The 72,089-nt window shown below is 40.2% G+C and overlaps 3 long non-coding RNA genes across 3 annotated transcripts; all 3 read left to right on the top strand.

Moving 5' to 3' along the window:
* Positions 1 to 18,180: 18,180 nt before the first annotated feature.
* Positions 18,181 to 23,996, top strand: LOC122652179. Its single transcript, XR_006331562.1, has 6 exons — positions 18,181 to 18,318; positions 18,431 to 18,478; positions 18,560 to 18,701; positions 20,130 to 20,135; positions 23,379 to 23,382; positions 23,986 to 23,996. It is a non-coding gene; the product is annotated as an uncharacterized LOC122652179 (long non-coding RNA).
* A 9,966-nt stretch (positions 23,997 to 33,962) lies between these two features.
* Positions 33,963 to 40,522, top strand: LOC122653090. The gene is made up of 5 exons (XR_006331706.1): positions 33,963 to 34,109; positions 34,222 to 34,269; positions 34,351 to 34,492; positions 38,083 to 38,086; positions 40,510 to 40,522. It is a non-coding gene; the product is annotated as an uncharacterized LOC122653090 (long non-coding RNA).
* Positions 40,523 to 47,273: 6,751 nt separating this feature from the next.
* On the top strand, positions 47,274 to 48,229 carry LOC122653091. The gene is made up of 3 exons (XR_006331707.1): positions 47,274 to 47,363; positions 47,919 to 47,966; positions 48,046 to 48,229. It is a non-coding gene; the product is annotated as an uncharacterized LOC122653091 (long non-coding RNA).
* The last annotated feature ends 23,860 nt before the right edge of the window (positions 48,230 to 72,089 follow it).

Raw genomic sequence — 72,089 nt, 5'->3', positions numbered from 1 at the left:
AAAGCCAAGAGTGATCATATTACCAATAATATGACAGAGTCATTCAATCAGTGGGTTAGATCCTATAGGAACAAATCAATACTTACCTTAGTTGATCAAATTAGATTGAAATTGATGGGTAGGTTTCAGAAAAGGTATGCAAAGGGTTACATCAATGAAGATGTATTAACTCCCAGAATGAAAATGAAGCTTGATATTTTGCAGAAAGATGTGAGGTCCTATCATCCAGTATATGTTGGAGCAGATGAGTATGAGGTGCAAGATAGTCTTAATGGCTATGTGGTTAATTTAAAAAATAAGACCTGTGAATGTGGAGTCTGGGTAGCAACTGGATTGCCATGTAAACATGTTAGGTCAACTAGTAATTGGACTAGAGTAGGACTATTAGAGTATTATGATCCATATTTGACAACAGAGGATATCTCATGGCCAATGGTGAAATAATTCACACACTATCTGATGTCAAAACTTTAGCTGACACTACTTCCTCCTGTTTTGAAGAGGTCAATTGATAGACCTAGTAAAAATAGGAAGAGAGAAGCTGATGAGCCTAGGGGTACAAGTTTGGTCCTGTCGGCCCGAACCCACCCTGGCCTGCCTTGAGCCCCAACCGGGCCTAGGCTGAAATATTTGGCTCTAAGGGCGGGTCAGGGCTGGAAATTTCTGGCCCTGAGTGAGGGTCGGGTCTGGTCGGGCCAGGGTTGAGGCCTCGGGCTAAGCCTGGCTTGGCCCGACCTGACCCTGTTTTAAGTTATACTATATATAAACGTCACCCATATATTATTATATAATATATTATATACGAAGACAATAAGTGAAATAATACATTTTATTATAGTGTTATTTTTTATAAAATTGATAAATTTTCTCCTTGACCCATTCCAACCCATGCATTTACTTCACCCTCCCCATGATCAGGGCAATTAGGGTCAGCCTGGCCCAACCCTGAGGGTGGGTCAGGGTTGAATTTCTCAGGCCCTGAGTTAGGGTCGGGTTGGGCTTGGGCCCAGCTAAGGGGACTTAGGGTTGGACTAGGGTTCTATAAAGCTCGGCCCAACCCGACCCTATTGCAGCCCTAGATGAGCCACCTAAAGAAAATAAGAAGATGAGGAGGAACCCCAGTAATATTTGTGACCGTTGCAAAGAATATGGTCATAACAGGAGGACATGCAAGAGAGGTCCGTTAAGGGTAAAAGAAAGAGGTCAGCTTTTTCTCAAAGCAGTGGTGTCAAGGTACTTATTGCTCTCATTAAAATGTTTGATTTTCATTATATTTTGTAAGTACATTTTAGGTTTTGTCTTTTTTCCATTAACTAATATTATTTGTTTCTTTTAGAGGAAAAACATTCATGAAGAGCCAACTCTCTCTCAGAGGGTCACAAGGTCCTCTCAAATTCAACTAGAAGCTTGACTATAAATGAACAAGATAAGACTTTGGCAGAAAGGGCAAAGAGCGCTGCCAGAGAAAAGGTAAGGAGAATGGAAAAGCAAAGTTAACTATGATTTGGTATGTATGATTTTGCTTAATATGCTGCTCATTAGATATATTGGTATTACACGTATAAACAAGCACTTATTTACTTAGGTTGATGTGATTCATCTATGTAGAGTAGTTGTTGTCAAGGCTAGGACTTCCTATCAAGGATGGAGTTGCTGTCAAGGAGGAGTTGATGTCAAGGAGGAGATGTTGTTAATGAGGAGTTGCTGTCAAGGAGGAGATGCTGTCAAGGATGGAGTTGCTGTCAAGGAAGAGTTGCTGAAAAAAGCTTGTTATTTTAAGTGTTTAACTTGTTGTGTATGGCATTTGATAACACATTATATGTAATATAATGTCATAACACTAAGATTGGGGTTTAGATTGATGCAAGAACAATGATTCTTGTGTTTAAGTTGATGTCTAGGTTGGGATTGATGCAAGAACAATGAATCTTATGTGTTTAAGTTGATGTCCACAGTTGGGATTGATGGAAGAATAATGAATCATATGATTTATGGTATATCATATGGGTGTGGTGTATGTTTATCTGTTTTTTAATAACATGGTGAATGCATAAGTAAAGCACCCTATAGTGAGAACTGCCAAAAAACAGCAAATCTATTGAGGGAATGGATTACAGCCTTTCATTTTGAACTGCCAATGAAGCTATCTTCTTTTGATTAGTTCTATTTTTTAACACCTGTGCATGCCCAACTTTGACCGGATGTTGTAGTCCAAAATTTCAGCTTGAGGAGAATAAGTCAAAGGCATCTCGGATGATGTTCGTGGATGGCTCGAGCAATTCAGGGGGAGTGGAGCTGGTTTCATACTAACCGGCCCAGAAGGTTTCAAAATACAGTATGTGCTACACTTTGATTTCCCGACATTAAATAATGAGGTTGAGTATGAGGCATTACTTGCAGGGTTGAAGGTAGCCCGAGCTGTCTAGATCGAAGGACTGATCGTGAATAGAGACTCCCAGTTGGTAGTCAATTAGGCGAACGGTGAATATGAAGCCAAGGAGGAACAGATGACTGCCTACCTAGAAAAGGCTCGAGCTCTGATCGCGATGTTTGGGATGTTTGCCATACAAAGAATACCCCAGTCAGAAAATACAGTAGCGGATGCATTATCCAGGCTATCTAATGATGACCTGTCTCAAATGAGCGGGGCAGTCTACCTGGAGAGCCTAACCGGGCCGGCCTACAAAGAGAAGGAGAACTAGGTTGCCCAAATTGATATTGGGCCAAGTTGGATGGACCCGATAGTAATTTACCTTCGAGACGACATGCTCCCTGAAGATCAAATGGAGGCCAGAAAGGTTAGAGGGAGAGCAGCTAGATACACTTTGATTGAAGGACAATTGTAAAAAAGGTCGGTCATTGCACCCTTACTTAAATGTTCGGCCCCAGATCGCTTCCAATGCGCCCTAGCCGAGGTACATGAAGGGATATGTGGAATCCAAATGGGAGGATGTGCCTTAGCATACAAGATACTTCATCTAGGTTTCTATTGGCTAAGAATGCAAGAAGACGCAATTTAGTATGTCAGACGTGCGAACAGTACCAGAAATTCACACCAAATCCACACCAACCTGCGACATAACTGACTTCCATTCTTAGTCCCATACCATTTGCTATGTGGGGAATGGACATACTGGGTGACTTCACTCTTGCCTCAAGGGGAAGAAAATACTTGGTGATTGCAATAGATTACTTCACCAAGTGGGTAGAGGCTGGGCCCTTAGCAAAAATCATAGAAAAGAAAATGGAGAAGTTCTTCAGGGATAAGATAATTTATCAATTCGGGTAGCCTAGGGTGCTCATCATCAACAATGGGACCCAATTTAATAATCCTGAGTTCAAGCAATTTTATGCGCATTATCACATAGATTTCAGACCCATCATAGTAGCTTATCCACAGGCGAATGGACAAGTCGAGGTCACTAATCGCACACTTCTAGCAGGGATAAAGCGAAGACTAACTGAGGCTAAAGGAAGATGGGCGCACGAGCTATTAAGCATACTTTGGGCGTACCGAACTACGATTTGTACACCAACGGGGGAGAGGCCGTTTCGATTAGTATATGGAACAGAAGCCTTGGCACCAGTGGAAGTGTTGGCCGGGTCGCACAGAGTTCTCAATTTCAATGAGAGAATGTATCAAGATGGGTTACGAGCAATAGAGAATAGCTCGCTACTCAACTCCAAAGTAAAGGAACAGTTATTCAGAGCAGGAGACTTGGTCCTAAGGAAAGCAAGGGCATTGCAGCCACAACAAGAGGGCAAGTTGTCAGCCAATTGGGAAGGTCCATATGTGGTCTCCAAATAGATACAACTAGGCACGTATCGCTTGAAGACCCCGGGGGGTAAGAAAATACCCCGACCTTGGAACTCGGAGAATTTAAAAAAAAAATTATCAATAAAAAGTTCATGTTCGTGCTTTTTGGCGTATGAGGAATATTTACAATAAAGTCCCATGATCCTATACTCGTGTTTCTTAAGTGAAAATCTCCTATTATGTACAAATTACAAATTTTGATCCTCGGATAAAAAACTGACCTCTTGAGTCGGCACGAAAGTCCCCAAGAGAGCACAAAAGACCGGCCTCTTAAGTTGGCACGAAAATCCTCAAGAGGACACAAAAGACCGGCCTCTTAGGTTGGCACGAAATTCCTTAAGAGGGCACAAAAGACCGGCCTCTTGAGCTGACACAAAAATCCCTAAGGGGGCACAAAAGACCGGCCTCTTGAGCAGGCACAAAAGTCCCTAAGAGGGTACAAAAGACCGGCCTCTTGAGCTGGCACAAAAATCCCTAAGGGGGCACAAAAGACTGGCCTCTTGAGCCGACACGAAAGCCCTTGAATAGGATCGGCCTAAAAGTTAAAAAAAATCCAAAATAAAGGGCACGAGAGCAAGATGGAATAAAAGTTTCATCTTATAAGGCCCGCAGGCCGATTCGTCATTACAAAAAAAAAATAAAAATAAAAACATTCTTTTTTACAAGGCCCGAAGGTCGTTTCATCGTTATAGAAAAGGGAGAAAGAGAAGAAGTCAAGGATCAACAACACGATCCTGGTCTTGGGAGTCAAAGGTGACCTTGAGAGAAGCTGTTGAGGTAGGGGGCTTCGCCAGAGGAGGAATGTACGCATCAAATTTATCGAAATTGAACTCGGGCTCCTCATCAAGAATGTACTTAATGGTGTCGCTAACACTGAAGTCGTACGCCTCCTGTAACTTCCCCTTGACATAGGCTTCAAGCTCGGGAGATTTATTGAAGTCATCTATAGCCGGAGCTTGGATCGCATCCCCTCTCACCCAGAGTTTCTCCAATTCCATCTCAAGAGCCTTGATCTTTTCGGCAGTAGTGACAACCTCCACCTCCAGGACATCCTTCCTTTCGGTTAGAGTGGAGAACATCCCCTCAAAATCTTTGGCCTTGGACTCCCACAACGAATTGTCCTTGGCCAGGTCTAGCACTTGGGCCTCCGTGGCCTTATGGGCCTTCTTCTTCTTATGGTATAGGTTGTGATACTACTCCAATTGCTGGACGGTATCAATAACCTTAGCAATGACCTGAAAGGACGATCACATGATGTCAGAACACGGTGCAAAAAAAAAAAAAAAAATGAGTATGAGGGAAACCTACCAAGGCCAGGTCCGAGCTGAGGGAAGTGATGAGGTACTCATCGGTCAAACCCCTGATGGTAGCACGAATCTATAGGGAGGTAGCCCTGCTCCTACCATTCCCACGTGACCTATAGGTCCTCGAAGGCGGAATCGCCCTCATAGATCTCCCACCTAGGGACCAGGCGAGGTCTCTTCCAGCGAGGATCTTTCCCTTGCCCCCCGGTCTCATCATCCGAGGGGATCACCTCCCCGCTCGTGTTGGAGGCAAGAGCGCTCTTTTTAGGGTGTTGTTGAAAAGGCCCCCCCTCCTTTTGTGGTTCTCTCTACTGGAGACGCCTAAGGAGCGTGTGGAGTAACATGCCCCTTGTCCTTGGGTGGAGCATTCAAAGTTCTACCCGTGATAGTTAGGCTCGTGGTAGCCTTCTAGCGGTTTGCCTGATCCTCCACTAGCTTCTTCTTGTGCTTAGCTGCGTCAGCCCTGAATGCCTAGTGATCCAGCAGAATGTCCACTAAAAAAAAAGAGACAAGCACAGGTCAGAGTTGAAACAAAATGGGGTGAAAGGATTGTCTATCTGGACCAAGAACACTCACCCTGAGCCGAGCTCAAGCCATAGCAGGCCAATAGGTGTTCTTTTTTCAGCTTGTGGACGTCGAAGAGTTCATTGTCCAAGCACACGCAGATGGATTCTTGATCGTATGGGCTCAGCTTGGGCAAGCGATTCACGGCCTTAAGATGGATTTACTCCACTCCAATTGGAAAGGATTCCCAGCCATCCGAGTGAAGAAGAAGCGATCCTTCCACTTCTTGGCCGATTGGGGCATATGGTAATAAGCTGAATAGACTTCAGTAAACTCTTCAAGGGGCAAAGAGAGAGATAGTACCACCCCCAACTGTCTTCTTCAACATAAAAAAGTAGGCGAAGAGAGCGACAGTTGTTTCCCGACCAAGCTGAGCAAAGTACAGGTAAAACCCAAAAATCTACCTCCACGAGTTCGCTACCAGCTGACCTGGAGAGAGAGTGAAGGGTTGAGGATGTCCACAACAAAGTCCTGGGCCTGGAGACAAAGGCCATAGGTAAATGCGACCATATACAGGCACACTTCGCCCTCGCGAAAGTAGCTTACCTTGTTGATTGAGCTCGGGGCGCGCATCCGGCCCTCTTTAAGAATCCGGTACCGGCTCCACAAAGCCGCTAAGGCTCTATCGTTCAGGACACTCTCATAGAAGTTCGCCCCCCGAAAGATCCCATCAGCATCACCAATGTTAGAATCAGACTCATCGTCGCCATCCTCCTTGACGTTGGCCCCTTCCTCCTCCTAGGCCTCATTCCCCTCCTCATCATGGGTAGGGTCGCCCTCTGCAGTTCGCTCCTCAAGAGCCTGGGCAGAACCAAGGTTACCTCCCCTTGGTGGGTTTGTTGAGGAGCTTGCCAAGTGGTCGTACCGAGCCATAAAGCTCTTGGATCAGAACAGAATGGGCTGGTCATCATGAGTCCTCTCAGAACTAACATCAGGGTCAGAGCCCTCACTCATCCTAGCAACTTCATGGGAACCCATACTGGGCTGCCAGGAGGAAGAATAGAAAAACATGAGAGGACAAGAGAACTTACTGGATCAAAGATTGATGGCTTGCAAGGAAAAAGAAAGTTGGTGAGCAAAGAATGAGTCATATAAGAACAATTGAGGAAGCTGGAGAGCTAAACGCAACCAAGAGTGAGCCGAGAATGGGGAGAGAAAAGCAAGAAGAGAGCAAGATAACACAGGGAAGTAGGAGAAGGAATGGAAAGAAGGGATTGCAAATTTATAGGTACAGAGGGAAGATGAATCATTGAGATCCAGCGGTTGAGAACGAAAGGCATCAATGGCAGAGGGTGAGCGACGGTAGTCCTGCCCGAGGTGCCATAATGGCCTAAAGCCACGCGTCGCTTGGGACATGAACCATCACGCAACTGACAATCGTCAACTGTCATGTCTTAATGACAATCTAGAAGTGAGAGACCTAGCAGGGAAGTGACCTGTACAGGAGCGATTCAACTTCCTCCGAACGTGAACATCTGAAGGAGTGGGGGGCTCGTGATGCACCATAGAACCGGCACCCAATAGAAAGGAGACATGTGTGTCCCCTTGGGGGAGAGGACAAAGAGAATGAGGTACGAGCAATCAATTAGACCCCCCCCCTCAAGGGACAAGGTTAGAGAAGGACCGATCTAGAATAGGTAACAACCCAATCAGGGCAACGACCCGACCATGTCAGGGTGACTAATCCAGACAAGGCTATGGAGTCACATCCCGAAAATAAAGCAAAGTGGCCCTAATGGCCCTAAATTAATGCTCCAATCTAGCTTGACGAGGCGTAATGGGTTGGGGGACTTATCCCCATTACTAAAAGGACTCCTAATCACTTGAATTCACGCCGAAGGAACCTCCTTTCCTAATGAATCATACCATTGCCAGGAGGACTCTCCTAATCGCCTATAAATAGCTGGGTAACCTCTTTCTATGATCATCTAAGTTCAATTACTATCATCTGTTGCTAAGAGCTTTTGACTTAGGCATCAGAGAGGCCAAATCGGCTCGGCCCGGTCCTTTATTATTGTTTGCTTCTTTGTAGGAACAGCACGCCCCACCCCCAGTTCTTGACGCAATAGGAATCATCAATAAGGAACCTTTAATTTGTTGGTTTCACGTCATTGCTATATAACCATTCAAACGCACAAAGTGACGAATCTATAGGCCAAGGGTGTTAAAGTGTATACGGTTTGGTACAAGATTTTTTAGGTAAAATCAAAAGAGAACCATTTAATAAATGGTGTCATATGTTGAAATCGAAATAATTTATAAATGGTTTGGTTTATTCGGTTTTATAAGATTTTTAAAATTTTTTTTTTTATTCAAACGGCTACTTTTCATTCTGTGGTTTTTTTTCTCTTCAAAATGGAAATATGAATTGAATTCTTATATGTTGTCTTTGAATGCTACACTACCCACTTGAAACTTCAAGATCAAGCCTTTGAGACATCAATCCGGTGATCTCGGTGCGTAGACAACAAAGTGTTGCTTGCAGAGAGACAAGAAAAGCACCCTACAAGCGGCAAAACTTGTTTTACGTACAAACCTCCTAAGTTTCAAATGGAAAACCTCCATAACTCCCCTTTGTTCGACTTCAAACTAGGTAGGTTCCCCCCTACTCTTACATTTTATTTAGTCCACGTAATTTTCAGTTTTACTTCGTTTTGCATCTCCAAGAGGAATGTGATCCCATCTTTCTAGATGGTGATCACACCCCTTTTCTTCTTTTATTTATTTTATTTTTTGTGTTGTATCTCACTTCCATGCATGCATCTTTTCATGATCCTCATCCCCTATAGTCTAAGACTCCCCCATCTTTACATTCATATTGCAAATATTACATATTTTCACATGCCATACATTTGTCTCTCATGCATCTTTAATTTCAGTTTGCATATTCATTCTCATGTTCTCTACTTTATCCTTGTTGTGCATTTAGATTAGGTTGTTTCCTTTATTTTCATGTATCCATCATTCTATCATGTTCAAACTAGTTAGAATCATCCATGCTTAGGTCCCATAGGTTTTGAGTCCTTTATTTTACTTTTTCATATACTAACTTTGTCTTATGGCTGAACCTCCGGGTATGTGTTTCTCCTCTTTTATCCTTATACTTTACTTTCTTACAATTTTCCCACACCCTTTACATTTCTTCCCCAAAAGCATGTTACAATCCAACCTTACCTAGTAATAAAAAGACCGACAAGTCCGGGTGGATTGGGGTGCCTCATACCTTCCCCAGACCGTAACTTGACCCGTACCCAAACCAATGAATCATTAGTCCCCAAAAAGGGCGAAACATAAGAGTCATTACATTTACACTTTGAGTCCTAGACCCAACTCTAGGTGGCGACTCCAACATTCATTTCTCCTCTCTCTTCTCCCCAAAGAGGGATGAGGTGGAGCACATGTGGTGATCCCCCATCATGTCATTATCCTCACAGTGGCGACTCCACTGGGGATTATTGGCAGTTTACTTGTGTAAAATAGGTCAGACTTTTATTATGTTGGGCATATATGTTGTACTATTATCACATGCCTTTTCTTTTATTGTATGCTTTTGGATGCTAACTTCTATGCACTAACTTGCATCATGTATTGCATACACTATCACACACCGTTGGTAATACCAACAATGCATGGTTTAACCTCGTTACTTACACCTCGTAGCATAACCTTGGGCCCGATGTGTAGACACGTGGCTTACCCTTGGTGAAACTACAACTCTTATCACCATATCTTTTAGAATATTTAGGGGTGTTAATTATAGACCTGCACCCATAGAACCGGCCAATACCGATCGATGAAAAACCGTGACTGACACGACCATTGATAAACATGCCGGGCTTCAAGACCGATCGATTATTAATCTGTCGTTCCCAGTGCAGAATGGGAGACCGACCGACTGACCAAAACCTAGACTTGTCATCGAATTGATTTTTTTAAAGTAAGAAATTATACTCTGTTGGCATGATATAATATATATATATATATATATATATATATATATATAAATATAATGGCTAATGGACTGATCAAATTAATGATTTCACTGACATATTTATATAATCAATGGTGACTTCTACTGATTGAAGTGACACAAAATATTAAAATATTAACCCATTACTTCACAAACCCTATTTTGTTTCTTCTCCACCAAATGGTTCGAAACTCTGAAAGTCTTCGAAAAGATCAGCCGCAACAGTTTCAACATCTTCAAGCCACGCTCCTCAAAATGTAATCCTAGAAGCATAGTTCATTTCGTGAGCCTATCGTCGAGGCTTCCATATGGTTTTTGCTTAAAACCAAAGAAATCAGAATTTCTCATTTCACTTTTCTTTCCTGAAACCTTCCCCTCTCTTGCCATGGATCTCGTCTATCTCTCAAGGGCGCAGCCTCGGTTGTTGTTAAAGGTTTGATTTTTTTTTTCTTTCTCTTTTTCCTCTCTATTTCTCTATTGATAAAATACCAAAAGCTTCATGTTTGGAACTCACCATCTATGGAAATCTTGTGTTGATCTATGAGATGAATATTGGAATTTATTCATCTCATAGATCAACATTAAGGAGACCACGAAGAACAGGAAAAGCTCCGCTAGCATCTCCATCCTTAAAGCCCAATTATGGCCTGGAAAAGCATTGCCAAATCTCCATCCTTATGCCCGATAATGGCCCGACAATCGACCAAACGAATGGTGTCGTGTCCATGCCCAGCGTCTGAAGGCCCGACTCCATAATTGGTCGAGAACGTTATAACATCTTAAGCTGGTGGTGCCCGATTAAGCCTGATCGAGACCGGCCGACACCGACCGATTGAGACCCCTAGGTATATTAAAGAGGCTTGCACCACTATACAACTTGATCATCTTACTCGTAGGAGTGGTGAGAGGTATATAGGAGCACCTTGCTAAGGGAACCCTTTTTTGGTCCTATTATTTTTTAATCAGTATGCATCGTGTAGGGATTTAGAGCCCAACGTTTAGGTCACGACACACTAACTGTAATATTGTTTGATAACCGAACCAACACTTTATTGGCCTTGTTCTTAACCGGCCTGATCAACCATGATCTCATCTTGGGCCCGCTTTGCTAATTTACGCTCCTCGACACATGGGCCAGCCTAGAATTTGATCAACATAGCACCCACACTTACTAACCCTTGTTTGGGATTGGAGTGCTTGTTGTGAACTTGTTTGTGCATCATTTTGCATATCATATCTTTCCTAGGGTGATATACTTGGGGTAAGAGGTTTATCATAGGCCCAGGTCCTTCCTAATTTCCCTTTTAGTCTAATTGTTACCCTATCTATTAGGAACCTTTACTTCGGGACGACAGGATACTGGTTCTACGACTAGTTGGCTAGGATCAGAAGAAGACTAGTTTGTGCTTCGAGTCTCCTTGAACTAGAGTTGGGTGATGAAAAAAATTATACAGACATAGAGGAACTGAATGCTTAAATGCAACTCTTGGTAACCTTAGTAACCAAGATGGCGACATGTGCCACTACTCAAGCATTACCACAAGTCAGTTTGGACCAGAGTCGTACATGACTCCATGGAGGTTCTTCACTAAACCCTAACCTGGACCTAGAGGATGAGATCATTACACCTGGGTTACAACCCTCTGTTGACTCAATCGAGACCCAACTCTTGAAGCAAAAGGTTGAGAAATTAGAACATGCCATGAAGAATGTGAAAGGGGTAGAGGACCAGATGATCAACTCTAAGGGACTTTATGTCTTCCCTGAAGCACGCTTACTTAAGGGTCTCAAGTAGAAATCCAAAAAATTTGATGGAACTGGTGACCCACGAGCCCACTTGAGGGTATATGTAGGCCAAATAAGAATCAGGAACTTTTCCAAACAACAAATGGGCCAGGCATTCCAAATGTCCTTGATTGGGCCCGCCTTGAGATGACTCATGTCCTTAGATTCTTCTTAAACCCATACTTGGGATGACATGGTGAAGGCCTTTAAGAATCAATACTCATACAACAATGAGATGGAGTTGACCCATCGAGATTTGGAGACTACTAAGCAAAAGATTAACGAAGGGTTCACTCAATACCTGATGAGGTTCAGATCTAAGGCTGCACTAATGTGGGACCAGCCCACAGAGAAAGGATAGGTCAAGATGATCATCAAGAACCTTTAAACGGCTTACAAGACTCACTTGTTTGCCCAAGCCTTGACCAATTTTGAAGCCTTGTTTGAAGCAGACTAGCAAGTTGAAGATGTCTTAAACTCTCCCGACTTGATCCAGGGAAAATCTTAAGCAAGGTATGACATTGAACAACCAGCGAACTAGGGCTGGTAAAAAGACCTTTCCAAACAAGAATACAGAGGTGAACGTGGGGCACCAACCATAGTGGCCCCACTCTTGATTGAGAACAATTCCCCAAGGGAAGGAGTGAGCCGATAGAGAAGACAATTTACGGATGTGGGCATGCCTTTGAGTTTAGTCCTTAAGAAGCTGATCCAAAAAGGACTGTTGACCAAGATCTAACCGGCTAACCTGCCGAACCCATTACCAAAATTGTACAAGCCCAATCTTTACTATGAGTACCATCAACAAAATGAGCATTCAACTGATGAGTGTTACCAACTGAAGCATGCAGTTCAAGACTTACTTGATGAGGGAAAGTTTATAGTACAGTCAAGCCAACTCAATGTACAAACCAACCCCCTTCTGCCACATGATGGAAATTCTTTCATTAACAATCTTGAAGAGGAGAATCGGCCCATCAATTTCCAAGCCTTGATCACATCGATCGAGAACCAACAAGATCCCCTTATTACCGAGTGGATTGAAGAGTTGGTCCATGCCTTAACTCCTATCACCCTAGAAGAAGCACTTTTTGATGATGTCATCATGATAAACATAGGCATTGATGAGGATGAAGACTCTCAAGATTCTGACAGTAATCATTCTGATCATGAGAACGAGATTCCAGCCGAATCCCATACCTGAAGATTCATAAGAGAAAGAGGACCATCACGGCTTCGTTGACATAGTCGTTGATGAACAAAGCAGTGAACGGCTTGATAGCGTAACTGACAGCCTATTTGGAAATAATCAACCATTGCATCCTACCCAAGAAAGGGACGAACTTGCTTCAACCATCCAGCAATTAAGATATGTCATTATAGCTCTTGGGCACGATCATTAGGACCAAGATGAAAGTCTATACACCACCCTAGAGGAAACTTACCAGATCATAAAGGAAGCTGACATTTCTATTCGGGCTTATGTTTCAAGAGGTCCCAATCCATTTGGACCCCATAGTTGAGGAGCATACTGATGATATGAATGGGTGGAAGACATAAGATCCCTACCAGGAATAGTAGAAGAACTAAAAAACCTGGCCCAATTTATCAGGGGACATGCCAGGGACATGGTTAATCAGTGGCAACACATGCAAGATTTCCTTAGGGATCGTCAAAACCAAGACTGGGACTTGAACCTTATGAGTCAGAACATATTTCAGCTGAAAAGGAGCAGATCAAGACTCTACAAGACAAGAACAAGAGGATGGATGGGCGATATTGGCGACTATGGGATAGACACACAGACCTTGGAATAGTGTCTGAGGCCAAGAATGCTATCAATGAACTAATCCAAGGGTCCAATGCGTACATTCATAGAAATGTGCCTAGAAGATTGAACCTAAGTGCAACGCGACAAACTAGCTTACCATTCCCAAGTCACGAAGATGAGATCTATCTATGGACTGAAGCAGGCTTCTAGAAGCTGGAACATCAGATTTGATCAGTCAATCAAATCATTTGGTTTTGATCAAAATATGGATGAACCTTGCATTTACAAGAAGAACAGTGGGAGTACAGTGTGTAGATGACATATTGTTTATTAGAAACGATGTGGGTTTTTCTTTCATCAGTTAAGCAATGATTATCGAGAATTTTTTCTACGAAAGGTTTCAGAAAAGCCAGTTATATCCAAGGTATCAGACTCTTTAGAGATCGCCAGAAATGAATGTTGGGCTTGTCGCAATTAAGCTATACAGACAAAGTCTTGGCCAACTTTAGTAAGGAGAACTCCAAGAGCAGAAGTGTTCCTTTTCAGTATGGAGTCAGTCTTTCCAAATCTCAATGTCCTCAGACTTAGACGGACATTAAAGAGATGAAGAGGATTCCTTATGCTTTAGTAGTAGGGAGCCTTACGTATGCTATGTTGTGTATGATGCTAGATATTAATTATGCAGTAGGTATTGTAAGCCATTACTAGTCTAATGCCAAACGAGAGCATTGTAATGCTGTGAAGAATATCCTTAAGTACTTGAGTAGGATTATGGATTAATCTGGGATGGTATATCTAATAGGAGGTCGTACCATTGTTTGGAGGAGTGTAAAACAAAAATGTATAGTTGATTCCACTATCAAAGAAGAATACCTTGCATCGTGGGATGCAGAAAAATGAGGTTTTTGGCTTATAAACTTTCTATTAGATTTGGAGGCAGTCCCTGAGCTTGTCAAATGACCTATTCCTCTGTTATGTAACAATAGAAGGGCAATTATTCAAGCAAAAGATCATAGGACTCATTAGAGGAACAAGCATGTGCAACAGAAGTATCACCTCATTAGAGGAATTATCCAACAAGGCGACGTGAGTATCTCCAAAATTGACACTACTGAAAATGTGTCTGATGCCATGACAAAGGGTTTCTTTCATGGAGTATTTGAAAAATACATGGAGGGCATGGGTTTAAAATGTATGGGAAATTGGCTTTGATGTACAAGTAGGAGATTGTTGGATTTATGTGTCCATGAATCTCGGTTTAGTTTGGATCGAACCATTTATACATTTTGTCACATGTGATATAAACTTTAGAGCATTATGTGTCCTTAAGTTTACACTTAAAATGGTAGTCACGACTAGGGTTTGGACTAGGCACCATTATCATATGATCGTCTCATTGGGCACGCCTAGACATGTTGATGTCAAGGTACAAATGCAAGTGCACATGTGGATATGTATTAGCAAAGAATCTTTTTGTATTGATTCCCTCATATTTTACTTCCAGATGTAGGTATGAGATAGACATGTGTCACCTAGACCCAGTACATGAGTGGGCCTTGTCACTGCGAAATGTGAATATATACTTTGGTTCGTCAATGACTGAGGTTCTAAGAACAAAAGCCGACTTTTTGGGAATGTGCCAACATTTTGTGAGTGAAAGAGTCACTCAACATGGTCTCTACTGCCCGATTGGGGAATGTCAAGAGAAAGATTGTCTGTGGATAGTTGAATCAAAATATGGATTTAGTACCATTTTAGAAATGGTTTGCAAACATATTTTCACATAAAATGATACTTATATGTGTATTTTAAATTGAAGTGTTTAGTTGGTTTGTGGATCGATCACATACATAGACACTCTAATACAAAAATGGGATTTGGCAGTATTTCAATGCATACCCTAGATTCCATAATGACGACGTTGATTAATCGAGGTTTAGTACATGATACGATGTTATTATGTAAGGGTAATTTTGGGATTTGTTAATTAAATAATTGATTTATTTAATTTAATGGATTTGATGCAACTATTTTTATTGTCCATTAAAATTAAATTAATTAATTATTTACTTTTCCTTTTAGATTTTGTTTCTTCACTAATTAGAAACACACTAGGAAAGAATGTTGGAATTCTAGTCAACTTGGTGGAGAGAGAGAGTCAGACTCTTACAAGGAATAAAAGATTTTAAACCAAAAGGGGGAGGGTCGGCCATGAAATGCTCGGGTTGGGCCGGGCCTTTTAAAACCCCACTCCAACACTGAGTCCCCTTTCCTGGGCCCAGGCCCAGCCCGATCCTAACTCAAGGCCAGAAATATCCAACTCATACCCATCCTCAAGGTCGGGTTGGGCTGACCTTGATCATGGGAGGGGGAAGGGAGATGAATGGGCTGGCCAGGCTGGGAAGAAGAAGAACCAAAACAAAAAGAAAAGAAAGAAGAAGAAGAAGATATAAGACAGGGTCGGGCTGGGCCGAGATCAACCCAAGGCCTCAACCCTGACCTGACCTGGCCTAGCCCTGACTCAAGACCGAAAATTCCCAGCCCTGACCTGCCCCTCAGGGCCAAGATATCTCAATCCAAACCCTATTTAGGTTCAGGGTGGGCTCAAGCCATTAGGGCCAAACTTGCACCCCTGATTGTAAATTTAAAATCAAACTTCACTACGAGGTCACCTATGCATGGGTCATGGGTGTTTGGTACCCCGATCACAATAGTGACTATAAGACACCTTACAACCTAAAATATGGTACTTCTGGAAAGGACACAATTATTCTAAAATAGAATAGGGTTAGTACTGCAACCAATAAATACCTTTCGAACCCCCTTTACCCATCCCCCTCCCCCCACACACACACAAAGAATGCGGGTCTTAACAATTCATTTTTTTGTGTGTGTGTGTACGGGACCTATTAGGAGTCAGAAAAGGACCCACAAAGGGGCCAAAATTGGAAACAAAAGGCGATACACTTATTGGAAAGCAAGTTAATAGTATGTAATAGTTTTGTAACCAAAGATGCCATTAACGGACTTGATCCACTGACCAAGTCCACGAGCAGTCTCCCGAGGGATTAGTGCCAACAAAAAGGATTATAACTTGGTGTGAAGAATAGACGTAAATCTTGATGCAGATACATTAATCCTCCAAAGAGTATGATTTTTTTGACTTCAGTAGAGAAAGCAGAGAAGGCGGTTCACCATGATCACTTATTTAGCCTCTTATGGATAAAAAGGGAGAGGGAATAAACATAAGGCCACACACGGCTGATAAGAATTAAGAAAGTTGGATACAAAGATCAACAATTTCTATGAAAGGGAATCATCAATAAGAACCTTTAATTTGTTGGTTTCATATCATTGCTATATAACCATTTAAATGCACAACGTGACCAATCTATGGGCCAAGGGTGTTAAACGGTTTGGTGCAAGATTTTTCAGGTAAAACCAAAACGGAACCGTTTAATAAATAGTTTCACATGTTGAATTTTTTTTTTTCAAACGGCTACTTTTCATTATATACTTTTTATTTTTTTTTCTTCAAAAAGGAAATATGAATTGAATTCTTATATGTTGTCTTTAAATATAATTGTTTGTTTGTACCATTACATATTTACTAATTATTTATTGTTACCATTAATGCTCAATTATTATCATTACATATTACTAATATTTGTTTTTGTTTAAACGGTTTTCTAAATGATTTATCATCAGTTTAAACTGTTTGATTAGACTTAAACCGTTTAACTAAACAGTCTTAATTTTAAAACCAAAATCATACCATTTATTAAATGATTTCACAGTTTTGAAGCAAAAACTTGATTCAATTTCGGTAAACGGTTTCAATTTGATTTTGACACCACACCATACACCTAAGGTGTAAAGCTTGGATGTATGGAGAGTATTTAATTTTATTTTATTTTAATGAGAAGAGTATTTAATTTGCACTCTTCAGCCACTAGCTATTATCTCTTGGAAATGAAAACGGACAAATATGCTGATAATCCCTTTTGATAATCTTCAGGTTGAGACAATTTAAAAAGTAAGTTCTAAACAAGAAGGAGCCGTGGCCGTGTCATTCGGAAGGTCATAGTTGATTGGCATATCTGATAGTTACATGGACCAAACATGTACAATATTCCCACCAAAAATAATCCCAATTTTTCATAAACAAATGAAAAGCTTAGATACTGGTTTGGTTTACAGGATTGATGATAATGGTTTAAAGGGTGTACCTAGTGCACAAGGCTCCCGTCATTGTGGGGTCTAGGGAGGGTCATAATGTACGCAGCCTTACCCCCTACTTTCACGGATCCAGATCTTCTATGGCGAGGCTGCCCCAACGGCCTGTGCTGCACAGACACAAGGTGGTGCGCAATGACCCCCACTTGGGCAAGATGCTCGGGCAAGGATAAGGCAGTCATTGTGCACTATCTTGTGTCTGCGCAGCATAGGCTGTTGGGGTAGTTGTGTCGTAGACGATCTGGATTGTACTTTCATAGAGACACTGTTTCCAAACTTGAGCCCATAACCACTTGGTCACAATGGAACAACCTTATCGTTGCACTAAGGCCCGCCCTTGATGATAATGGTTTAAGAATCTCATAAAGGGAAACTATTCCATCTTTAGGCTTAATCACCTTTGTTTCTTGATAAATCAATGTCCATCAGTTTACAGAACGCCCTGTGTTTGATAAAAAAGAAAGAGATAACCACAGAGTGGGATCCATTCCAATGTCAAAGACTGATCAGAAAGAAAGAGATGTAGATATGTATCTCTCTCTCACGCACACATAAAAGAGATGAATGAAGATGACATGATAGGACAATAGGAGGCCAGCCCACTACATAATTGAGATTCGCTTTGGATGATTTCAGAGAAAGCGTGTGCTCCTCTCATGTCCCTCTGTACGACTGTGCCTCATATCTTCCCCTAATTGACAGCCATTTGTGACTTCGTCTATAAATACCAGAGCTCATCAGGCTCTCAAGATATAACGAAAACAAGCGAACTTCCTCCAATTAACTGATCTATTCTTCCCTGTTTCATCTTTCTTTTACTCATCATGTCGACCTGTGGCAACTGCGACTGCGCTGACAAGAGCCAGTGCGTGTAAGTGCTCCATTTTAAAGCATCGATCAATGCTTACTTATTTATCCTTTTTCATGTGAACACATGTAACAGTTTATCTGATTTAGCTGATTAATCTGCTTGTGAATTGCAGGAAGAAGGGAAACAGCTACGGAATGGAGATCGTTGAGACCCAAAAGAGGTAAATTTCCTGCTGTTTCCATTTAGTATCTGATTTTTTATGAATGATATGCTGATGGGCTTCTTGATCTATTGGTTGCAGCTACTATGAAGATGCCGTGGTTGAGGTTATGGCTGCAGCGGAGCACGACGGCAAGTGCAAGTGCGGAGCTGGATGCACTTGCACTTCCTGCACTTGTGGACATTAAACATATGCAGTACTGATATGATACTACAGAATTGTGGTGAATAAGTTGTTGTCCATCTTCCATCTTCTTTGTTTGTAATAATTAATGTTGGGTGTGAGCCATGTCTGCTTTTCCCACATAGTAACCATGTAATGGAATTGTCTAATTTGTTGTCTCGGTTTCCTGTTTAATGGGAATTTAATCGTATAGTTATTTTATCAAAAATATGATTACGAAAGAAAATATATCTTTAGGGAAAAAGATCTCTACTTGGTGGTGTTTCCTACGGGGCACCATGAGATGACCCCTCTGCCCCTACATAGATACCCAGGCGTGCTCACCCATTGGAGAGCATAGGAAACACCACCAAGTAGAGATCTCTTACCCTTAGAAGTTTATATATATATATATATCATACTACCATACTATATTATAAATGCAGAAACTCAAAAGTCATGGCAAATCTTTTCATATAAAAAATACCCTTCAACAATATCAATAAGCCCAAAAAACTATCCTTCATTAATTATTAATTATTAATTGTTATAATTTTCAACTAATTAAATTCTTCCTCCATTAATAAACACTCCCTCAATGTTATATTAATTATTCTTTTATAAAAATTAATGGACCAATGTTTGAGTTAAAATAAAACCGCAAGCGTACGGGTCATTCGTAGGTATGGGTCGAACACGAGGAGAAATACGCTACTCTATTTAACTAACTTAAAAGTAATGCAAAGTGAACCAAATTAAAGTGTTAAATTAAACTAATTAAACTAACGAAAATCAATGCATTCTAACTCATAAGCATCTAACAAAATTAAGGGATTAAATTGACGTCCTAACACATGAGCATCTAACCTATCAAACTAAAGCGAATTGAAAGGAATAAAAATACAGCCACACATACTAACCACATAAAAAGAAATAAAGCAATAAAAATGCATCCATAAACCACAACCATATAAAATTAAAATAAAAGAAATAGAGGGGGAAGAAGAAGAAGATAGAGAGAGAGACAGAGGAGATGGAGAATGAGATTGAGAGTTTAGATAGTAAAACCTGGATGTGTTTGCATGAATGTAAATGAAAAGCTTGAATACTTGCATAAACTTACCATGGCCTCATCTTCTAAATCTTCAAGTCTTGTCATCAACTTAAGAACTTAGACTAGAAGGCTTAAAACCTAAACTAGAATTAAGAAATTACAACCCAATTGAAGACTTGAATTGAAATTAAAGCATAAACTAAACCTATTATAACCATTAACTAAAAATCATAAAAGCAAACTAGAACTTAGAAAATCCAAAAATCACAAATTAGAAGGAGAAGAAGAGAAGAAATTTCACTAAGTGAATGAACTAAAAATTACACTAAAAACTGAATTAAAATTGAACTAGAAACTAACTAAAAACTGAACTAAAAACTAACTTCTTACAACCCAAAGGACAAGGGGTATTTATAGGGGAAGGGAAGAGAGAAGAGGGAAGTGTAGGAGAAATATTCCTTAAGAAAAGAGAATATTTTCTTCTCCTTCCTCTTTTACAATGTCTTGAATCTTAAGAAAAAGAAAAAAATAGAAAGCAAGAAGAAGAAGAGAGAAGCTTACATGGACCTTCTATTTATGTAAAAGTAAACTTCCAATTCCCAATGTCTTCATTTTCTTTGTAGATATCTTCTCAAGCAATAAAATCAAAGCATCTTTGATTTTTCAACCTTCCACAAAAACTTGTTACTACGATCCAACCCATTAACACCTCTAAACAGCTTAAAAGCATTTCTTAGCATCATCTCCTTCATTTTCACAAGAATTCACCTAAATCTAAACCTAACTCTATCCAATGAAAATGCTATAAGTTATGCCTTTCACACATAAATGGCTCATCACACTTGAACGTTACTTGTCCTCAAGTAAAGCAAAACAAAACTAACCTAGATGAAAATCCTAACTCACTTTCGTAGGAATCACTTGCACTTAGCATGTGCAACAAGCCTTTAAACCCCTAGGTTACCCCTAGTGGACGAGTTGTGTCTCGTGGGTGTTTGCAATGAATATACACCCAAAATTCAATTGTAAATAAATGCTCGCAAATTTTAATCATGGCATAAGTAGGACAGTGCACATAATCCCAAAAAGTGTTCAACTAAAGATCAAGGAGCCAAAGGTTCCCCCACACTTGAATTTCATCACCCCACATCAATTCAAGTAACAAGCATGCATCAAGTTCAAGGGATCTCCTCATATTTTCTTAACACTACTCACCTTCAAGTAAACCCCCCCATAGCATCGATGGAACCAAAGACTTAGGCATTGAGTATTGTTGACCATACTTCTCTTTTTTTTTTTCAGGCATTAAGGCAAAAGTTTTTTCTTTCTCAACCACAAACTCTATTCCTACTCCACTATTATTCTCTGAATGACATGGTGGAGCATACACCAGACACCCAAATACTTGGTAGCTTCGCTTTTTGCATATATCCATAAGACATTGAGACATTGATGCAAGAGTTTTTTGAGTTTCCTTCCAAGGAATTTCGATCAAGTCACCCTGCTTCATGAGGCATAGTGCCCTGTCTAGTCCCAAGGAATTTCACTTTCTTTTCTATTCCTTGTTTTTTTTTTTTTTTTTTTTTTTTTTTTTTTTCATTCACTTCCACTTTCATGCCTTGCCTTGCCACAAACAAATTGGTCTCAACTAATAGCCAAAAGATCAAAGGGTCCATAAAACACATAGAGGAATCTAGCCATCAAATGAAATAACACTCATATTTTCAAACTCAATCCCCATCACCGGATACAAACCAACTACTGTCCTTGAAAAGGGATTTTTATTATTTCGCATGCTAGGACACCTAATTCCCTCTCTCTCTTGTTTTGCAATCAAAGAGACATATGCACAAAACCAAACTATTGCCACAATCAAAATTCACTAATTAAGCCCAACATCCCCCCCACACTTAATTCATGCAGTGTCCTCAATGCATGCATAAAAGAAATAATAAGGACAAGGGAGGAGATGAAAGGGCTTATCAGATATAATAAAAAAAGAAGGTCATGAAGAGTCATGAGCTCTACAAAAAGTACTAGGGGTAGCAACAGAAATCTCAATCCATGGCCAGTAAATAGAGAAATAGCTTCAGACCCAGAAAACAATCGACCATGAATTTTGGTAAAATGAGAAATAATATAGAAATTAAGCACAACTGAGAAATATCCAATAGAAAAATCTGTCCTCATGGGACAGTGAAAAATGAAGGCACTAAAACTCAGGCCATAAATCCGTCGCTTCTCTCCTGTTTGCAATGTAGAACACATGTCATTATCGTAAAAACCAACCAAGAATGAGTCACAATAAGCATAAAAAGGATTATGAATAACCTCATCAAAATAACCATAAAAAATGGGAGGTTTACTCAAATCAATCCTAGCAATAAAACTATCCGCTCTTTGGAGAACTTGATTTGCTAAATAAGGATCATGGAAATATGCTTGAAAGGCATTATGACTAATATTGTCCTCCTCAATAAAATCGTCAAACCTAGGAGGTTTGGACAAATCAACATGTGAGACAATGGAATCCTCAAAATGACAATTATCTAAGTTTTCAAAAGAGAGAGGGGGAGATCGAATTTCTTGGGCTTCTATGCAGTCATAAAAATCTGATTCTAAATCAATAAAAACACTAGGCTCACTAAAATCAGAAATTTCAGGAAAAAGTTGGACTTCCCTAGGTAGCACATCAAATCTCGCTTCACTAATATCCTGAGGAGACTCAATCTTAACAAATAAATCATCATGAAAAGCAGCTTGTTGGGAATGACTCTCATTAGCCTCAAACTGGGGTGGTAGACTTTCAATATCATTAAACTGGGGATGGGGCGGTTCAGGCTGATTAGGTAATGTACCCGTTTCCTCCTCTTGCACCATGGTTGTCAGTTGAGAGAGTTGCTTCTCCATGGTATTTTGGCTTGTTGTGAGAAGGTCTATGTATTTCTCAAGCTCATTCAGTGTGGCCTCCTCACCCATGTTTTGAAACTCAAGGGGTTAGTGATATGGTTCAAGGAGAGGTGGCCCATTGAGTTTCGATAGAGGGTTGGGCATTGGAGGACCAAACTGACCATGATATTGGAAATTGGGTGGTCCAGCTTGGTTATTCCATTGATCCCACGAGAAATAGGGATGATCACTCCACCCCTGATTGTAAGTGCCAAAAGAATTGTATTGAAATTGGGGACTCACATTCTCATCACCATAGCTACCCCCATAAAGATTATGGCATCCTTCCATAACATGGATAGTCTGGGGATGTGACCAATCAAAATTTTCCGAAAGTCCATAGTTGTGTTGGGGAGCAAAATTGTACTGGGGTGGTGCAAAATTGGTCTCTATGTCACTACTTTTGGCTTCCCTAACCTATTTAAACATTTTCTCCAAAAGCATGGTTGCCTTAGCATAGGTCCATCTTTCCCCCAAAGTCTTATTTGGAAGTGTATCTCCCATAATTCTAAACTAACCACCAATCCCAAATTGAGGTCTCCCTTAGAAAAATAAATAAATACAAGACTAGAAAAAAAATTCACTAAAAACAAGAAAACAAAAAAAAAAAAAAAAAAACATGAGGGAGCCCAAGGTAGATAGTGCATCTATCCCTCAAAAATCGAAACAGTGGTTCCAAAGCTGTAAGGTTGCCATATAGGTTGACAACAAAGGAACCCATATAGTCTTCACGAGCCATGTAGGGCAACTCCTAGTGGATTCTGATGTAGAGTGGAAGACTACTATACGTTTCTATTTTCAAACTCTTTCACTATGTCGCTTTCCTGTTATCAAGAGTGGCCACCTCCAAAGATAAGTCACATGCCAATCCAAACCACCCAACGAATCAAGGGGCACCAAGATTGGCTGGGTTTGGGCATATGAAGGACTTTAGATTGGGCGCACACTATTTGAAACAGAAGAGAAACAAGAAGAGGTTTTCAAAAACTAATTTTTTTTTTTTTTCAGAAAAAGAAGAGAAAATAATAAACTAAAACACTTCGAACTACTTAAAAATCAAAAAAATAAAATGGACTATAATCTACCCGGCAACGGCGCCAAAAACTTGTTTGAGTTAAAATAAAACCGCAAGCGTACGGGTCGAACACGAGGAAATATACACCACTTTATTTAACTAACTTAAAAGTAATGCAAAGTAAACCAAATTAAAGTGTTAAATTAAACTAATTAAACTAATGAAAATCAATGCATCCTAACTCATAAGCATCTAACAAAATTAAGGGATTAAATCGACGTCCTAACACATGAGCATCTAACCTATCAAACTAAAGCGAATTGAAAGGAATAAAAATGCAGCCACACATACTAACCACATAAAAAGAAATAAGGGAATAAAAATGCATCCATAAACCACAACCATATAAAATTAAAATAAAAGAAATAGAGGGGGAAGAAGAAGAAGATAGAGAGAGATAGAGGAGATGGAGAATGAGATTGAGAGTTTAGATAGTAAAACCTGGATGTGCTTGCATGAATGTAAATGAAAAGCTTGAATACTTGCATAAACTTACCATGGCCTCCTCTTCTAAATCTTCAAGATTTGTCATCAACTTAAGAACTTAGACTAGAAGGCTTAAAACCTAAACTAGAATTAAGAAATTACAACCCAATTGAAGACTTGAATTGAAATTAAAGCATAAACTAAACCTATTATAACCATTAATTAAAAATCATAAAAGCAAAATAGAACTTAGAAAATCCAAAAATCACAAATTAGAAGGAGAAGAAGAGAAGAAATTTCACTAAGTGAATGAACTAAAAATTACACTAAAAACTGAATTAAAATTGAACTAGAAACTAACTAAAAACTGAACTAAAAAACTAACTTCTTACAACCCAGAGGGCAAGGGGTATTTATAGGGGGAAAAGAGGGGAAGAGAGAAGAGGGAAGTGTAGGAGAAATATTCCCTAAGAAAAGAGAATATTCTCTTCTCCTTCCTCTTTTACAATGCCTTGAATCCTAAGAAAAAAGAAAAAAAATAGAAAGAAGAAGAAGAGATGATTGCTTACATAGACCTTCTATTTATAGAAAAGTAAACTTCTAATTCTAACAAATGCTTCCTTTTCTTTGTAGATATCTTCTCCAAGCAATAAAATCAAAGCATCTTTGATTTTTCAACCTTCCATAGATGAGAAAATATAAATCTATCCCAAGTAGAATTTCGGAAGTGCCCTTGAGAAGTTGGAGGAGAGAGAGAGTAAGGGTGATGACTAGGATTCCTTCAAGAATAAATAAAATATCCATTCTGTCCTTCAGAAAACGTGGAGCATGGGGTGCTTATATAGGCCTCACCATTGTGTTCCTTGCAAAAAATCACCCAAAATAGACCAAAATTTCGTCCACTTTGGAGTTCGGGAGCCCAAGATACCTCAAGTTGAAGTTGGACTGTCCAGAGCCCTCCAAATGGAATCTTTCGGGTACAGGAAATACAACTTCTGGCTATTGCGTTAAGGCCCCTGGAATCCAAACTTTCGCTTCACTTTGTCCCCGGTCGACTGTCAATAATTACAAATAAACCCCTATAGACCATTTTCGTGCTTCATTACGGAAACGGCCGTAACTTCTTCGTTTCAACTCGGAATCAAGTGTCGTTTGAACCGTTGCGAAGCTGACTCAATGGGCTACTCATCCAAGCCATTAACACCTCTAAACAGCTTAAAAACATTTCCTTAGCATCATCTCCTTCATTTTCACAAGAATTCACCTAAACCCTGAAAAGCACAAGAAAGCACCGAGTAACTCTGTCCAATGTGGTAAAATGTATAATTTATGCCCTAAGATTTCACACATAAATGTGCTCATCAACCAATCTTTTCCCTACTCAGTTTTCTCATATTTTTTCAGATAAATTCAATAAAAGCTAATTATTAATTAGAAATTAAAAATTATAAAGAGAGTGAAATAATTCCATTTTTTGTTGAACAATCTATAAAACCCCACTTTCCAATGTATAAAATAATCCCATCTTATCTTACCCCAAAAAAAAAATTATATTATCCATTATTCCTTGAACAATCGATAATCCCCCCATATTAATTGTTATAATTTTGAAAATACCCTTCATTAATTATTAATTATTAATTGTTATAATTTTCAGCTAATTTAAATTCTTCCTCCATTAATAAACCCCCTCAATGTTACATTAATCATTCTTTTATAAAAATTAAGGGACCAATTGTTTCCCTACTCAGTTTTCTCACGTTTTTTCAGATAAATTCAATAAGAGATAATTATTATTAATTATTAATTATAAATTACAAATTAGAAAGAGGGAGTAAAATAATCTCATTTTTCGTTGAACAATCGATAAACCCCCCTCAATTAATTGTTATAATTTTTAGTTAAATTCAATTCTTCCTCCATTAATAACATCTTATCTTAAAAAAAAAAATTTAAAAATATTACAATATTATCCATGATAAGCCTCCCCTTGATGTTGCATTAATTAAGATCATATCCATTAATAGCATCTTATGTTCCTCCCTTTGTTGATTCCTCTCAAGCTCGAAGAAAGAGGGCTACCCAAAACAATGCCTTCAACACTGAGGATGAAGACTATGATGAAAGTGGAGAAGAGGATGAAGACTACAATCCTGAAACAGGTGAAGGATCTTCTAGTTCATCTGGTGACAGAAAAATTATGATGGACTACATGGAGAAGACAACTGGGCGGCTCGATGAGATGGACAAGAAGCTTGATTCCATTGTTTATGATCTCTCTTGCATCACTAGCTACTTCAACATGCCTCTTCCTCCCGCCCCTTAGTTTTTATTCTCTCTCTGATGACTCTAAACAATTTTAATTTGGGTTGTAATAATTCTAGATTTGCACTCTTTACTTTTCTTTCAGTTTGCAGTACTCCCTAGAACTATAAGTATTTTTGCTGATATGGATTATATGGTTTTAATCTTTTTTCAGTACCTATGGTTGCTATTCTTATTTCATTTTAATGCATATGTTTAGGGAGAGTATGCTTATGGTTATGTAGATTTTATCTGTTATTATTTTTGTTGTTGACAAAGGGGGAGAAGAATCATGATTTGGTGGATCTTACAATGTTTATATTTAATGTTTTGAAATTATAATGGTGATGCATGAGTTGCTTGTCTTATTTATTATCACTGCATTATGCCTGTTATAGCCAAATCATGCATTTGTCATCATCAAAAAGGAGGAGATTGTTGGGAAAATACTTTCCTCCCTTCATAAATGTTTTGATGATAACAAAAAGAGTTGGCCCAAGCCATTGTGTTTTATTATGTCAACATGTTTGATGGAATAATAAAGAAAAACAAGTCAAGGCATAAAACACGAGGAAGCTCAAGACAAAGCATGAAGAGATAAAGACTGTGAAGAATTTACAAGATACTCAAGTAAAGTAGCTCTTGAAGAACAGATTATTTGAAGCTTGAAGAACATCTCTTGAAGAAATCAAGTTGAAGACTTAAATGAAGATGCTTGTACACACACACACTTGCATAATTGTAATTGCATACATATAAATGAATTTGCATTTGCATCATATAGAGACTCTAGGAAGGTACTCAAAGACCTTAGAAGTCCTTAGCATTCGTTGGGAAAAGACTGTACCAAAGATCATCAGAGACAGGCACTCAAAATGCCTCAAAAACCCAAACGTTCGGGCAACCGGTTGACTGGCTACAGAGCCAAATCAACCGCTAGAAACAGTGAGCAACTGGTTTCAACTGGTTCCCCCAAACGGTTGCCCAACGCCTACCGGTCGCACAACCAGTCGATCGACTATCAATCACCTGGACATGAAAGGTCCCAACGGCTCTATTTTCCCCAATGGCTATATTTAGCGGTCGACCAACAGAACCAAGCGATCGACCGATTGGACTAAAAACTAACTGTTTTATAGCTATTTGAGTACTTTTGACACATGGTTTTTGAGCATTAAATGATGCCTATAAATACCAAACATGTCAAACCTTTACCATTACTACAATCCAAAAAGATTACTTTATTGTGAGGTGAAAAAGTCAATTCAAGCTCTTAGTGTTATTATTTCAAGTCAAGAAAAGACAGACACTCAAAATGCCTTAAAAACCCAAACGATCGGGAAACCGGTCAATCGACTGCAGAGCCAAATCGACTGCTAGAAATAGTGAGCAATCAGTTTCAACCGATTCCCCCAAATGGTCACCTAACGCCTGTTGGTCGTACAACCGGTTGACCAAGTATCGATCGCCTGGACATGAAAGGTCCCAATGGCTATATTTAGTGGTCGATCGACAAAACCAAACAATCGACTGATTGGGCTAAAAACTAGCCTTTTTATAGCTGTTAGAGTAATTTTGACACATGATTTTTGAGCATTAAATGATGCCTATAAATACCAAATATGTCAGACCTTTATCATCACTATAATTCAAAAAGATTACTTTATTGTGAGGTGAAAAAGTCAAATCAAGCTCTTAGTGTTGTTATTTCAAGTCAAGAAGAAAGCTTAGTTACATAAGCTTGACATTATCATTCAAAGCCTCATCTTCTTCTAGTATAAAGCTCAAAGGTTAAGCATCTTCATACTATTCATTGCATATTCACAATTGCATTGCAAGAAGTAAGTTGGAGCACTTCTTGCTTAGGTAACATTTCCTTTTAATTTCTCTTGTTAATTAATTTCTTACTCTTGAATCAGGTTGATTCTAGACGAGTAAGGTGTGTTTACATTTTTCTAAACTGTAATTAGGTTTTGTAAGGGATTCTCTTATCCTTAAGAGATTTTGGGATTTTCTTATCCATAAAAAATTATAAGATCCTCTTATCCTGGTAAAAAGATTTGTAAAAGTGTTTTCCCCACCTATTGTACTGAAAGGGAAAAGATTAGTAAAATTCTCTCAAGGTTGAGAGGAGCGGATGTAGACCCAAGGTTGAGTCGGACCACTATAAATGTTTGTGTCTCTCTTGTTTTAATTTACTTTATATTATACTATCTCGAATCTCTAGTATAATTTTAAAAGAGTAAAAATTCCACTAAGGTAACCTATTCACCCCCTCTAGGTTATCCAACAGTCTAATGCCATGACAAAGGGTTTCTCTCCTGAAGTGTTTGAAAAACACATAGAGGGCATGAGTTTAAAATGTATGAAAAATTGACTTTGATGTACAAGTGGGAGATTGTTGGATTTATGTGTCCATCAATCCCAGTTTAGTTTGGATCAAACCATTTATACATTTTGTCACATACGATATAAACTTTAGAGCATTATGTATCCTTAAGTTTACACTTAAAATGGTAATCACGACTAGGGTTTGGACTGAGCACCCTTATCATATGGTCGTCTCATTGGGTACGCCTAGACATGTTGATGTCAGGGTACAAATGCGAGTGCACATATGGACATGTATTAGCAAAGAATCTTTTTGTATCGATTCCTTCATGTGTTACTTCCAGATGTAGGTATGAGATAGACATGTGTCACCTAGACCCAGTACCTGAGTGGGCCTTGTCACTGTGAAATGTGAACACATACTTTGGTTTGTCAATGACTTAGGTTCTAAGAACAAAACCCGATGTTCTGGGAATGTGCCAACATTTTATGAGTGAAAGAGTTACTCAACATGATCTCCACTGTCCGATTGGGGAACGTCAAGAGAAAGATTGTCTAATGGATAGTTGGATCAAAATCTGGATTCAGTACCATTTTAGAAATGGTTTGCAAACATATTTTCACATAAAATGATACTTATATGTGTATTTTAAATTGAAGCGTTTAGTTGGTTTGCGGATCGATCACATACATAGATACTCTAATACCAACATGTACTATAGAATGGGATTTGGCAGTATTTCAATACATATCCTATATTCCATAATGACGATGTTGATTAATGGAGGGTTAGTACATGATAAGATGTTATTATGTAATGGTAATTTTGGGATTTACTAATTAAATAATTGATTTATTTAATTTAATGGATTTGATGCAACTATTTTTATTGTCCATTAAAATTAAATTAATTAATTATTTACTTTTCCTTCTAGATTTTGTTTCTTCACTAATTAGAAACACACTAGGAAAGAATGTTGAAATTCAAGTCATCTTGGTGGAGAGAGAGAGTCAGACTCTTACAAGGAAAACAAGATTTTAAACCAAAAGGAGGAGAGTCGGCCATGAAATGCTTGGGTTGGGCCGGGCCTTTTAAAACCCCACTCTACACTGAGTCCCCTTTCTTGGGCCCCTGAAATATCCAACCCATACCCGCCCTCAGGGTCAGGTTGGGCTGACCTTGATTGGCCCTGATCATGGAAGAGGGAAGGGAGATGAATGGGCTGGCTAGGCTGGGAAGAAGAAGAAGAAGAACCAAAAAAAAAGAAAAGAAAAAAGAAGAGGAAGAAAAAGAACAAAAAAAAAAAAAAAAAGGAAGAAAGAATTAAGAAGAAGAAGAAGACAGGGTTGGGCCAGGCCGGGATCAACCCAAGGCCTCAACCTTGACTTGACCTGGCCCAGCCTTGACTCAAGACCAAAAATTCCCAACCCTGACCCACCCTCAGGGCCAAGGTATCTCAACCCAAGCCCTGTTTAGGCTTAGGGCGGGCTCAGGCCAGTAGGGCCAAACTTGCACCCTTGATTGGAAATTTAAAATCAAACTTCACTACGAGGTCACTTATGCATGGGTCATGGGCGTTTGGTACCCCGGTCACAATAGTGACTATAAGACACCTTACAACCTAAAATATGGTACTCAATTATTCTAAAATAGAATAGGGTTCGTACTGCAACCAATAAATACCTTTCAAACCCCCTTTACCCTCCCCCCCCCCTCCACACACACACAAAGAATGCGGGTCCTAATAAATTTTTTTTTTTTGTGTGTAAGGGGCCTCTTAGGAGTCAGAAAAGGATCCACAGAGGGGCCAAAATAGGGATCCAAAAGGGCCATACACTTATTGGAAAGCAAGTAAATAGTACATAATAGTTTTGTAATCAAAGATGCCATTAACGGACTTGATCCACTGACCAAGTCCACTAGCACTCTCCCGAGGGATTAGTGCCAACAAAAAGGATTCTAACTTGGTGTGAAGAATAGACGTAAATCTTGATGCAGATACATTAATCCTCCAAAGAATATGATTTGGATTTAAGTAGAGAAAGTAGAGAATCACCATGATCACTTATTTTGCCTCTTATGGATAAAAAGGGAGAGGGAATAAACATAAGGCCACACACGGCTGATAAGAACTACGAAGGTTGGATACAAAGATCAGCAATTTCTATGAAAGGGAATCATCAATAAGAACCTTTAATTTGTTGGTTTCATGTCATTGCTATATAACCATTTAAATGCACAATGTGACCAATCTATGGGCCAACGGTGTTAAACGGTTCGGTTCTAGTGTATACGGTTTGGTGCAAGATTTTTTAGGTAAAATCAAAATGGAACCGTTTAATAAACAGTTTCACATGTTGAAATTGAAACCATTTATAAATGGTTTTGGTTTCTTCGGTTTTATGAGGTTTTTAAATATTTTTTAATCAAATGGCTACTTTTCATTATATGCTTTTTATTTTTTTTTCTTCAAAATGGAAATATGAATTGAATTCTTATATGTTGTCTTTAAATATAATTGTTTGTTTGTACCATTACATATTTACTAATTATTTTTTTTTTTTTTGATAAGTGGATCATCTTATTGCAAAGGAGGGAAAAAAATATACACAAGACAAGGGCAGCCCTTCAAGCCTTAGGGGCTAAGCTCCCCCAAACTCAAAGGCTCCCGGACTAAGAATCACGACCTAAATCCACTGAATCAACTCCAAAGAACCACAAAAAACACCAAAGAAAATTACAAAAGTCTAAAGACCCCCACACCAATTATATTACTGGCACAATACTACTCTACTTAGAAATACTCCCAATTGAATCTCCTTTATAAAACTTGGTAATCCACTCCGCTTCCACAAGAATACCATTTCCAGGCATTCTAGACGTAGAACAGAGGCTCAAAATAACTCCCCAAATTCTTTTAGTAAAGGAGTACTCAAAAAATAAGTGCTCCCTATTCTCCACTCCCGTACAACAAAAAATACAGTTCGGCGAAACCATCATCTTACATTTCCGGATTTGGTCTTTGGTTGGGAGTCCATCCACCAAACATCTCCAAGTTGTTACCGAATGCCTGGGAATACAGTTAATGAACCATATCGAACCCGCCCAATCCACTTTCGGAGAAGGAGCTGTCACTATGCTCCAAGCCGATTTCGTAGAGAAGGATCCTGAAGGGGAGGCCATCCGTAAGATAGAATCATTCTGAAGATGATTGTGTCTACTAATTCCGGTAAGCTGACCCCAAACCATGGAAAGATCAGATGAAATGGGAGGGCCATGGCTCCACATTCCATCCACCATAATGAATTGCACCAAAGCCAGCCTGTCCAAATCAGCGTCATATCTAATGCGATCCCCAAACCCAAATCTATTGAAAAGGACTCCTTCAGGGTACCAAGGATCCAACCAAAGAAGAGTATCTAAACCATTCCCAATTTTATGATGAATAAAAGGTTCCATACGCACCCTATATTTCAACATTTTTTGCCAAGCCCAGGAGGAGTTTAGGATCGGCTGCACAATCCAAATTGAATCCATTCGCAAGTATTTATGCTGAATCCACTTCACCCAAAGCGAGTCTTTTTTGGAGGCAACCCACCATATCTATTTTAAAATACATGCAACATTCAAATCATTAATTTTTCTCACTCCTTACCCCCTTCAAATTTAGGTTTACAAATATCACCCCAGGCAATGATATGATTTTGGTTTTAAAACTAAGACTGTTTAGTTAAACGGTTTAAGCCTAATCAAACAGTTTAAACTGATGATTTAGAAAACCGTTTAAACCAAAACAAATATTAGTAATATGTAATGACAATAATTAAGCATTAATGGTAACAATAAATAATTATTGTTATTACATATTACTAATATTTGTTTTGCTTAATTATTTTCTAAATGATTTATCATCAGTTTAAACTGTTTGATTAGGCTTAAACCATTTAGCTAAACATTCTTAATTTTAAAACCAAAAACATACCATTTATTAAATGATTTCACAGTTTCGATGCAAAGAACCGATTCAATTTCGGTAAACGATTTCAATTTAATTTTGACACCACACCATACACCTAAGGTGTAAAGCTTGGAGGTATAGGGAGTATTTACTTTTTTTATTTTTATTTTATGAGAAGTGTATTTAATTTGCACTCTTCAGCCACTAGCTATTATGTCTTGGAAACGAAAACAGACAAATATGCTGATAATCCCTTTTGATAATCTTCAGGTTGAGACAATTTAAAAAGTAAGTTCTAAACAAGAAAGAGCCGTGGCCGTGTCATTCGGATGGTCATAGTTGATTGGCATATCTGATAGTCACATGGACCAAACATGTACAATAGTCCCCACCAAAAATAATCCCGACTTTTCATGAACAAATGAAAAGCTTAGATACTGGTTTGGTTTACAGGATTGATGATAATGGTTTAAAGGGTGTACCCAGTGCACAAGGCTCCTGCCACTGTGGGGTCTGGGGAGAGTCATAATGTATGCAGCCTTACCCCTTACTTTCATGGATTCGGATCTTTTACGACGCGGCTGCCCCAATGGCCTGTGCTGCATAGACACAAGGCGGTGCGCAATGTCCCCCACTCGGGCAAGGCGCTCGGGCAGGGATAAGGCGGTCATTGCGCACTGCCTTGTGTCTGCGCAGCACAGGCTGTTGGGGCAGTCGCGCCGTAGACGATCTGGATTGTATTTTCACAGAGAGACTGTTTCCAAACTTGACCCCGTGACCACTTGGTCACAATGGAACAACCTTATCGTTGCACCAAGGCCCGCCCTTTGATGGCAATGGTTTAAGAATTTCATAAAGGAAAACTATTCCATCTTTAGGCTTAATCACCTTTGTTTCTTCATAAATCAATGTCCATCAGTTTACAGAATGCCCTGTGTTTGATAAATAAGAAAGAGATAATCACAGAGGGGCATCCTTGCGTGTGCGTTCCAATGTCAAAGACTGATCAGAAAGAAAGAGATGTAGATATGTATCTCTCTCTCACGCACACATAAAAGAGATGAATGAAGATGACATGATAGGACAATAGGAGGCCAGCCCACTACATAATTGAGATTCGCTTTGGATGATTTCAGAGAAAGCGTGTGCTCCTCTCATGTCCCTCTGTACGACTGTGCCTCATATCTTCCCCTAATTGACAGCCATTTGTGACTTCGTCTATAAATACCAGAGCTCATCAGGCTCTCAAGATATAACAAAAACAAACGAACTTCCTCCAATTATCTGATCTATTCTTCCCTGTTTCATCTTTCTTTTACTCACCATGTCGACCTGTGGCAACTGCGACTGCGCTGACAAGAGCCAGTGCGTGTAAGTGCTCCATTTTAAAGCATCGATCAATGCTTACTTATTTATCCTTTTTCATGTGAACACATGTAACAGTTTATCTGATTTAGCTGATTAATCTGCTTGTGAATTGCAGGAAGAAGGGAAACAGCTACGGAATGGAGATCGTTGAGACCCAAAAGAGGTAAATTTCCTGCTGTTTCAATTTAGTATCTGATTTTTTATGAATGATATGCTGAAGGGCTTCTTGATCTATTGGTTGCAGCTACTATGAAGATGCCGTGGTTGAGGTTATGGCTGCAGCGGAGCACGACGGCAAGTGCAAGTGCGGAGCTGGATGCACTTGCACTTCCTGCACTTGTGGACATTAAACATATGCAGTACTGATATGATACTACAGAATTGTGGTGAATAAGTTGTTGTCCATCTTCCATCTTCTTTGTTTGTAATAATTAATGTTGGGTGTGAGCCATGTCTGCTTTTCCCACATAGTAACCATGTAATGGAATTGTCTAATTTGTTGTCTCTGTTTCCTGTTTAATGGGAATTTAATAATATAGGTATTAGTATACAATCTGATTCCTCAAAATTTTGTCAAAAATATGATTACAAAAGAAAATATATCTGTAGGGAAAAAGATCTTGATGGTGTTTCCTACGGGGGGGGCAGCGTGAGATGACGCCTCTGCCCCCTGGATAGATACCCAGGCATGCTCACCTATTGGAGAGCGTAGGTGTTAGCGAGAATCGTGCAGTGAATATGTGCATGATTTGCACTGCTAAGGAAATAAAATCTCCAGCTCTCTTCTACTCTAATATGGGAAGAAATCTTCCAACAAATATGGAAGGAGATCAAATCATATTGCAAGAATATTGTGCCTTCCATCCTAAGCTGTATTCTTCATCTTTTAAAGGAATCAATTCCTCCCCCAGCAAAGAAAGTTGAATGGGGGAGCTTGCACCGTGGAGTAGGCTTCATGTGTGAAGTTTTCACTTAGCTTCTCACGTGGAGTTCAAACCACGTTAAACCTTGTGTTGGCTTCTCTCTTGTTCTCTTTCTCTTTATTTTTCTTGCATTATCATCTCCATATTGCCGAACATGGTATCAGAGCGTGGATTGAAGCATCGTTCTGGGTGATACGATGGTAATCGGCTTCTATATCAGATAAGTGTTTTTTCGTTTGCTGTTTCGTTACTCTTTGTCATCATGTCTGCTGTTGATGGAACTAAGACCAATAGTGGAGTTGAGGCCAGCAATTGCCTCACCTCTACCTTGTTTAATGGCCGCAACTATTTGCCATGGTCGGGGGCCGTTATGGGCGCCCTTGGAGGGAGATCAAAATTGGTTCACATAACTGGCCAATCTAAGGCACCGGAGCCTACGGATGCTAAGTATGATGAGTTGGTTGCGCAAGATAACCTTGTTACGTCATGGATTTTTAATTCCATGGAATCTGCTACCTATGAGATTTTTGCTTATTCAGAAACTGCCAAGACTTTGTGGGATTCAATTAAAACCATGTTTGGTCACGAGGACAACACATCCCGTGTTTTTGAGTTACAGCAAGAGATTGCTCTCACTGTTCAAGGACCCGATTAGAATTTTACTGATCATCTTGGTAATCTTAAACGGCGATGGGATGAACTCCGTCAATATCGTCCCGTTGCTCAAACTGTTGAAATTTATAAGCAACGGGAGGAACAAGATCGGATTTTCCAATTGCTGGCCAGCATTAGGCCTGAATATGAAGACATTAAAAGGCAAATTTTAATGGGTACAACCCTTCCTTCGTTTGCTACTATATGTGCTATTGTTCAGCGAGAAGAAACTCGCAAACGTGCTATGAATCCCTCTCCCAAGTCTGGAGAAGAAAGCACTGAAAACTTGGCTCATGTTGCTAATTCGAGCCAACAGTCTGGTAATGGAAATCAGTCCAATTCCGGCAAGGGGAAAGGCAAGCCTCATAATTCTAAATATCATTGTGATCACTGCGATAAAGATGGCCATACTAAAGATAGGTGTTGGTCCTTGTATCCACATCTCCGCACTTCCAAAAACAAAGGGAATGATGCTAAAACTGCCACTGTGGAGACCAAGGATAATACACCTACAGATCTCCAAGCCTCTCTTGGAAAATTAAGCCAACAATTGCAGCAACTTTTGAAGAGTAGCAGCACCACCGAGGTCAGTAACGCTGCTGCCACCTCTGGTAAGGCTTTATCTGCCCTCTCCTCCTTGTCTACTACTCAATTTATTATTGATTTAGGTGCTACAGAACACATGTGTTGCACCTCTGATTGTTTGGCTGATTTATGCAATGTGACCAAAAATTCTTATCCTCCTATAACTGTGGCCAATGGTGCCCAAATATCGGTTCAAGGAAAAGGACATCTGAATTTATTTTCAACTATTTCTGAAGTTTTATTTGTTCCTCATCTGTCTTCCAATTTATTATCTGTTGGGAAACTTACCAAAGAACTAAACTGTGATGCTGTGTTTTCTCCTACTAAGGTCACTTTCCAGGACAGGTCCACAGGGAGGACGATTGGTGAAGGAAAATTTCATAACAATCTCTATATTCTTGAAGTTGGAAAATAGGCTTTGGTTGCACAAAGTAAAGAGAGTTTGTCTCAATTATGGCACTGGCGCATGGGGCACCCCTCTGATAGAGTGCTTCAGTCTATTAATTCTGAATTTACTATTGATTCTAGTTATTGTGATACATGTCGGTATGCAAAACAGCATAGACTGCCTTTCATTTCTAGTACTCACAGATGTACTATTTTATTTGAAATTATTCATTCGGATATGTGGGGTACAACCCCAATTGATTCTCGGGATGGGTTCCGTTATTTCGTGACGTTTATTGATGATATGTCACGAGCCACTTGGTTATATTTAATGACTTCTAAAAATGAAGTCCTCTCTATTTTTCAAGACTTTTGTCAGATGGTTAAGACCCAGTACAACACCCAAGTGAAGCTTTTGAGCACTGATAACGGGACGGAATACAAAAATCGTCCCTTTGAAACCTTTCTTAAAGAACAGGGCATTATCCATCAAAATACTTGTGTTGGCACCCCTCAACAGAATGGGGTTGCCGAGCGCAAGAATCGACACCTTCTTGAGGTGACTCGATCGTTATTATTTCATGGGAATCTCCCTAAGGAGTATTGGTCCGATGCTGTTTTGGCTAGCTGTTACTTGATTAATCAACTACCTAGCAAGGTGTTGAAAAATAAGTCTCCTAAGGAGGTGTTGCTGGGACGACCTGTTGATATCTCCCATCTTCGTGTTTTTGGGTGTGTGTGTTTTGTCCATACACCAGGAGGCAAACTTGATTCTCATGCTCAAAAATGCATTTTTCTTGGATATTCTACTGTTAAGAAGGGTTATAAGTGCTATGACCCCTCCTCCAAGAAATTGTTTATCTCACGAGATGTAATTTTTAATGAGAATCGATTGTTTTTTCCTACTAGGGACCAAATTCAGGGGGAGAACATGCAGATGGAGAATGATTATAGTGCTTTTGATATTAATGAATTTGCCCCTGCTACTCTGGTTATTAATGAGAATCTTGACAACCTCGACCAAGGAGGTCTTGATCAAGGCCATGACAATCACAATCTCAATCAAGACTTAGTCATAACTAATGGTGACAATCCCAATCAAGACTTGGAAACCACTGTGAATCCTACTCTTGAGCTCAATCTTGTACCTTTACGAAGGTCCACTCGGGTTACTCAACCCTCAACAAGACTTAAAGATTTTGCTACCTATAGTACCAAATTTCCGATTCAAGCCCACGTGTGCTATGATAAACTTGGGTCGGAGTTTATTAGCTTTATCTCTGCTATTGATGCACATAGAGAACCTAGCACCTTCCTTGAGGCTAGAGGTGATCCCATATGGGTGGCTGCTATGAAAGAAGAGCTTGATGCCCTTAAGAAAAATCACACATGGGATGTTGTTCCCTTACCAGAAGGGAAACGGCCAGTGGGGTGCCGTTGGATCTATAAGATCAAATACAAGAATGATGGAACCATTGAGCGCTACAAAGCGCGGTTAGTAGCAAAAGGATATACCCAAACTTATGGGGTAGATTACAAGGAGACATTTGCTCCAGTTGTAAAAATGAATACTGTCAGGGTTTTAATGTCTATTGCAGTTAACTGTGGGTGGTCTTTATTCCAGATGGATGTCAAGAATGCGTTCCTTCACGGTGACTTGGAGGAAGAAGTCTACATGGACCTTCCACCTGGACACCCTCAAGAAAGCCAGACTGGTTGGGTATGCAAACTCAACAAAGCCATTTATGGTCTTAAACAATCACCTCGTGCTTGGTACGGGAAATAGAGTTCTGCTTTTAAGAAGGGTGAATCTGATTCCTCGTTGTTTGTCAAAAGAGGGGTCAAAGGAACTGTCATGGTCCTTGTTTATGTGGATGATCTCGTTATTACAGGAAGTGATGTGCATGAAATAGAAGTGCTAAAGCAGCGATTGAATGAGAAGTTTGCCATCAAAGATTTGGGGCAACTTCGATACTTTCTAGGAATCGAAGTGGCCAGTTCCAGCAAGGGCTTATTTATTTCCCAACGGAAATATGTGTTGGACTTACTGAAAGAAACAGGAAAGTTGGGAGCCAAACCTGCTGATACGCCCATGGATTACAACAGTAAATTTGTTAAAAATGACAAACCTCTTCAAGACATTGGTCGATTTCAGAGACTTGTTGGTCGTCTAATCTATTTGACAATTACCAGACCTGACATAACTTATGCTGTAAGTTATGTTAGTCAGTTCATGCACTCTCCTACTGATGGGCATATGGAACTCGTCGATCGAATTCTTCGTTATCTAAAATCTTGTCCCGGTCGAGGAGTCTTGATGCAGAAAAATGGACACACTGAGATTGTAGGATATGTTGATGCGGACTGGGCAGGAAGTCCACAAGACTGTAAATCCACTACTGGTTTTTGCACATTTGTAGGGGGAAATTTGGTGACTTGGAAAAGCAAGAAACAAAAGGTTGTTGCTCGGTCTAGTGCTGAGGCCGAATACCGAGCCATGGCTTCCGCTACTAGTGAACTTGTTTGGCTTCGTCTGCTTCTTCAAGATCTCAGGTTTGAAAATGCTTTAGGTACTCCCTCAAAATTATTCTGCGACAATCAAGTTGCAATACACATAGCTTCAAACCCTGTCTTTCATGAGCGTACGAAGCATATAGAGGTTAACTATCACTTTGTTCGAGAGAAGGTTCAAGCCAAGATAGTCGAGACCCCTTATATCCATAGTAGTGATCAACTTATAGATGTCTTTACGAAGGCCCTACCAAAGGGAATTTTTCAAGTTCTGCTGTCCAAGTTGACCTCCGAAGATATCTTCGCCCCAACTTGGAGGGGGAGTGTTAGCGAGAATCGTGCAGTGAATATGTACATGATTTGCACTGCTAAGGAAATAAAATCTCTAGCTCTCTTCTACTCTAATATGGGAAGAAATCTTCCAACAAATATAGAAGGAGATCAAATCATATTACAAGAATATTGTACCTTCCATCCTAAGCTATATTCTTCATCTTTTAAAGGAATCAATTCTTCCCCCAGCAAAGAAAGTTGAATGGGGGAGCTTGCATTGAGGAGTAGGCTTCATGTGTGAAGTTTTCACTTAGCTTCTCACATGGAGTTCGAACCACGTTAAACCTTGTGTTGGCTTCTCTCTTGTTCTCTTTCTCTTTATTTTTCTTGCATTATCATCTCCGTATTGCCGAACAATAGGAAACACCACCAAGTAGAGAGATCTCTTGCCCTTAGAAGTATATATATATATACTAGCCTTCGAAAGTATTTGGTTGCAAGTAAAAGGGACTGAAATCCCTTCTGAAATTGCACAAAGAAAAATCACTTCTAAAAAAAATTTTAAAAAGAAAAGAAAAAGAAAGATTTTGTAATCTTGATTGTATAACATACCTAAAACTCTTAGCTTATTTGGTAAATATTTTTTTAAATATAAATATTATTTTAGTTTTCTCAAATCAAAGGAATTTGATTGCAAATAGAATGATGATTACAAAATTATTATGTTTTAGAGTTATTTATATCATCAAGTGAGATACATCCCTCAAGGTGTCATTCACCAAAAAAAAAAAAAAATCCCCCAAGGTGTAGAAAAAATTCGTAATTTAATAATCAAATTTAATATATTTTAGAATTTGTTTTTTGCTAAAGATGAGCAAAAGAGTATATTAATAACGAAAGAATGATGTAAACGATTATAGTCTAGGCATACACAAGTTGAAACAAATAGAAAAATTAATCTTGACGCTACCTTCGATAATACCATCAACATAGAGCAAGACTAACTAATTGACTATACAGACACATTGCCATTAGCAGTCTCTATAGCCATTAAATAGTAATTAATAAAGAACCATCAATTAACTATCCAGTACATCCCAAGGGATGTGATGATCAACAAAATTTGGATGAGAATCCCAATAAAGAATCCCTTACAAAGTAGTTCCCTTTTTTACCAGCATATCAACAACATTATTGACTTCTCTAAAGCAATGACTAATTCTCCAAATAATAGATGACAGATAACTTAGAAGATATTGCCACTGTTGCACAACTAGCCAAAGAATTGATTCACACTAAACTGAAGATACAACTCCTTGAGTCACATTTTATCCATAGATTGGTGATATTTTTCTCCTTGGGAAGACATACTCCTGTTATAATGGCGCTGAACTCTGCATAGAAATTTGATTTAATTCCCAATAAATGAGCAAAGTAGCCTGTGAGGACAAATGGCCATGGTAGGGGTTAAATCATTATGTGTCCTCCACCTGAACCCTCTTTGGGGAAAAAGAAAGAAGTGAATTGAATATAGGAATCGCCACCTAGAGGAGGGTCTAAGACCTATAATTTTTAAAAAATGACTCTCTTGTAAGGTCCTTTGGGGATTGATCGGTCCATTGGTTTGGGTACAGGTCAACGGTCCGGGGAAAGTATTAGGCACCCCGTCCGCCCGATCTAGTCGATCTTTCTATTACTTGGTTGGGTAAGAGTGTAACATGCTTTTGGGTAGGAGTATTTTCAAAGAAAAGTGAGAAAAAAATGGTTAAGTACAAGGAGGGATAGTGGGATATACCTGAAAGCTTGGTTGCATGGTAAAAGTTAGTATACATGAAAGTAAAGGCAGGTAAATCAAAGTAAAGAAATCTAAATGTGTATAATACATGTGGTGACATAAATGACAAGGAGATGTAGAGTGAGATTTATGGCCTATATGACAAAGGCATGATGACAAAAACATAAGAAAAAAAGGTTGACTATTCTAATGTGCATGAATGCATGAGTTAAAGCAAAAGGGAAAATATCAAGCATGAATACGCCATGCATGGGGAAAAAAGGGATTTGGGATCATGCATGATGGTGAGATATAATGACACAAAGTATCTAAAAATAAGAAGGCACAGGCGAGAGTGTATGAACATAGAATCACATGAAAAATTCAGCAAGTACAATATAGTAAGAGAAAAGTAGTGGGAGTCTTAGTCTACAAAGGATGAGGATCATGTTTAAAGATTATTAAGACAACAAAAGAGCCTGTGTGTGATCACCAACTAAAGATATGGTATCACACGCCTTAAGTGAAGATGCAAAATAAAAAGTAAGAGAAAGGTGATAAATTTGGTGGAAGAAGGTTGAGTGTTGGAGTGTTACCTAGTTAGAAGAGGTTTGTGTGAAGAAAGAGTGGGGGCTTCCATTTTATAACTCAGGGGTAAAGTGCTTGGAGACAATTTCACCTTTGATATAGGTTGCTCTTGATCTCCCTTGGACAACACCTTGTTGTAGCAAGCAAAAACCAAGTGTTGGTGTTTCTAAGCTATGAACTAAGAACTAAAAATTCAAGGACCAAGTAGGGGACGCTCCTCAACGTGAGAGGAGGTGTATTTATAGTTGTAGATGGGTGTGTCTACTCCCGAATTCGTGCTTAGATCATAGATTTGATCCGGATCATTGGTGAAGCATCAGAATGGTTGTCTTTGCCTCAACAGTAGGTTTTTTATCAGAGTTATGACCAATGGGGTGCGGAAAAGTGGTTTGTTTTCAAAGTTAGGATTTATTGGGGCCTAAGAGAGCCAAAATATGCATCCAAGTTGCCAAATATGAGTTTGGTCACAAAAGGAAGTGAAATTGGAGCTAAACATGACAAGTTTGGGTATCTCGAATTTTCATAGAATCGACATTGAAGTGGGATCAAGTTGACATCGAGCTACTATCAATGAACAATTTTCAATGTCGGTGGTGGTATTTTTAGATGTTGGTTGGAATGGTTATGAGTGTCGAAGGTTCATAGACATTCAAACAACTCTGTTCGACATTCAAGGGGAATGGGTTGATGTCAGTGGAAGGTGAGGTCGATGTCGACTCGGGGCCTTCGAATGTTCGCTCCAAGTTTTAGTGTCGACAAGGCTTTTAGGACTGTCTGAGCTAGTTCTGTGCTGGTCCAGACTTGTTCCAAAGAGGAATGGGTTGGGTCTAGCCCTTCCAAGGGCAGTTTGGAGTGTCCCAGGACTCTAGTTTTGGCTTCGATGAAGGTTTATAGGGTTTTCCCTTTCTGGGGTATTGTCGGTGAACGATCTATGGACGAAGTCGGGAAGTGCACACTTACGCTACATCTACAAACACATTGACTCTACGCCTTGGATGATCCTCATCATCGTCATTGGAAGCCTTTAAGAAAAATGACAAAATAAGGTGTCTACAGAATGCCCCTCTTTGACTGAGACTGTAGAACAGGTGGAAGTCAAAGAAGTGATTCTTAAACACTTCAAATTGTCAAGGGTTAAACAAAATCTCACCAATGCCTTGCTTATGGGCACTAGAGCAACGAAAACATACTTGCATGTGCAGCTCCATCAGATGAACTAGTGGGGCGTCAGGGTGACTATTTCGGTTGGCTCGTCAATCTTTAAAACTTTTCCGATAGCTCCTGCAATAGATCTAAGGCATGATTCATTAAAGAAATTCAAAGGAAGATGAGGGAGAGAGATCCACACTGGTGCCAATGCAAATTCAGTTGCTGGATTAAACCAAGGCACTGGCTAGGTAACAAAATTACCGATAGTATGGGATCTTCCGTCAAGAGTATACTCGTAATTTTCTTTAAATGCGTGACTGGTGCAGTGAGAATGTACAAGCTTTGCCATTTCGGGGACCATTAGGAATTTGGTGATTGTATAGTCATTGTTGTTGCATGGGTACTGGGAAAATATAATCTTGTACAACTTCTGCTAGTTAGGGCGTTCTGGGAAGTGGGTGACTATGGCTCTGTCGTTAGGGCGCACTGGGAAATAATTGAGGAGCATTGTCGTAATTTTGCCATTGCTGATTGTATAGTACTTGCCCTGGTTGAGGGCATACTAAGAATTTCACCCCGAATGAGCGTGCATAGTAATTTCCGGTGCACAGGCGTGATTTGGAGCAAAACAAAACTGGTAGTTGTCATGGATTGGGCGTGATTGGTGTTAATTTGTTCGGAGTTGTGGGCCACATGGAAGAGGTGTATTGGCATATCGAACGTACCAAGTCACCATGTGGGTGGACCCGCTGATTCAAAATTTGAATTTGACGCCAAAATGTGTTGGTCGACATTGAAAAATGGTTGTCAGTTCCGCGCGGATTTGCCCATATGAAATACAAAGAGGCACCTTCCATTTTCGTTTCTCATCTTTGTCTCTTCCAGTTCTAAGTGTTTCCATGGAGTTTTTTTCACCATTTTAGGCCGTTTGTAAGCATTTGTGACCCAAATTCTTTGTTCTTGGGCTTAAATCGATCGTCTCTCTTCCCTCTTTGTTTCTTTGTAAGTGGAACTTTGAGTAAAACCAAGACTTTTTGGGATTTCTCTTTATTTCCTTTTTTTTTCTTGTTCTTTCTGTTCTTTATCCATCTCCACAATTTCTGGGAGAGACAAGGGCAAGAGATCATTGGTGCATAGTAATGACAATCCTCCTCCGAAGAGACCTCGGAGCACGAGCATCGTGATACACGAGGCAAGTGATCCTGCTACCTGCCCTGCTCATCTAGTGGATGTGGATCTTGATGAGGGTCTATTGAGCGATTGTGAGGAGTCGACTAGGGCTCCCTAGTATGAGGGCCACCTTCTCTGAGACTCTCCCATGCATCTCTGCAACAATGCATGGGAACCACCTCAGGTAATTCGAATTATTTTACTGTGTATTGGATGTTCTGTGCTTTGTATGTTAATGAATTCCCCTGCAATTATTCATGCTTTCCTACCTCGAGATAGCATGTTAGTCTTGCATTGGTAATTAGCTTGTGATTCCCATTTTTGTGATGGTTCTGATGATGGTGCTTTGTAATACAATCAATTCCCAGGGGTGTTAAGAATTTTGTACTCCACTGAAGGTGATCTTGTTGGACTATAAATAATTTTCCTCTTTTGCTGTTGTGGGTCCAAACTGAGACCATGTGTGTGTTTATCTTGATGTTTCTGTGGAAGTTATTGCCTATTTGATCCACTGGGGATGATCGTGCTTGACTGTGTCTTAGTCTAGGGTTTGACCTTGGGTCTCTTGTACATGTACATATTCTGATCTGTGTGACCCAAATTTGAACCCTAGATGCTTCCCATGCCTTGCATATCATCTTTGGGGTATCCTTTGATCATGTGTCTTATGGATTTGGTCATGAGTCTTGCCTTATTGCTTCTTTCGTGTTACCTTGTGCAAGAACCTGTGACCGGTTATAAGTACGGGTCATGTAAGACTGTCTTGAGTTGGTACAGGAAATTCTAAAGTGCTAGTGGGGGAGATGGCCATTGCTACACTTTGCTATTTCAACCCTCCTTTTATCGGCATCCGAAGGACTCTCCTTCCTCCTTTTCTGGTCTGTTCTTGGGGTTGCCTCTTAGCGAGGGACTTGACAAGGACTTCCCGATTGAAAGTCACTGCACAAAGAAAGCTAGGGAAACACATCAGTCAAAGAAGTCAAGGGAAAGATACAGTCATAGTAATGTCGTCGTAGATCACCGGGGCTCAACCCATTCTCGGCTAAGACTCTTTCATCCTTCGGCTCATCCTATCGAATTGGGTTCAAGTCTCTCAGAATCAACCCCCTGTTATTAGGTTTGGCATTTGAGCAAGCCATATTAAACCTAAATGGCTCTGCGTCTCTAGCCCATAGGAATTTGGACTTCTATCCATGGATGGAGGACTGCCCAAGCTCGAGCCAATGAAAACCATAGGTCAGAAGTTTTAGGAACAGACCTAAAACCCAAATTGACTTACCCAAACATTGAATGTGTTCCGAGCAACGGTTGCACCGAGCTGGCTGAGCAAAGTTGACACGTCAATGATCAAACTCTCAGCTTGAAAAAGACATTTTACTTCCCCGATCCCATTCGGTACGGAAGGAGTGGGGGCATTTGATATGGATAAATATTGGCTACTCATAAATAGATGCCATGTGGCACGAGGACACGTGTCGAGTATCTTACTTGATTCACGAGACTTGCAATATTCCATATTATACTAGGATTCTTCTTCTTGCGGGCCGAGAAGTTTTACCATTGTCAGACTTTCCCTGGAGGACTCTCCATGATCGTCTCCTACCATGATAGTCTCCTATCAAGATTCGTCTTCCTTATAAGACAACCTACCATCATAGGACTCGAAGCACTGCAACATGTGTCTATGTATCATCCTAATACAAAGGCAAACATCCAGGTATAGGATTGGATAAATTTCAGCCTCTTACACCATTACTCTGCAAATTTGTATTGTTGTCTTTAGAACTAACTTAAGCATCGAAAAGTCCCCCCCTCGGGTGCTCTCTTATGCTCTTTTGCTTCTTGAATCTGCAAGGACGCTCGTTCATGTCATCTGTTTTCGAACAATGACACGCTTTATAAAGCATAACATGCACTCAACGGCACTTGGCGTTGGTGGATTCTATTCCAATCCTTCAACATCGGTAATTTATGTACCTAAGGAGTAAGGCTTGGATGTGTGGAGAGTATTTAATTTGCACTCTTCTTCAGCAACAAACTATTATGTCTTGGAAACAAAAACAAACAAATTTAGAGTTGTCATATCTATGTGGACTTATATGCTGATAATCCCTTTTGATAATCTTCAAGTTGAGACAATTTAAAAAGTAAATTCTAAACAAGGAGGAGCCGTGGCCGTGTCATTCAGAAGGTACAATATTCCCCACCAAAAAAACCCCCAAATTTTCATAAACAAATGAAAAGCTTTGATACAGGTTTTAAAGGGTTGAACTGATATGTAATTCCTGGAATTTCATTTGATATTCATTAATAACAGTGTCACTTTCTCGAATTTTCACCAATAATTTCTTCAATCAAAATCACATACATTAAACTTCAGTATTGGTAGGTAATAGTTTAGTTATCGTAGAGGACATACTTGTTCTTAGGACTCATTTTTCACAGGTTAGGTTTTTGTATGTTCTCCGTTCTCTTAATAGGGAAGCCCATATGCTGGCTACGGATACATCTAGGTTTTGCTTGTCTAAGATGTGGTGATTATCTCCACCAGCTTGTCTTGTGACTCTTGCGTTCTTTTGTAGGCACTCTCCTTCAATGTTTTCTTAACAAATTTTTTGGGTAGCTATTGCTGCCTATCCATGAATATAAAAAATAAATAAAAAAATAAAAAAAAGGGTATTCGATCAATACGTCAAAAGTTTTCGAGTGGAACTCATTATATCAAGTATTTTTATCTATTTCATACTATACTGGTCCAATCAAGCGCCCATCACATTAGGCACATAACAAGGAATCTCATAATGAAAACTATTCCATCTTTAGGCCTAATCACCTTTGTTTCTTGATCAATCAATCACCAATCGTTTAAAGAAACCCTGTTTGAGAAATAAGAAAGAGATAACCACAAACTGGAGTTGGGCTTGATCCTGACTCCACAAAGTGGACTCCTTGCGCGTGCTTTCGAGTTTCTCTCACTCACACAAACAAAAAGATGAATGAAGATGACACGACAGGACAATAGGTGGCCAGCCCACCACATAATTGAGATTCCCTTTGGATGATTTCAGAGAAAGCGTGTGCTCCTCACATGTCCCTCTTGCCTTCCATTTGTGACTTCGTCTATAAATACCAGAGCTCATTAGGCTCTCAAGGTATAACGAATACAAGCGAACTTCCTCTCGACCTTTCACTCACCATGTCGACCTGCGGTAACTGCGACTGCGCTGACAAGAGCCAGTGCGTGTAAGTGCTCCATTTTTTTTTTTTTTAATCTTACTTTTTTAGGGGGAAGGGGAGGGATAGGGATAGGGAGGGGGGAAGGTACCAGCGAGGAGACTCAACCTCAAGACCTCTTGGTGAGCATGAGTATGAAACGCACCACAGCTCACCAGCTACACTAGGCAGCTGTTGGTAGTGCTCCATTTTACAAGCATCTCTATTGCCGAGCTGCCCGGCAGGAACGTGCTGCCCAGACACGGTGCTGCGTGCAAAGACCGCCTTACCCCCACTCGGGCAAAGCGTTTGGGCAGGGTTACAGCGGACATTACGAGCAGCACCGTGTCTGGGCAGCACGGTCCTGCCAGGCAGCTCGATAGTAGAAGATCCAAATTGTGGTTATCTATCTATCCATCTATATCGACATACATGGACAGCGTTTGGTATGCATTCTAAGATAATATCGCATTCCCGAGAATGCAAAATCGATTTAAAATGTATTCAAAGAATGCATACCAAACACAACCCAAGATGACCAACAGTTTATCTGATTCAGTTGATTAATCCGCCTGTAAATTGCAGGAAGAAGGGAAACAGCTGCGGCATCGAGATCGTTGAGACCCAACAGAGGTAGTTTTCTTGTTGTTTCCATTTAGTATCTGATTGTTGATTAATGATGCTGATGGGCTTCTTGATCTATTGCTTGCAGCTACTATGAAGATGCCGTGGTTGAGGTTATGGCCGCAGCGGAGCACGACGGCAAGTGCAAGTGCGGAGCTGGCTGCACTTGCACTTCCTGCACTTGTGGACATTAAACATATGTAGTACTGATATTACAGAATTGTGTGGGGAACAAGAAAATGGGTAACATTAATAGTAAGTGTAGTGAATAAGCTGTTGTCCATCTTCATCTTCTGCGATGGTATAACAAATGTTGGGTATCAGCCATGTCTGCTTCTCACACAGAGTTAGCTGTGCAATGTTATTTCCTAATATAATTGTCTAATTTGTTGTATGTGTTTCTTGTTTAATGGGAATTTAATCATATCGTTATTAGTATACAATTTATAGTTGGAAAATCAGGTTTTTTGGACTGACTCATCTTTTAAAAAACTTGGTGACTCGAAAGAGTCGAACCCGGTCAGAATGAGTTAAGTATTTTTATTTGCTTTTGAATTATTAAAATAGATATGAAAAATAGAGAAGAGAGAGAGAGAGAGAGAGAGAGAGAGAGAGAGGTGAGGGAAATGAGGAGATTCTTACCGTATTCTATCAGGTAGTATAATTTTATACGCGACTCTAAAGAAACACCATATTAATTGCAGTATTAATCATGTATTAATACATATTTATGAGTTTTAATTAAACAAAATAAAAACCTAAAGCCTAAAAACCCAAAAGCCGGTGAGAAAACCCCCAAACCTGAAACCGAAGACTCTCGTTCAGGTTTTGTTTTTTTAAAACCATTTGAAAAACCTATTTAATAAATTATAAAAACCTAATAGAACTATTTAAACCGAAACCATTTTAGTAAATGATTCATGTTTCGATTTTTTAAAATCGTTTAGTTGAACGGGGTGGTTTTGATTTCTACACCTAAGCAAACTAAACCAAACCTAATCGAATTGTTTAACACCCTTAAGATTTACCGTCAAGGCTTTAAGAATTAAGAATTAGAACAATGATTCCAACCGATCCGATAAGATTCACACCCAAAAGCTAGGGGTGTAAGTTTGGCCATGTCTATCCAAATCTGCCCTGAGCCCGAACAGTGCCTGGGCTGAGATACCTAGCCCTGAGGGCGGGTCAAGACTGAAAATTTCTGACCCTGAGTCAGGGTAGGGTCGAGCCAAGGTTGAGGCCTTGGGCTGAGCTTGACCTGGCCCAGCCCGACCCTATTTTAAGTTATACTATAAAATATGGGAAAAATATCTCTACTTGGTGGTGTTTCCTATGCCCTCTCACAGGGCACCATGAGATGGCGCTTCTGCCCCCTGGGTAGATACCCATGCGTGCAGCTTGCTCACCTATTGGCCTAAACGGTTGTGTAGAGACCATGCAACCAAGTAAAGATCTCTTGCTCATAACATAGGGCACCATGTCACCTATCTACTCATTCTTCTCATCGTACTTTTAAGTGTTTATGAAGGCATGAGAGATTAGAATTTAGTTGCAAAAAAATCAGTTTGCTCCTTGATTTTTACTGGGATAAACCCGTATTTTGCTCCCATACTTTTACAGTTCAAGCATATTAAAACATGTATTAAACACGTACCGTGTCATTGTCGTACACATTTTATTGCGTCGGATTTTTTAAAACGTTCTACTTGTTAGGGTTTCCCATTCTAAACCCAAATGATTACTGTCTATCATGATCTTCCTTCACATACCTAGATCACAAATTGATGGATTAAAATGAAAATGGGATAATGTACACACCTTTCCTTGTTTGCAGTAGATCCAAGCTTTATCTGTTTTCTTTCTTGTGAGCAGAATAGAAAAATCATTTTCTAATGAATGCAAGTGTTGGCTGCAGGGACCAATATTAAATGTATATAAACCCCAGATCTAATCCATCCCCACAATGGATGGCCTAGATTAAATCTCATTTAAGTGAATTAATATGGGCCCAATAAATTAAGTCATAATAATTGGGCCCAAAACCTGACAATCTCCCACTTGGGCCAAATTATTATAATTGTCTCTTTATTTTTATTTTTTTGGGAATTAGGAGCTTTATATATATTTTTTGTATAGAGGGGGGGGATCGAACCTGGGAGGGGATAAGGTACCAGCCAGGAGACTCGAACTCGAGACCTCCTGGTGAGCATGGCATGAAGCGCACCACGGCTCACCAACTGAGCTAGGCAATTGTTGGTAAATAAGGTACCAGCCATGTCTCTTTATTGGCATAGGTCATAATAAATTCCCATACTGTTCCATCACTTATAACATCTTTAATTTGACTAATAAGCTACTCACACCGAATATTAGCAAAAAATATGCTTCAATAAATGGCATACCACTATCTGACTATCACGAATGTAACCAACTCATTAATACAAATCATTTTGGGATATAAGCAAGGTAATGAACACAATTTGTGATCACATGCAGTGTTCTTACCTTGCTGGTCCATTCCTGATCGGAGATCAGACTATCTTGAAAAACCTCATAGATAGTGAACCTTGATATTAATCATTATTTTGGCAAACCGCCCATAACTTTGGATAATACCATACTTTGGCATACCGCCATAAACTTTGGTTAAATACTGCCATAAACAATGACATGTCAGAACTGAACAATCAACTCAAAATCAGTAATCATATAAATAACCAATTGAATAAACAATACAGAGTGATCAAAATAAAATAGCTCAAGCTGAGTCATCAATAAAACTCAACCATGGGTAATACCTCCCACTAGGTAATCATATGGGTACAAAACTCCCACTAAACAAATATATTAAAAGAGTCTAGAACACCCATACAAGAAACATGCCCATTTGAAAACTCCCACAACTAGCACCTTAGTGAGACGATCAACAAAATCATCTTTCCTAAACCACACAGCTTGCTTTATTGCTTCAAAGAGTGCCACAAACTCAACCTGCATGGTGGATGGAGCAATGAATGACTACTTGGACTTCCTGTCATCAGTGCAACGATTGAAGTCAGAATCAGAATAGCCAACCACCTCAAGCTTCTGACTCCTGCTAAAAACCAGCTTGAAGTCCTTGGTCATCTACAAGTAACGCATGACCTTCTTGGCAGCAGTCCAACGTGCCAATCCACCATCCGCCCTAAGCCTCCCAAGTACACAGACTGCAAAGGCAATATCCGGCTGAGTGCAAACCTGTGCATATATCAAACTCCCAACTGCAAAAGCATAAGGCTTGTCCTTCATAGAGTCCCTCTTAACATCGTTTATCAGACATTGTCCTCTATTCAACTTGTCCCTTTATTGATGGGTACATCACTCCCCGAACACTGGGACATGTTGAATCCCTTTAGAACTCTATCAATGTATGCACACTGGGATAGACCAAGAAGCCTTCGTTGTCTATCATTACTAATCTCTATGCCAAGTACATAAACATTTTCACCCATGTCCTTCATCTCAAAGTTTTATGAGAGAAAGCTCTTGGTCTCCAAGAGCAATGTAATGTCAACTCATCAGCAGTATGTCATCAATATATAACACTAGGAAGATAAACCTGCTCCCACTGACCTTCAAAAGGATGCAATTGCCTATGACATTCTCAACAAAATCGAAGGATGACAGTACCTCATCAAACTTCAAATACCACTTCCTAGAAGCTTGTTTCAACCCATAGAGAGATTTTTTCAGTCTACACACCATGTATTCCTTCCCCTCTTCTTCAAAACCTTTTGGTTGTCTCATAAGACTTCCTTTGCCAGATCCCCATTCAGGAAAGCTGTCTTTACATCCATCTGATGCAACTCAAGGTCGAAGTGAGCTACAATGGCCATGATGATCCTAGATGAATCCTTTGAAGAAAAAGGAGAAAATGTTTCCTTGTAGTCAATAGCTTCTCTCTGAATGAAACTCTTCGCTACTAATCATGCTTTGTAGCATACTACCTTCCCCTGAGAGTCTGTCTTGGTCTTAAAAACCCAATTTGATGCAACAACCTTGCATCCCTGAGGAATTTCAACCAACTCCCAAGCACCATGGCACTGTATGGATAATAATTCTTCCTTCACGGCTTCCAGCCATTTATCAGACTGCCTATGGTTTGTTACCTAAAGGAAAGTGACTGGATCTTCCTCCTGTCTAATGTCAAACTCGGATTCATTCAGATAACTAATATAATTAGAATGTACAGTAAACTTGCGAGCTCTGGTGGATCTCCTCAATGGTTCAGTATCAACAACGAAATCAACCTGAGCAGATGCCACGGCCTCTGTATCCACAATAGTCTCCCCAATAGGCAAAATATGATCTTTATGAATGGTGCCATCTAGAAACACCTCAGGTGGTGTACCAATAGGAAAAATAGAGTCAATCATTCTAAGAATAGAAGTCCAAGCCTCTACAAATGTTCCTACAGAACTCTCAACACACAGCTCGTCAAAGTGCAAAATGTGAGGTACAGACATCTCATCCTCACACTTAGGAAACTTTGCATAGGTGGTCTCAATAATTCTATTCCCTGAGCCTGTATTATAGAATCTGTACCCTTTAGACTTCCCTAAATACCCCACAAAATAACAACTCACAGTCCTGGAGTCAAAACCTTTTCATGAGGATTGAAGAGCTTAGCTTCAGCTCGACATTCCCAAACTCGTAAATGTCTGAGGTTAAGTTTTCTGCCAATTTAGAGTTCAAAAGGGGTCTTTCTGACTGACTTACTTGGCACTCTGTTGAGAATATAAGCAACAGTTTTTAATGCCTCACCCCAAAGAAACTATGACGAACCGGTGTTGCTGGTCGTTGTTCTAACCATGTCTTTTAGGGTTCAATTTTTCGATTTCTTCTTTCAGCAACCCCATTCTGTAAGAATCTGGTAAAAGGCCCATGTTGTTGACTAGCATCACTTTTCCCATAATATTCTAGTAGCAGTCATCTTCCCCTTGATGCAGTCAATACACGTGTCTATATCCTCAAAAACAATATTATCTAATACACGTTCTGCCACTAGTCTCGCCATTCTCTTTCTAGAAATGTAACCTAGCTTCATGTATCATAACACAGAAGACTTCTCACTAAACTGTTGGTGTTTTATGTCAACGTTCATAACCGATGAAGAATTAAGATTGAGTCTATAAACTAATAGTAAGTGAAGCTACTCTTATTAAAACTAACTAAATATCCATCCAAAGTCAACTTGGAAACTGAAATCAAGTTCCTCCTCATCGAAGGAGAATAAATAGTATCCTTCAAAACAATAAAAAGTCTAAATGTAAAATAGTCTAATGGTTCCTATGGCTTCCAAATCCACTTGCGCTCTGTTTCCCACAAACTCGCTCATTTCACCCTTGCTAGACACCCTCCTATTTAGAAACCCTGGTGCTCTTCTTGTACTAGAAGTACTCAACATTGGTTAAGTCTTTCTCTTATTGTCCCTTTCCAGCCTGATAAGGCTTCCCCTTAGAGTGGGGAGTGAACTTGCCCTTCCTTGAGAACCTTTGCCATTCTTGTGAGACCCCTTAGAAGAAGATCCCTTACTGTGGGTTAAATTAGTAATTTCAATCTTAGTCATGTTCATCCCGCTCTCTTTTTGTGTTACTATTGTTATCAGCTCATCTAGGTTCCACTTCTCTTTTAATGCATTATAGGTGACCTAGAGTGTCTTGTAGACTTCTGGGAGTGAGTTTAGTGCTAAAGTAATAAGGAAGTCATTATCAAACTTAATATCTAGCTCTTTGATCTTGTTTCCCAGTGAAATCATGCCAATAAAGAGTTCCCTGACACTACTATTCCTATCAAACTTTGAGGAGTTCAATGTGCTCATGAGCTCCCCTAACTGAGCTTCCTTAGAAGAATCTAACTTAGCTCTAACAGCATCCAGATACTCTTTGGCAGTAGGTGGTATTTCTATATTGTCTGTAATTATTTTTGACAGTGCACTATTAATAATTGCCAGTGCCTTTCTATTAGAGGTTGCCTAGGAAGTATGCTCTGACTTCTCATTCAGGTACTTAATGACGTTTACAGATTTAGGTTCCCTAACACGAAGAACTAAGTTCCTGAGACATAAAAATATTCCATATCGTCCAACCACTTCATGAAAGTCTCACTAGGAGGCTTAGGGATATCTAAAATATCGGTGTTGGAAGACATCTTGTTTGATGAATTATTTAAATAACTACTAATTCTTTTCAAACCATAAAATCATAACTGAAACATTTAACCAATGCCAAAAACCATGCTAGCTACAATAAAATAAACTAGTTAACAAACAAGAGTTACAACCATGTCCACATCCCTAACCTATTGGTCTTGAAATGTTATGGTCCTCTCAAAACTTTGATGACATCACCTTTGGGTGATCAGTCACCTACTTTGTAAAATACTGCGGGACCATTCTAACCTTAAAAAAGACCACCACCTTTTGGGTGACTAGTCAATTCAAGATTAAGGGTTTCTCTATTTTGTATCCATTCAATTTACTTTGATGACATCACGTTTGGGTGATCAGCCATCCATTGTGTTGATACCATGGGATAACTCTAACCTTCAAAGAGACCACCACCTTTGGGTGACTAGTCACCTTTTTTTTAACCTAAATATTATCTGGGACCCGGGTCAGCCCCTAAGCTTTTATTAAAAAATATCTCAAAGAATAAGTGAATACAAGTGGGGGACATTCTTGCCTTACCCCAACCCAAGATTGAACCCAATTACTCCAACACTCAAAGAAAAAAACTCGCACCCTTAGCCCCAACAATATACACAAACTACTTTTGTAACACAGGAAAACCCATAGCATCTTTACGAATGATCTGCCATAAATCCTGAGACAGAAGAGTGTCATTATAACAAATCAAATCCATCGCTGACTCACAAGCCAAAGTAGCCAAATAATCCGCTGCTTTGTTACCTTCACGGTAAGTATAGGCAATCATTGGTGTAAGAGTGTCAATCAGCTCCAAAACTTTCTGAAACCAGTACCAACCCTCCCAAAATCCACACTCCCTTTTCGAGGTGCAAAGCACTGTAGCTGCCGAATCTGATCTGACATGAAAATCCACATACCCCAAGCTCGGACAAAGAGATAACCCATCTCTTAAAACCCGAAGTTCAACAATCGAGTTGGTGCAATGTCCATAGTAATTTGAGAAGGTAGCAATAACAGTACCTTCCTTATTTCTTATAATACCACCACCTCCCCTATTCCAGGATTGCCTTTACAAGCACCATCTACATTAAGCATGACAAAAGTAAAAGGCAGACACCAGTATACCGGCACCGGTGCTTTATGCACCAGAGGAGGGTGAGAAATTTTAAAAAAATTGAAGAATAAGCGATTCGTTGAAAGAAGGAGCCTTCTTAAAAGTGGAAACGTAAGGAATCTCCTTAATCCAAATTTTAATAACCTCAACAATGCGACTGGCTGAACGAGCCTTTTCCCCATGTCTACGATTGTTTCATTGCTTCCATAATTCCCAAACAATGAAAGATGGGAGCACTCCAATAATCGTGCCACAAAGGCTTTTACGTTTGGCATGACTGTGTCAAAATAAAATTTTGCTTCTTACATCATGTAAGGGAACAACCTCCACTTTACATAGACTAGAAAAAACTTCCAAACTTTGGATGTTGTACCAACCGCCACCAAATAGTGATATGCTGATTCACGCCTAGGGAGCCTACAAGATAGACATTTTGAAGCAACGGCACTCCCAATTTCATGATGGCGTCATTCGTAGAGATACCCCCACATAAAACCTACCAAGTAAAAAATCCAATCTTGGTGGGGATCGAACGATTCCAACACCACTCCTCAAAAGGAAATAAATAAAGTTCCTTATAACTGCTTCCAACATGAATAGATCCTTAGACCTCTTTAAATCTATGTAGACTAATTACTTCAAGATTAGGGTTTTCCCTACTATGTATGTATTTCATTTGAACTTTGATGATATCACCTTTGGATGATCACTCATCCACTGTGCTGCTCATTTTCTAATCCTTGGGTTATATGTAGTATAGCCGAATTGGACTTTACCACTTTGTTGGATTCAATCCCATTTTACCATAATACAATACAACCCTACAAATTGCAGCAAAATGGGGAATTTACATTTATTATAAGTAGGATTTATAATCAATCATGCATACATTTAATTCTGTACCCTACACTATCTGTCATATCAGCCTAGCTACTGTTCCGTGCTTATTAATATTCAAAATAGCCCAAATAAGCAATTAAAGTAGCAGAAATGACATAAAATCATCAAAACCAAGGCATATTTTAAACCCAAGTAGCCAAATCATATATTAGAATGTAGAGCACAAAAAACCAGACAACCTAGAAAAAACCCCACCCAAAATACCCCTCCACGTGCCCTTGGAAGTTGACGCGTGGTATCACTCTTGGCCTAATTCGATTCTGTGTGAACCGGTTGGTTCAGACTAAACTGGGTTGGTTAGGTGGGTTAACTTTTTGGGTTCTCGTGTTTTCGGGTTGGGTCAGTCGGATCTTAGTAAATGGGTAATCAGGTTCATTGACCACACCGAGTCAAAACTGGGTTGATTCGGTTTGGCTCGGGTGAACCAGGTTGGACTGATCGGCCTGATCGGTTTTAGCTTTGAGTCACCCAAAGCGGGTTAACCCAGATAGATCGGTGGGTCACCAAGTTAGCCCATTAGGGTTTCCGAGTTGAGTCGACCCGGTTATGACCCGCTGCCGTGTGATATCACTCGAATTTTCAGGCGGCGCGTCCGATGAAGTCCGGCGACATTATGCTCATCGGCATGATCATCATGACGAGACCTCCGTCCCTGTATATTTTATTCCAATTTTTCATCGTGGAAAAATTCGATAGAATGGTGTTTGCATGAATCCCAAGGAGAAAACAAAAAATTTCATGTTCTGATCTGTTTGCACGAATCCCAAGAACAAAAATACCAGTATTTTAATTCATTATATAAAATAATGGACCTAGATGTAAAGGTTTAGGCTTTGATACCACTTGTTAGGGTTTCCCATTCTAAACCCAAATGATAATTGTCTATCAGGCTCTTCCTTCACATACCTAGATCACAAATTAATGGATTAAAATGGAGATGGGATAATGTACATACCTTTCCTTGTTTGCAATAGATCCAAGCTTTACTTTCCCTTAAGCAATAGCAATGATCAATGATCTCTTGGCTTCTTGGATGTTGATCTTCCACAACCTTCCATTTGGAGGGATCCATTTTCTTTCTTGTGAGCAGAATAGAAAACTCCTTTTCTAATGAATGCAAGTGGTGGCTTTAGGGACCAATATTGAATATATATATATATATAAACCCCAAACCTAATCCATCGCCACAATGGATGACCAGGATTAAATCCCCTTTAAGTGAACTAATATGGGCCCAATAAATCAAGTCATAATAATTGAGCCCAAAACCCAACAATCTTGTCGTATGAGTCGATTAATTGCTATACATATCCGTTCTGATACTATTATCATACCCGAACTTACTAACTACAGGTTAGACAGAGTAGTTGGACTTGTAATTAAAAATTAGTTCACAAAGCTTTGAGAACCAGCACCCATCAATGCCATCATTAGGGGATTGTTTCCATGTCGAGCTTCAAAACCCAAAAACCGAAGTTGTAGATGTAGAACCTGAACCAACGCCAGAGTTTCCTCCTCACAAAGTAGTCATCGGTGGCTACCCCGTTTAAGATCCCTTGGCATATAGGTTTCGGGTGCAATGAAATTGAGCAGTTGAGATTTGGTGAACTTGTTGAAAGTAACAACTAACAATTGGCGAGGGGCGAACAGAGGAACAAATTGATAGCGCACGTTAGCGGAGATAAGCTCTGGAGGTGCACATTAGCAGGCGACTTGCGTGTTAGGGCTTCCTGCATGATCCTCCCATGGAGGATTGGCCGTCGGATCCTTCTACGGCGGTGGGACGGCCGATTTCCTTTGTTGGGGTGGTGGTGCGATCCCTCTCCACTCCTTCGGTGGTGGTGGATATCAAGAAGCCGACGGTTTTCTATGGGGAACCAGCAGTTTTTTTTCTCAAAAGAGGAGGTAGCTCGGTCTGAATTGGCTTTCCATTCAACCCTAATTGGAAAATGCGTTTTTGGGAGGCCTTCTTTGTTTGAGATCAAAAGCTACTTGAAGGAGTTTTTTCTACAAGGGGATGTGATCATATCTACGCTAGACACCAGGCACATTCTTCTCAGATTCGTGCAACAGATGGATTATGTGAAAGTGTGGCTGAAAGAGAACGTGCACATCAAGGGCTTCCCAATCAGATTCATGAAGTGAACTTCAGACTTCACCCCGGGCTGGGAATCGCCTTTCGCTCCAGTTTGGATTTCTTTTCCAGGTCTCCCTGTTAATTTTTATTAAGGAAACTATCTGTTATCCATTGCAGGGACAATAGGAAAGCCTCTGAAGGTTGATGGTGCAATGACAAATTGCACAAGAACAATTGTTGCCCGGGTTTGCGTCGAACTGGATCTTAGAAATCCGATTCCAACTAAAGTTTGGATCGGCTGTGGAGGGGATGGATTTTTCCAAAAAGTAATGGTGGATAGGCTACCTTCTCATTGTGGGTTTTGTTCCAAGATAGGGCACATGAAGGAGGTGTGCAGGAAGGCAATGAAGAGCACGCTGGCTAGAGATGCAGCCATCAAAGGCAAGATGTTAGCCATTGATTCTGGTGCACATGAGGAGTCTTTGGATATTAGAGCGCTGGAGATAAGATTTATCTTCGACATAACAACAGTCTTCAAAAATAATCAGGCAAGAGTAGCAGGGCGCGTACGAGGAGGGCGATGGCGTAAGGCACAGCAACAGGGTGCACCAGTGCCCAGTGACACGGGTGCAGGCGTGGTTGTACAGCCTGGAATGGAAACGTAGGGAGAGGTTTCAGCTCTTGGAACGGGTGGAGGCGTGGTCGCGCAGGGGGAGGCTGCAGAGTCTAGATCGACTGCACCTCAAAGGATAGAGGCGACACCAATGGAGCCCATTGCAACGTCAAGAGAGGATCCAATGAAGCCGATTTCAAAGAAGGAAGGTACGGGTGACCAAGCTCAGCCTATGGCAGCACCACCAGAGAGGGGTTTTGAACTATAGGTGGAGCTTCCTTGCAACCCAGCAGGAGTAGAGGGGCTAAGAGATCCCTCTCAGGTTGCACCCTCAGCCATTAGACAGGGAGGAATCACTGATGGATTGGAGGAGAACCGTGTTTTGGTTTCCACACATGTGATATCAAGCAGGGCTAAATTGTAGAATCTAAATAGGGGTTTTAACATAATCCCTAATGGTGTCCCATTCAAGAACTCGAATACGATTCAAAACAATTAACGGTGAATGGAAGCGTACCTTGCACCGTGGTATATTGAAGAAGATTCGATGCAATTGCCAACGGATTTCTGCTCCCTGATCCTGGATCTTCCACAGCACTTCAAGCCTCTTTGTTTGCTCTCTAACTTTAGTGGTAAGTGGAGAAGAACGAATGAGTGCAGTGGGGACCCAGAATTAAGTATATATAATAATACCGTCCCGACCCTAAACCCTAAACCACCATGGGTTGGGCCAAGATATCCCTAAACTTGAGAGTGAACCGAACCGGTCGTAACTTAATTCCCACCAACTGATCAACCCAAATAATTAATTTAGCCCATATCTTACAATCTCCCACTTGGGCTACATTAATTATGAGGATGTCTTTCAATTGGTGTGGCCATGGAACCTCATTACTAAAACCACTCTTACTTTGATCCTGTTGAAAAACCCACTCATGTCGAACAACAGCAGAAAATACGCCTCAATATACGGCATACAACTTTCTGTCATTACAAACATAAATGAATTTATCAACGTGAATCCTGTGAGATATTAACATGGAAATAGTGACATGCACTGTATTTTGACAAATGTCATTCCATGCAGGTCCTTAACTTTGATATTAACCTATACTTTGGCAACCGCCTATAATCTGGGGTTAATATCTAACTGTGACAAAATCGTCTATAAACTGTGGCAAATACTGCCTATGAACTGTGGCAAATACTGCCTATAAACTGTGGCAAAACCGCCTATGAACTGTGGCAAATTAAACCATAAGCACCAACAAACAAATATATGATGGAATTACTTTGCATAAAATAAATGCAGATGTCAAATAATGAATTCAACCAGCATCCATCAAATAATGCTCAAATAAACGAGCTAACATATCAACCATAAAAGAATATCCAACAAGAAGTAAAACTCCCACTAACCAAGCATATCGAATGACTCAAGAATACCCATGTTCGAGACATGGCCTTTGAACACTCCCACGGCAAGGCCTTAGTAAGAGGATCTCGCCAACATGTTGTCGACTTCAAGTGCTCAACTGAAATTTGTTTTTCACTAATTTTCTCCCTCACCAGAAGATACTTGATCTCAATATGCTTGGAACTGCTAGACTTCTTGTTATTCTTTGAGTAGAAAACGGCAGAGCTGTTATCACAATATATCATCAAAGGTCTTGATATGGAATCCATAATCTTCAACTCAGAGATGAAACTCCTCAACCACACAGCTTGTTTGGTAGCCTCATAAAGCGCTACAAACTCCGCCTGCATAGTGGATGAAGCCAAAATAGTTTGCTTTGCGCTCCTCCAAGAAATGGCACCCCCTGCCAACATAAAAATGTAACCTGAAGTAGACTTTAGATCATCAGTACACCCACCGTAGTCTGAATCTGAATACCCCACTACCTCAAGCTGATCACACCTGTGGTATACAAGCATAGAGTCTTTGGTCCTTTGCAAATACCGCATGACCTTCTTAGCAGCCGTCCAATGAGCCAAGCCGGCATTGGATTGGAATCTACCCAACACACCTACAGCAAATGCTATATCGGGACGAGTACAAACCTGTGCATACATCAAACTCCCTACTGCTGAAGCATAGGGTATGTTTGTCATGGAACCTTTTTCAACTTCATTTTTGGGACATTGCTCCTTGTTCAATTTGTCACCTTTGCTAATAGGCACATCTCCAGCTGAACACTTGGACATATTGAACCTGTTGAGAACTCGATCAACATATGCTCTCTGAGATAATCCCAAAAGTCCTCGCTTTCTGTCACGAACAATATCAATGCCAAGGACAAATTTACTTTCACCCATGTCCTTCATCTCAAATTTCTCAGACAGAAAACACTTCGTTTCGAGAAGCAAAGCCATGTCACTGCTGGCTAGAAGAATATCATCAACATAGAGCACCAGAAATATGAATCTACTCCCACTAACCTTCTGATAGATACAGTGATCCATGGCATTCTCAGCAAAGCCCAAGGATGTAACAACATCATCGAACTTTAAGTACCACTGCCTTGAAGCCTGCTTCAAACCATATATCGACTTCTTGAGCTTGCAAACCATGCTCTCTTTCCCCTTACATTCAAAACCTTCTGGTTGAAGCATATAGACATCCTCATCCAAATTTCCATTTAGGAAAGCTGTTTTAACGTCCATCTGATGTAGCTCCAAGTTATAATATGCCACAAGTGCCATGATAATCCTAAAGGAATCTTTTGATGACACCGGTGAGAAGGTCTCCTTGTAGTCAACTCCTTCCTTTTGTGTAAACCCTTTTGCCACCAGTCTTGCCTTGTAGCGATCAATATTGCCCTTGGAATCTTTCTTGGTTTTGTAAACCCATTTGCAGCCTATGGCTTTATAGCCCTTTGGTATTTCAACCAACTCCCAGACACCATTGTTATTCATGGATAACAATTCATCCTCCATTGCTTCTATCCACTTAGAAGAATTCTTGCTGCTAATGGCTTGCTCAAAACTATCCGGAACTTCTTCTTCTCCTATGTCAAAATCACATTCATTCAAATAAACAATATAGTCCGAAGAAATGGCTGGCCTTCGAGCCCGACCGGTCTTGTAGGTCTTTCTGGTGGTAATGCTGGCTCAACCTCAACGCAGTACATCCGCAAAACCGTGTCAACGATCACATCATCACCATTTGCCTCAACAACAGGCTTTGGTAAATTATCTCTAGTCATCAAGGGTAGCTCAATAGAACGAACTGTCTCAACTGGAATCTCAATCCTCTCTTCCTCAAACACAAGATTGCGTGCCTCAAAAATTTCAACATCATCTTCAATGAATTTAGCAACATTAGTCTCAACTAGTCTGGTGCCTGAATGAGGACAATAAAATCTGAAGCCTTTTGACCTCTCAGGGTATCCCACAAAATAACAACTAACAGTTTTGGGATCAAACACCTTTTCGTTTGGGTTGTACAATTTTGCTTCCGCCCTACAACCCCAAACATGTAAGTGTCTAAGGCTGGGCTTCCTGCCAGTCCAAAGCTCATAAGGGGTTTTGGAAACCGATTTGCTTGGTACCCGGTTAAGAATATAAGTGGCAGTCTTAAGTGCCTCACCCCATAAAGATTCTGATAGACCACTATTACTGATCATACTCCGCACCATGTCTTTCAAGGTACGATTTCTCCTTTCTGCAACACCATTTTGTTGTGGTGTCCCAGGCATAGAATATTGACGAGATATTCCATGCTCCTGTAGATATTTGGCAAATGGTCCTAGGTATTGATCTGTATCACCATGCTTCCCATAGTACTCACCACCTCTATCGGACTCGACAATTTTGATTTTCTTAGAAAGAAAATTCTCCACTTCACTTTAAAGATTATGAAAACATCTAGGGCATTAGATTTTTAGAAATAATATACACATAACCATAACGAGAAAAGTCATCAATAAAGGTAGTAAAGTATCGATGACCTCCAAGGGTAGGTGTAGGGAAAGGCCCACAAATGTCTGTGTGAATGAGCTCCAACAATTCCTTACTTAACTCCTTTTTTTTCCTAGACATAACCATTTTCCCCTTTATGCAATCCACACATACACGCATGTCATGTGAATCAAGTTCAGTCAAGATGCCATCCTTTACAAGTCTATCTATCCTCTCCTTGGAGATATGCCCCAACCGTTTGTGCCACAAGGTGTAAGATTTTTCATGAATAATAGGGCGTTTGGTGCCGACATTCATCACCCACGAAGACTCATGATTCAATTTATAAAGCCCATCAACTAAGCATCCATTACCAATAATACTAGAGCCATGAGATAATGTAAAGCCATCTTTATTGAAATTAAAAGAATAACCATCTCTAGTAAGAGTAGAAATCGAAATCAAATTTCTCCTCATGGAGGGAACATAAACAGTATTGTTCAAATCAATAAAAAGGGCTGAACTCAAATAAATCCTAACTACTCCAATGGCTTCAACTTCTACTCGCTCTCCATTGCCAACGAACACGTGCACCTCATCCTTGCTTGGCACCCTCTTGCTTATTAGCCCCTGCAAGGAATGAGTGACATGTATTGAGGATGCAGAATCAATCCACCAAGAATTCATAGGAGCATCAATAGCAAAAGATTCAAAACAAACAAGTGACAGATCAATACCCGAATTCTTCTTCTTCTGTAACCATCCCTTGTAAATGAAACAGTCCTTCTTGTAATGTCCCTTCTTGTGGCACCAAAAACACTCTATATTGCCTGTGTCCTTTTTATCTGTGGAACCCTGAGCATTCTGAGATGCCTTGGACTGTTGAGTACCCCTTGTCTTGCCATAAGGATTGAATCTCCCTCTCTTGGTAAACTTCTTGTCCCTCCTAATTGGTCCACCACTAGATCCCCTATGAAAAGTTGCATTTGCACTCTCAACTTTGTTCTGCTTTTAACTTTCTCTCCTCTTGGGTGCAAATGGAGATAAGCTCATCCAAGCTCCACTTGTCCCTCGGTGCAGTATAAGTAGATTGGAGAACCTTGTATGGACCGGAAGGGTATGCAATGCAATATGCACAACAAGATCATCACTTATTTTGATGTCAAGATCCCCACTAGCAATAGTAGCTAAGCCCAAGATGTATTCCCTAACACTGCCTCCATCATAATGAGGATTCATAAGTTTACTCATCAAGTCACTTGATTCAGCTTTTGTGTTAAGTTCAAACCTAGCCTTTATAGCATTCAGAACTCTACAAAGAAGATCTTTGACTTCTACATTCCCACGTATAGTCTCGGAACCGCTTTTTCACAACTAAAATGCACTTTCTGTTGCATTATCCCATTTCTCAAACTTGGCCTTTTCCTCGGGGTACTACTATCGGTGAGAGGGCTAGGTTTAGGCTCCTTAGTGCCAAGTCTAAGTCTAGAAGACCCAAATGCGGTTCCAAATCTTCCACCCATTTCGATAGTTATCCCGGTGAGAATTGGGATAGAGGACAAATAACTGGAAGGAATAGCCATCCTACAAGGACAATAATCAACACAAAGGCATGCTAGTTTAAAACATGAATCAAAATTCAAAACAAGCAATAACAGCAATGTGTTTTTTTTTTTTTTTTATTTTTTTTTTTTTTTTTTTTTTAAATTAACTGTGAAGATAACACCAACTTTTGGAAATTCAATTACCTTTGGGCAAAAGAACCCCTAAGTCATGTCCCTTCTTTTACAGGTCTTAAACACTACAAATTTGATGACATCACCTTTGAAAAAATGCCATCTTTACTGTGAAAAGAACACTAACTTTTGAAAATTCAATCACCTTTGGGCAAAAGAATCCCTAAGCCAGTGTCTCTTCTTATACATGTGCATATGCCTATACTTGATGACATTACCTTTGGGCAAATGCCATCTTTACTGTTAGGGAAAGACACAATTGAATTAAATGTACCACTTTGGTGGATTCCACTCAATCCTATCATGTTGTTCCCTATTAGAGATTTGTGTATACATGTACATGTATGAGAACATACAATCCAATGGGTTTCTTAGATATTAGAAACCAAATGCGGCATAATATGCACATTTACAAGATTAGAACATTTAACAATTTTTCCAGAATAGGTCGGAGCAAAAACAGAAACAAAAACCATACTAGAATAGTCTCAAAACAATTCTGGAACATATATTCTGTTCTAAAACAGAAATCTGTCTCGAAACAGAAAAACAGGAACAGTAATATGTTTCATTACAGAAACAGAACCAGAGACAGAAACAGAAACAAAATATGTTTCAAAACAGAAACAGTTCTAAAAGTTTCATAACAGAAACAGAAATAGCAGAATCTGAAATAATAAATAAATCAAACCAAACCAAACCCCTCTTTGGGTTTTTTTTTTTTTTTTTTTTAATTTTAAAAACAACGGCCAATACCGGAGTTCCTCCCGCCGGAAACAAGATTCCGGCGGATCTCCGACCGGGTAACCGATGACCCGATGTGTCGCTTTTTCGGATCAGTTAGCGGGTTCTCGGGTCGAACCGAGTACCGAACCGGGTCGGGTATGGTTTGAACCGATTTGGCCACCCGTTTTGGTTTCCTTTGGGTTTGGTTTGACCCGATTCAAACTAAACCCTTTATATAACCGTTTGACCCATTTTAATGTATTTACTTTAAGCATTTACATTTTACCTTTTTTTTTTTTTTAATATGTTAGTGGATTAGGGAATATGAGGGAATATTCCCTCATCTTCCCCAAAACCACGCAAAGCACTTCCCCAATTCACGCAAACACAACAGAACCGTTGTGCTGAAATTCAAAATCTTCTAGGTTTTGCTGCAAGGAAGCAGCCGCGAACTGCGGCCATAGTAACGTGATGGCGGCCTAAAATCCCAGCCAAGAGAGGTGATTCGCCGGCGACCAACCACAAGGTTGAGTCCGGATAAAATCCGGCAAAAACCCTTGCAAGAACCATCTCTGGTTTTGGGTTTTTATTTTTATTTTTTTATTAAAACAACATACAGCAGAGGCAACGGCAGCGGCAATGGTGCCTGGACAGCAAGCACCAACACAGCGGAAAGCTTCACGTGGGTGTGCACTTAAACCCGATTGCCCAGAATTATTATTATTATTTTTTTAATAATAAAAAAAAATAAATCAATTTAATAAACATATTTTAATCGATTCTAGCCCTGAATGGGTTGCTTTGATACCAAATGTAGAACCTAAATAGGGGTTTTAACATAATCCCTAATGGTGTCCCATTCAAGAACTCAATACGATTCAAAACAATTAACGGTGAATGGAAGCGTACCTTGCACCGTGGTATATTGAAGAAGATTCGATGCAATTGCCAACGGATTTCTGCTCCCGATCCTGGATCTTCCACAGCACTTCAAGCCTCTTTGTTTGCTCTCTAACTTTAGTGGTAAGTGGAGAAGAACGAATGAGTGCAGTGGGGACCCAGAATTAAGTATATATAATAATACTGTCCTGACCCTAAACCCTAAACCACCATGGGTTGGGCCAGCATATCCCTAAACTTGAGAGTGAACCGAACCGGTCTGTGTAACTTAATTCCCACCAACTGATCAACCCAAATAATTAATTTAGCCCATATCTTACATAAATCTCTAGAAGAGGTTGAGAGGGGCAGCAGGTGACTTGGAGGGAAGGCCGGGTGTAGGTCACAGGCGGGTGATAGCTTCGGTGAAGAGCAAGAGGTTCAGTGGTCGGAAAGTGTGGGGAACGTCGCCGACGTTGAAGAGGATCTCTTTAGAGAATGGATAGACTCTCCTGGAAAGTACCTTACTTGGTTGGGAATCCACAATAAGAACTGCAATTCCTAGATTGTTTCAACAACGGTGGATGATTGATGTTGTTAGGATGCTAGCGACAATCAAGAAATGAAGTGCCTGTTGCAGAGTTACGTGATTCACGCCGAAATCTTAAGGTGAGATTCCAAACGTTGCAACAGAGAGTGGAGGAAGAGAAGCAAAACCCAGGGCCGGACAGGGAGGTGGTTAAGCCATCGGACAAGAAGAGACCCAGGAAGAAAAATAATAAAGGCTCAGCCTTTAATCGGCCATGCACCAGGTCAATGGGACCCGATACAATTTGCACCAAATTGTTGACATGATTGTTTTATTTTGGAATATCAGAGGTATGGGGAATAAGCCATCTGTAAGGCGTTTGAGGTCTCTTATTTTGTCTGCTAAAGTAGACGTGGTAGGTATTGCTGAACCAAAAATCCCTTTCCAAAAGGCCGGGTGGCTAATGAAAAAGATTGGGATGAGTGGTGTTGTTTCTAATGGAGAGGCTCATGGACATAGGCTATGGGTATTCTGGCTGCAAGATGCACAGGTCAGGGTAATGGATTCGCATGAACAGTTTGTTACCTTGGAATGTAGGATTGGTAGTGAGAAAGCGGTTCTGGTGTCCTTTGTACATGAATTATGCTCCTTCTATAAAAGACAGTTGCTTTGGAATGCTTTGTTGGACCAGGGGATAGATGCCTCAACCCCTTGGGCAATTGGTGGTGACTTTAATGCCATCTTGAGTCCTGGAGAAAAGGTGGGTGGCCTGTAGGTATGTCCTTTTTCTTTAGAAGATTTTGGCGATTTTGTGAATAATGTAGGTATGGTGGATGGTGGGTATCAAGGGAATGCTTTCACGTGGTCAAATAACCAGGAGGGAGGTGGGAAGATTCTTGCAAGGCTGGATTGATTTTTACTAAATGCTGCATGGATAAATACATTTGGGCAAAACAAGGTAGACCATTTGAGTCGCCAATCCTCAGATCATGCTCCAATATTGCTCCACTCCAATTCGTAGATGATTTATCGAGCTTCCCCTTTTAAGTTCCAGCAAATGTGGATTACTCACCCAGGGTTTAAGGAATGTGTTCGGCTGTGTTGGGAAAATCAAGTATATGGCTCGCCTTTATAGATCCTATACCTAAAACTGAAGGCCCTTCGCATCAGGCTTAAGGCTTGGAATAAATCTGTGTTTGGAAATATACACCAAAATGCAAGGAATGCAGAAGACATGGTGGTCAGGGTTGAGATTGAAGCTGAGCAAGTACCTAGTGATGATTCTAGAAGGGCATTGAAAAATGCCAGAACGAATCTCCCTGATGTTCTGTTATAGGAAGAGATTTTTTGGAAACAAAAATCTAGGGTGCTCTGGCTCAAGGAGGGGGAGAGGAATACTAGATTTTTCCACACCACTGTAAATGTTCGGCGACGTATTGGAAGGGTGGAGAAAATTAGAGATGCAAATGGGGAGTGGATTCAAGGCATGGAGAACGTTGCCTTGGAAGTGGCCAGGTTCTTTGCTGATGCTTTTTCATCTCAGGGAGTAACTCAGGATGCGGACCTCTTGGACTTTATTCCTAGAGTGGTAACAGATGAGGACAATCCGGCGTTGCTGCGTATTCCATCTTTGGATGAAGTTAAGGAGGCAGTTTTTGCTCTTTCGCAGGATAGTGCACCTGGTCCAGACGGTTTCTCTGGCTATTTTTTCACCTCTTGTTGGGAGATTATAGGAGGGGATGTCTGGAGGGCAATAGAGGATTTTTTTCTCAGGGGGCTGGCTTCCAAGGGGATACACATCAGCAAATCTGGTTCTCATCCCCAAAAAGGAGAACCCAGAGGTAATCTCTAACTTTAGACCCATCAGTCTGTTTAATTTTGCTTATAAGATAATAGCTAAGATTGTTTTTACACGGCTGGCTTCTATTCTTCCTAACATTATCTCCGAGGAACAAGGAGCATTTGTTCAGGGTAGGTGTATTCATGATAATATTGCCCTGGTGCAAGAGGTGGTCCATGACATCAACAGAAATACTCGGGGAGGTAATGTGGTGTTAAAGTTGGACATGGCTAAGGTGTACGATAGACTGGAGTGGAGTTTCCTTTATGCGGTGCTGGAAAGGTTTGATTTTGTAGCGGAGTGGATTGAGCTTATTAAGAAAACTGTCAAAAATTGTTGGTTCTCAGTGGTGCTAAATGGAGGACCTTCGGGTTTCTTCAAGTCCTCAAGGGGTGTGAGACAGGGAGACCCATTATCACCGGCTTTGTTTATCATGGCTGAAGAGGTGATGATGAGTAGAGGGTTGAGATCTTTATTTATTGAAGGGCAAGCCAAGTTCTTCCAAGTCCCAAGGGCGTGCCCAGGCGTCTCACACAGTTTATTTGCGGACGACACTATCATTTTCGCAAAGGGCCTAAAAAAACCTCTAAAGCAAATAATGGGCTTTATTGGAAGATATGAAGGGGCATCTAGGCAGCTGGTAAACAAAACAAAGAGCTGTTTCGTGGTGGGTGACAAAATGCCAGAGAACAGATGTCGAGTGATAGAGGCGGTAACGGGGTACCAAAGGAAAAAACTGCCATTAATATATCTAGGAGCGCCTTTGTATGCAGGAAGGCTGCGAGTCAGTTATTTTGAAGATTTTCTGGCAAAGATGAGAAAGAAAATAGCGGGGTGGAAAGGAAAGTTGCTATCTTCAGGAGGGAGAATGATTCTTTTAAGGCATGGCTCTCTTCAATGCCTATTCACGTCGTTGCTTCTCTAGACATTCCAAGATCAATTATGCATAAGTTTGACAGCCTGTGTGCAAACTTTTTATGGGGGGAATCGGAGTGGGGAAACCGACACCACTGGGTAGGCTGGGAAAAGGTGTGTTGGCCTATGGATGAGGGTGGACTTGGTGTGAGAAAATTGGAGGATATCGGGCAAGCCCTACGGCTGAAAGGGCTATGGCGAGTTTTCACTACAGAGTCCTTATGGTCGGTTTTTTTTAAAGCTAAATTCCTGAAGAAACAACACATGGCGCTGGCCTCTTATAGAATGACAGGAACTATTTCCTGGCGTCGCGCAGTAAATCTAAAGGAGTTCATGTTCTTAAATTCGAGAGGGCTGGTAGGTAGAGGTGAAGTGTTATTTTGGTTGGATAACTGGTCTGGGTTCAGGGCCCTGCTGGACTAGGTAGATGGAGCTCACAATCTCAACCTTGACCTGTGGGTAAAGGACGACTGGAATGGAGATGGCAATTGGGACCAAGAAGTGCTACAAAAAATTGATGCTCATCAGGTACAGGATGAACTGAAGTTTGTGAAGATCAATCTTTCAGAATCTGAGGACAGGCTAGTGTGGATTCGGTAAGATCTGGAGTGTTTTCATTGAAATCGGCGTGGAAGGCAATCAGGCAGCCTAATGTGGAGAGGCCTTTTGCAAAATGGGTTTGGCACCAGGCAGTCCCAACGAAAATTGGATTCTTTGCATGGCAGCTGTTGTGTGCAAGGGTGCCCATTGATGATTCCATAATGAGGCTGGGAATTCCTTTGGCGTCGAAATGCCATTGTTGCGGTGCACCAAGGATAGAAACGGCTTCTCACTGCTTAGTATGGGGAGGAACTGCCACTAAAGTATGGGATTTCTACTCAAGATTGATGCAGATAGAGAACATAGCTTTGCAGGAAGTAAGAACCAGGCTATTATTTTGGTAGGGCAATGCTAACAGTAGAAGCCTGTGTGGTGTCATTAAGGGTTTAATCCCTTTATTCATTGTCTGGGAATTATGGAGAGAAAGAAATAACAGGAGAAATGGAGAGAAGGCCCGACCTGCTCGATCCATTGTAGAGGTGATCAGAGGATGGATCCATGAAATACCTTTTACCCAACGTTTCAAACCCCCTTCTTTTCAAGATTCATTGGTGCTGCAATTTTTTGGGTTAGCGTCTCAGCCCCTCGTGGTCAAGGCCCCAATCCTAGTCTATTGGTGCCCACCATTTGTTTCTGTCAAGCTGAATATTGATGGGGCGTGCAGGGGGAACCTAGGAATGGGGGGTGGAGGTGCTATTATTAGAAACAGTGAGGGAGGAGTAGTAGCAGCCTGCGCCAAGTTTTATGGTGAATGCACCAATAATTTACCTGAAATGAGAGCTCTAGTGGATGGTCTCTTTCTTTGTAGGGAGAAGGGACTCAATAATATGTATGTCAACTCAGATTCAAGTACAATTGTACGGGGTGCTATGAGCAAGCAATGTAATTCTTGGAGGGCTTGGTACTGTTTCCATGAGATGTTATCCCTGATGCAAGAAACGCAGGTGACTGTGGTTTTTATGTACAGAGAAGGTAATAGGGCAGCAGACTGGCTTGCAAACTATGCATCTAACAGAAAGGAAGACATGATTTTTGCAATAGAAAATGAACTCCCACGTGAGTTACTACGGATAATCCGGGAAGATGCACTAGGCCTACCTGTCATAAGAAAATAGTGTGGGGGTAAGGATTGAGCTTAGAGAGAGCTGGGTGATGTTAGCCACTATGGCGAGGGTTGGGGTAAGGCGGGAATGTCCCCCCCCCCCCCCCCATTGTATTCTGATTCTCTAGTGTTTTTATTGTTAATAAAATGCTAGGGGTTGTCCCGAGTCCCAAAGAATATTCGGAGTAAAAAAAAAAAAAAAACAACTAACAATTGGATGAGATGTCCAGGCTGCAATTTTCGTGTGGAGAAAACTTAGTTGCCCAAACATAATTTATAGGTCCTAATTGAGTTTTCCATCAACTATGACATTAACACAAATTTGCAATGATAAATGACAAAACTCGGTGATTTTTTTTTTGACTTGGACAAAACTACTGAATCAATGGAAAATTGGATTGTCCAGGACTGCGTATCATCATTTTCTAAGCCTGGCGAGTCTTCACGACTCTTGACCAGGTTTCATGATTTTTTGACTCGACTAGGGTGACTCAGCCGAGTCAAAACCTGGTTTTCCAAGTATGATATAATTTGCTTCCTCAAATTTTTATAGACAATATGATTACAAAAGAAATAGTAAACACAAGACTTACCTGATTGGTATGGCAGATAGTATCGCACCGTATCAACAATACAAGTTCTCTCGTGTAACCCAAACAATATATAAATGGTAGAGTTGAGTTGCATCAAACAATGCTCTCCTTAGGGTTTTTAGATGCCACAATTCTGCAATCCGGGTTGACCATGCATCTATACCCCTAAGATAAAACAACTCTCTAATCACATAGGTTGCAGTTCCAAATGTGATTACAAAGGGCATCCGAAGGCTATATTCACTAACTCATCGACACTGACCGACTACGGTAGGAAAGAAAACATAAACAAGAAATGCTTTTAAAGATGTTTTCAAAATCAATTGTTAGAGAATGAGCAAGACCTCCTCTCTTTACAAAGGAGAGGAGGAGACACCACTACGGGATGTCTCCAAGAGATATGCACGAAAACATGTGTCTT

The sequence above is a fragment of the Telopea speciosissima genome, chromosome 2 (genome assembly GCF_018873765.1).
Source record: "Telopea speciosissima isolate NSW1024214 ecotype Mountain lineage chromosome 2, Tspe_v1, whole genome shotgun sequence".
NCBI lineage: Eukaryota > Viridiplantae > Streptophyta > Magnoliopsida > Proteales > Proteaceae > Telopea > Telopea speciosissima.
The sequence above is the reverse complement of the archived record's forward strand: the minus strand, read 5'-3'. Positions and strand labels throughout refer to the sequence as shown.